Source organism: Catharus ustulatus, chromosome 6 (assembly GCF_009819885.2).
Source record: "Catharus ustulatus isolate bCatUst1 chromosome 6, bCatUst1.pri.v2, whole genome shotgun sequence".
NCBI lineage: Eukaryota > Metazoa > Chordata > Aves > Passeriformes > Turdidae > Catharus > Catharus ustulatus.
In genome coordinates this window covers 53898171-53968276 of record NC_046226.1, presented here as the reverse complement: position 1 = coordinate 53968276, position 70106 = coordinate 53898171, and the positions used below count along the sequence as shown (strand labels likewise).

Sequence of the window (70106 nt, the reverse complement as noted above, 5' to 3'; positions counted from 1 at the left end):
CTATAGTGAGTGATGTGTAACATATAACAAGGCACCTGTGTTTGTGCATCCAGTTGGGAACCAGCCTGTTTCTATCAGATCTCTACAATAGTGCTTTGTACTAAGTCACTCCTGCAGGAAGAGCAGTCTGCAGCTCTGTTATCATCTCATCTGTGGCCCAACCTCTCCCTGCAGCTCCAACACAAGGACACCACCAGGAAAGGCTCCCTCTGTTTGCTCATCCTTGGAAGTTCTGTCAGTGAAAGAAAGTCTTGATTAAGCACCAATTTCCTCTGTATTAAACTGGTCCAGAAAAAGTCCCCTACCTGAAGGGCAGGAAGACTCCTCTGTCTGCCTCTCATACACCTTAACTGCCCAAACTGGGACCACACACATACTCAGAGTGGGAAAGAGACTCCTGTTACAAACCACAAGGAAATTGGGAAAGGCCCTTTGACCAACACAAAAGCAGAGAGCCAATTATTTGACCTTTAGTGTAATTGCTTCCCTGTACCAAGGAACACAGAGTTTTGTCCAAATATGGAATTCACAAGCAGGAATTAATTCAAAGATAATTCTGTGTGACACTGCCTGGATGGTTCCAGCCGCCAGCATAGCTTAGAATTGTCTGGATGATAAAAATACCATGAGCATGTGGTTTCACCACAGTGCACAAGTGTGGAGGCCCCCATTACACACTGAGAATGGTGAGACACAAGTGGCGTAACTGGGGATGCAGCAGTTCCTGGGAAAGGGGTTTTCTCTGGAAACAATCTTGCGCTCATCTTTCCCATGTCAAGTCAGCTTTAATCCATACACAGGAGGGATTTTAACTTCGATTCCCAGAACAAGAAGTAACTAGAAGAACATCATCAAGAGTTGATTTTGGATCAGAAGGTGTGGAGAAGGGACTGAACAACCATTCCAGAAACCACTGTGAGGATAAACAGGGAAGATGTAAATAGACTGGAAAAAGAGCAGAGTGAAGTTCAACAAAAGATGTTTCTCTCTAAATTGTGCCAAAGCTTCCAATGTTTCAGTGTCCCACATTCTGTGCTGCTTTCCAGCAGTAGCCAGCCCAAACCTGGGCAGCAGCCCTGATACCTGTTCTGCAGGAGGGAGGCAGGGAAGGGTTAAGACTCTCAACATATCACACACTTGCACACCAAAGATGCAGCGTACAGGAGAGTTTAGCAGAGCCAGTGTGGCAAAGAGTATCAAAGAGGCTGCAAGGACTGTCCTAGGGGTCCTCAGCTACCAGCAAACTCTTCCCACACCTTTCTTCCAGACCTGTCACTGCACACTCATGCCTATGGATTCAGTGGAAACCTGGCATTAACACAACACTGACAGCACCAGCAGGAATGTGGTGTTTGGGAAGGGAGTTCAGCAGCTACTGATGGTGACACCAGTTGCAACACTGCCCCCATCTCTTTGTCCCCAGTCCACACCAGTAGCTGTGGATGTGTGGGAGAGGGAGAGCACATTAAGTATGGAGTCATACTTGAGTGCATGCATGAGCTGGTGGTCAAAAGGATCTGAGATCCCTACTGATCCCATCAGTTACAGAGAAGTAGAGCAGGGAGGACAGTCCTTGTGGATAATCCCTGTTCACAAGAGAGAGATGATGGGAACTAGTCAGGGGCTCCTGTGAGGCCAGGCAGCCTGCCAGTCCTACCACAGGACTCATGTGAGTCACCTTTGCTTGCACAGTTCTCAGCAAGATACTGTTAAAATTTACTGCTTATCTTCCCAAGAGGGATCAATCTGGTTTTTATTGATGCCTCAGCATATGTTACACATGAGGTGAAGGATTCCTGTAAGGGGCTGTACAAGTACTGGCAATCCTGTTTCTGCGAAAGCTTTGCCTGGCAGCCAATTGGGGCAGAAAAACCTCCATGACCAGGCAGTGAAAAAATACCTGGATGCCCATGAAGAATGCCCAGGAAGTCAGGCTGTGGAAGGAGCCTTAGCACATAAAAGCAGCTAACTGTGACAAAATGGTGAACCATTGAGTTTCTTGGAGGGATCAGGGTCTCGCTTGGAGGGTCACCTTGGCCCTTCTTCTCCCCCACCTCTCACCTTTTCCTCCCTAGAGTCCTGCTCCTCTGCCCCTACCTGCTTTGCCCTGCTTCACTGTTTCCGCGAACAGCTCATTGCTGCGATGACCTCGTGCTCCAGTCTCCCGACGGAGCGAGCTGCCTCCACCTCGATTCCCAGGCGCAGCTGCAGCCCCGGCCGCAACCACCGCCACCGTGTTTCTGCGCTGCCTGCCCACCGACCCACCACAGCACCAGCCCGCAGCGACCGCCTGTCCTCACTGCCTTCACCCAGACGAGCCCGCAGCCGCTCTCAAGAGCCAAGGAGCGCTGCTGCCGCCGTTTGAAGATTGCGCCCAAGCGCTCACAAAAGTGAGGAGGCTCCCGCAGCTCGCAACTCGCCTCGCACGCTCCGCCTGCTGAGCTGGCGCTGACAGAGCGCCGGTGTTCTCGTGGTAACGCTGCCTCTGTCTTCTGTTTCTTTCTCCGTGTCTCTTTTCTCCTCTCTGCTCTCTTTGCTAGCCCCCTTCAGTAGGTCACTTGTCCTTTATATTCAGATATAATACTGTCGCATTTGTGCTTTATTTTCGTCTGAGAAATCTATCAAAAAGAATCCTCCCTGACTCCCTCTTTTGCACTGGGACAGAACACTTCCCCACGAACTCTGGGGAGTTTATTCTGTTCCACATATCCCATTGAAAGGCTCTAACAGCCCAGCTCACCTGACAGCGGCCACTGCACTGCTGAACATTCACCAGCTTTCTCAGACCAGGACTCAGTGCCCACATCCCATAAATTTACGGACAGCTGATGGGAGAGCTCAGGATTGTGACACCAAACAGACTGTACAACCAGCCTGCTGGCCAGAGCTCTGGGAATGCCAGAGCACTTTATTCTTTTCCCCATGATACAAATAACTTGGGAAGATTTCTCTTGCTAACATGGCTTTCAAGGCTTGGTGAAACAATTTCCAGTATCACTGCTCCAGGAACTACTCCGCCCAGCACTCAGCCCCAGGGGTGCCCATGGCTGAGCCCCCTCAGCCCCTGTGGCACAGTTACCTCTTTCCTCTCCACATCAGCCTGGATCTTGGCCTGTGTGACAGCAGCCTCACGGAAGGAGGAGCTGGCTTGCTTGGCCTGCTCAACCAGAGTCTTCAGCTGCTGTGCTGTGCTGAGCAGGGAATTGACCATCTCCTCCAGGTACAGCCAGCTCCGTTGCTCCGTCACCTCCAGCCTGTTCACCACCGATGGTGACATGGCTTTGGTGGGCGTCGCGGGGGGCACCGCCAGTGCAGGCAGAGAGGTCAACACTGGACATAAGGAACAGAAGAGAACATACAGACAGTTAGGGTGCTTCATTTCCATAAAGACTGTGTGTGTGGGGAGGGTGTTGGGTTTACTCTGTGCTGTTTCATTTCTTTTTTAAAATATAGTTTGTGAAATTTTCACTCCAGGAAAGGTTTTGTTAAACAGATCATTCTTTCTGCAACATCAAGTTTAGGTCTGTGCAGAACAAGTCCATGGGCACTCTCAAACCCACAGGACAAGACTTGACCTGGATGACTCTGGGAAGAGCTTAACACCTCCCAGCACTGCTGTGAAGCACCACGATGCAGTGAAAGCAGCATTCCCAGGAGCTCCTCCACCACTGCCAACCACATTCTCTCAGCCATGGCTAGGTAAAGTTAGAGTAAGTCACTCAGTGCCCTGGTGCCTTATGGAAACATCCTGATGCTCCTACCCAGATGTCAATTCTCAGGTTGCAAACCATAAAACTCCGGTACTGATCCACATCACATTCTCTGTGCTTCCTGAAGTCTGTCCTTTACATAACCTTGGCCAGACACTAACCTTAACCCCAGACAGTCACTATTCCTTCCAAGTGAGTGTATTCCAAACACGGGCTGGGGCTGGGAAGCCCTGTAATGACCCAGCAGTTACTGTGTCACTGAACCAGCAACTTTTCACATTAGGTTTGCATGTAAGCTGGGAGATCAGGGTATGATGAAATTAAATCCAGACCCAGAAACTCCACCATACACAGTGTCAGCTCAGCTTAGGTAACATTCCAGGAAGAAATGTTATCTGGCTTTATTTTTCCAAAATGTAACTCTAGCAATAAATACTCACCATCTGCCAGAAAATTCAGTCCAAGAGATTCACATCTATCAACACTGACCTTGATATTCCTCACTGAATTCTTTACTAGCAAAAAGAAGGTACCACCAGCTTCAGGGCTGTGCAGACTTCTTACCTCAAAATACCCTTAATTAAATCAGTAATTTTAATGACTTTGCACACAAGTGGCGTGGAACTATTTGCACTTAGATATGAGTATGAGATAAACCGGTCTTTTTTATAAGTGTCTGTTTGCACAAGGGCCTTTCCCACTTTCCACTTCCAGCACAATATTTATCCCTGCACGACATTTGATAACATATCAAATAGGAATTACTTCCGATTCCTCATTTTGGCTCAAGTACATCAGGCAACAGAAAGTATTCACCAGTGAAAAAACACTCAATGTTTAATTAGTAACATCAAGATCTGATTAAGTCTTAAACACAAGAATATCAGACCCTGGAGACCAGGAATATCCTGTGCTGCTCCAAATAAATAAATAAATAAAGGTCATATAGAGGGGACTGAAAACTGACACCAAACCTGCCCAAAAGTACCCCCAGCATGCACCACTGGAGTCATAAAGCCATGTGAAGATGTCTAGAAAAGCTTCTATGACATGATTTTAACGGGGTTTGTTCTCCTCAGATCGAACACTAAATAAATGTTTAACCATAGTGCTCAAAGAGGACAAAAGTCTGGAAGAAAAAGCTTTAGAAAAGGCAGGGAATGCAAGATGACTCACAATGCAAAATCACAGCAGCTGCCTCTGGCATAATCAACGAATCAAAGTTCTCAATAAAGAGTGAAAAACTTCCCACAGAGGGGAAACCTGCTCGTCCAAATCTTAGTATCTGTAAAACTCATAAGCAAAACAGAGCAAAGTTTAATTTTCTGCCCTAATCTTTACCTTTGCTGAAAAAGATGGGAGGAAATTGAAGCACAGTGAGAGCAAACGTACCGATTTTGGGATGAGATGTTGGCAGTGCAGCCTCAGGGAAAGGTGAGATCTGGCAGTTGTCCTGGTAACTGGGATAGTGAGGCTCTGGATGAGACACCCGGCAAGGCTGCTGGACGTTGGTGTCCTGAACTGCAGGAGAACAAGGGTCTTGGGAATCACTAACACACCTGGCAGGCATTTCTTGTGCTGCATTCACCTGTTTTTTTACATTTTATACAAGTTCCTATATTCTCTGGTAGTTCCCAAGGGTTGGAAATGTGAAAGAGCAGCAGGATCTCACATAGTCAGCAAGCAAGGAATCCTGATCTTGGCTCCACCATGCTCTGCTTTCACCTTTAGAGCCACAGGTTCCTTGATTCCATCCCACACACTGAAATATCCATGATCATCACAGGGCTCCAAACTCTGGTTCTTGGAGCAGGATCATTCCCCCAGGAGAGCTCACAACCCAAACATGACACAGACTGAGAGAACTGAAATATAAGTCATGCATTTGTATTTTGTTTGATTTATCCTGGCATTTTTCACTCTGTCTCAACCCTTACCTAGTTTGGGAGTTTTTTGGTAGTATCTCAGGTTAAATGAGTAGTTAAAAAAAAAATTAGAGAGATGAATATAAATCCCAGGAACTCAGCAGAGGTGAACATGAACAGCTGCCACACCTGGGCAAAGCTCCTCCTTCGGTGCAACTGCTAAGATTTCAAACTGCTGGAATGATTTCACAGGAAGGACAGTGCCTTACGCAGTGTCCCCCTTGAGAAATAAATCCTTTGCACTGCATTCAAAATGTTCCTTCCTCTATTCCTCCTCCCCACAGCAGTCTAGGAGACACCTGAGCTCTTACCAGTGGCTCCAGTGAAAACATCCCCTTGTGCTGGGCTCTCTGAGATGATGGCCGTGGCCTCCACGGTGGATGTCCGGTCAAAGGTCAGCGCGCCGGAGGTTGTGATCTGTCCAGAGGGAGTCACGGTGACTGGAAACATTAAAGCACTTTCATAATTAACAATCAGCATGGAGGACATGCTTGTCCAGCTGTTGATACCCCTTGTGCTGCACCATCCAAGCTCAGGGGACTCACAGATTACCAGCCTAGGATAACCCAGTTTGGATCACACCTGTGACCAGTGCAGCTGGAAATGGGAATAAAAGCCCCAATGGGCTTCTGAAGGCTCTGCTGTCCTTCCAAGGCTCTGGGGGCACGAGGCCAAAATATTAATTTACAACCTAATCCCTCCCAAATCACCACCTTCTCAGTTATTTTATGAATCATAATTTAACACCTCCCATACAGATTCAGTGAGGCCACACGCCCCATCAATTTCTGGCTGCTTCGTGACAATTTTAGCAAGAGTGATTGTTGCTACTTAAATCAACATAACAACCTGTGGATTACAGCTAATTCCATGACAGCTGGACAATTTTAGCTGTTTATCTACACAAAATGATAGAATGTGCTCAGCCAATGCAAGGAAAAACGCACAGAATCCTTCTGGATAATTATACCTGAGTGGCTTCAGAATGTTTAAAACCCATTTTAAAGAGGATTACTTAACTGATACCATTAACTGGTCATGGGCTGATTCTGTGGCACACAATAATTAAATTTAAAAATACTGTAGCTACAAATTCCTGACTGGTAAAGTATATGGCCACTAAAACACTCTTCTGGTGCCAGCAGGAAAGAACGAGCAGCCTCACAGCACCTCACATAACAAACCAATACAGATTAAACCTATTTGGGGACTAAAGAAACCAAAGCCATAAAACAACTCTGCAGAATCATTGTGTGTTTCTCCTCCTACTGTTGCTGATGATCTAATCTTACTTTTTTGTTCTTTTTTTAGATTTCTGTTGCTTCCTCCTTGACTACTTTGTACTGTTACTGTGCAGATGATGCCAGTGTGCCAAGAGCAGGAGGACACAGGGATGTGACTGGGAACGTGTGAGCTGCATCAGCTCGCAAATTAATTCCTGCTCTCACACAGATGATTTGTCAATCAAACCAGTAACTAACAAAGCTGGATGTTGGAGAGGGATGTGCACATCAAAGCACCACCTTCTGCCTCCTTCATTAACAACTTTCAGGCTGCAGGTTCCATTCCAGCTGCTTCCAGACTTTTTTCTATGTATTGCAAGGAACAGCACAAATCTTACTCCAGCTTCTAAGTGACACAAAGAAGCTCAGGGGATGTAATAGGGAATTCTGGCAGAGCAGAGAAGGGCCAGCCTCCCCTAAAACCTGATTCTAACAGGAAATTTCTCAGTTGCTATTTGTGAAAAATCTACCTGAAATCCACTATGGATCCAGGCCATCATTCTCCCCCAACTGAGAGCTGGTACAGGGGGCAATATAATAATAGACTATAACCATAGAATCCTGAAATTCTTGGGCTTGGAAGTGACCTTAGGTCATCTCCTTCCATCCAAGCTGACCTTGAACACTTTCAGGGACAGAACATTCACTCTCAGCACAAAATATGAAACCTACTATTCACAGCACAAGGATGTCATGATGCTTAAACCTGAGTCTCCTGGAGCTCTAGAGCTGCATTTCTTCCTATTCAGTGTATGTCCAGATCCGGCAACAATGTGCTACTTTCTATAAAATTGGAAGTGACACTGAGCCAATAAAACCATCCAATGAAAATAATGTGATGAAAAAAATGACATTTTTCTCATCTGAACAGTTCCAAGGGGCCACTAACAGACATAAAACACCTAGCAGGGCAACTCTCCAAAGAAAGGAAGCAATTTTTACCAGAATAAAAGAACCTACATGTAGTTGCAGCAGTAGCTGGAAGCAGAGTGATGTTTTTAGAACAATTCTTCTTCACTGGAGTTGCAGGTATTTCATTTTCTTTTTTCCGCCTTTTATATGGCACAAAGAGTCGTATAGGGCCACTCTGGGTAGAAAAACACCAGAAAGAAAATGAAAAGAAAAAAGGAAAAGGCATTAGCTGAGGCATCTCTTTGGAGACTTTGGGTTTACTCTCATCTTTCCAGGAACAGCAGCACAGACCCCCATGGATGATGTGTGGTTTGCAACAATAGACCAAAGCATTCAAAGGTTGTCCAAACAAAATGAACTTTGAAAAAAAAAAAGGTAAACTCGGCTCCCTCCAGCTGAAGAGGCACAAATTCAACCTCTTCCTACTATTATTTAAGGAGTAGAACTGGGCACATAGCCAGCTGCTGGCCAAGGTGGTGGAAGAAAAGAGAAAAAGAGGGAGCAAAAGAGAGGAAGAAATTCCAGGCCAGACATCAAGCACATCAGTCAGTTCATAGCAGAAAAGAAAGGCAAAGCACCAGGTCAAGCTAAAGCCTTCTCCTTCTGCTTCAGGACTTAAAACTCATTTTTGAAACAAACTAACATAAAATCAAAACCCAAATCAACAAACCAAACCCCCTGAGCATTTTAAAATTAAAATATTGATCCAGCATAAGATTCTGATACTTCTTTACAAAAACATTTTTCCAACTCAAAACATTGTGAAATTCGAGTAAAAAATCATGAATAGCATTGACATCCCCAAAAGGTATTTTGCATAGATATATTAGTTAGAAAATAAGAAAAAAGAAAAAAGCAGTAAGTATGATCTACTTTTACTGAGGCTGTTCTGCAATAATGCCAGCAGTTCCTTATCTCCTTTCTTCATGGGGCAGGGACAAAGCACTTGTCCCTGAACACTCCTGTGTCAGGGCACTCAATTCCCAGGACACTCATGACCTGCCAAGGGCTGTGGCAGCTTGACCAGTTAATTTGTCCAACAAAACAATTAGTTCCTGAAGTAATGGATGTAAAGCCTCCCACTCACCAGTGTCATGTCGTCACAGCAAGCAGCACAAGTACATGAGGCAGCATGGGGATTTAAAATCCCATCCTGGAATCAGAAGTGACCAGTTCAGCATGAGAGTCACCAAAACCACCCACAGCACACCCTGATCCTGCTAAAAAAATGTAGATGGTTCTCAGAGTGATACCCATTCCTTCCTGGATCCTGTGCAGTAACAGAGAGGCCAGTTCCCCACACCAGAGCAATGGGGTGAGAGGGTCAGAGGAGAGAAAAGGAAAACTAAACCTTTTCCACACCCAAAGGCCAGGATATATGAATTTGAGACTTGATTTCTGCCCAAACAGAAATCAACTGTCAGTCTAGTGGCAGTGTCAAGTTCTCCAGGAGACTCAAATAAAGGACCCAAATAATGAATAGTGAAAGTGAAGAATATGTGGCAGGCAAAGACACTGAAGAAGATCAGGTTATTGAATTACAACATTGTGGGTGAGAGCTCAATTCCTGTGGCACAGCTCAAGGCTGAGTTTCACCCTGCAGAAACTCTTTCCAGTATAGGCAAGATTCCCAGTGTGCTATTTGAGACACGTCAAAAAGAACTCCCCAACATCACTGACTCTCAACCAAACCAAGCACTGCTCCTGGTGCCATCAGCACCTGGCTCCAGCTGCCCTTTCCCACAGAAGGGAGGAAGCAAACTTAACCTTACGTGGATAAGGCACTGCAGGGGCCGCCCGGCGTAGCGGATGCTCCTCTTCCAGTCCTTGCTGCTGGCTCGCCCCGCCATGGCCTCAAACTCCGTGGGGCTGTACCAGCTGTCCCCTTGCTTAATGCACCTGCCACGGCCTCCTGAAGTAAAGCACCAAAATACACTGTTAGGCCAGGTTAAGGATAATTTTGCCACTTCTCTAAAGAAGAAAATATGGAAATTGATGGACAAAATAGCAGTTAATCTGTAAGAACCACTAATATGTCTATTGGCTACTTCCCATTGCTCTGGGGTAACAACTTCCATTTATTATCATGGCTGTGACAATGACTGGCCGTGGTCAGAGCTCCAACTCTGGGTCTCAAAAGCCTACTAAAATTACTCCTCCACAAGAAAGAAAAGCCCTTATTGGAGAAACACCACAAATTTAAATCTTTCCTCGATTTGCACTTAAATTTCTCATCTTTTTTGAGTTGAAGAAAACGTTATGTCCATGAAGCGAGCACTGCACTGGGCAGCCAGGCTGGCTGACAATTTCTGCTGCTGTTTCCCCAGCTTCCCCACAGGGATAAAAAGACAAGAGAAGGAACTCAGGAGCCCCATGAAGAGACAAACTCTATTTGCATTCCAGCAGGGATTCTTCAGAGCTTTGCAAAAACACAAGTCTACTCATGAAACAAAAAATCATGAGAGGAGTTGGCCTGTTACTGAGGAGACTCACTGCATGGCAGCCTGGATATTTGCAGGTTTAAGAAAAAGTTAAAAAGCCTCTGAAGAAAAAGCAAAACAAAAGGGAACAATAAAATCAAAAGGCACTGGGCTGGCTTGGAAACTCTCTTGGTTTATTTTCTCTCATGATCAGCCCTTAAGAACAGCCTGACTCAAAGAAGAGTACAGAAGGAGCTGTGCCACCCCTCAGCAGTTACCTGAGCCCAGCCTGTTCTTGTACAGAATGCCACTGATATTCCGGCACCGCACCGGGAGCTCGTTCTCGTACACAGACGGGTCCCAGTTGTACTTGGTTCCACTTTTCCCCTGGACAGCTGTCAAAGGGGTAGGAGGAGACTGTGGTCCTTGGAGAAAAGAGAGAAGAAAGGTGTTAGCAACCAAAAGGCAGACATCCCATGTGTTCCATCCCATGCTTGACTGGGTGATATGCCAAGGGGTTGACTGGAGCAGCTGGAACCACCCCCCAGAGTGGAGCAGCACAAAAAACTCAGCCAGAATGAACTGAGAAGGGCTGATAATTAAGCAAAGAGGACCTGAGGAAACAGGCTCTAACAGGGAATAAACACTGAGATTGTGACCTGACCTTACACCACCTGTAAGCCATGGTGTAAGGAGCTGGCTAGAGATTCCCCTTCCCAGAGCCCATCCTGTGTGGAATTTTAGAACACTGAAGGTTTGCTGTGCCATCTCGTGGGCAGCCAGGAAACTGCCAGGCAGCCCTGAACAAAACCTCAGCGACACAGACACTAAAAGATCAGTCTGAATGGACATGAAAACGTGTTCCAGGACCCTTGGAAAGAACACATGCAGAACTGGGAGACTCGGATTTTTATTAACCATGTTAAAATGATCTGTGTGCCCTTGGGAGTGGGATGGGTGTAGAAAGCCCAGTAACAGGGCAAGATTTTGCAAGCAGCTTCTTTGCCAGGTTAGGGCAAAGAATGAGGAAATTAAACACAATTCTGACAGGGGGAAAAAATAAGCAGCACATTCTTTCATTCCCAAGAAATACACAAAATACTGCATGAGGACTTGATATCTTAAAGGTCTTTTCCAACCTGAACAATTTATGGTTTTAAGAGAGGGTAAACCATCCTTATAAAATTATGCACATATTCTTAGACTGCAGCAGGACAAGTAGAGTGCAGAAGCAGCCATCCCTCTGGGAGAGTGACCCACCACAAGCAGACTGTCTAATACCTGGTGTGAGGGGTGCCGAAGGCCCCTTGATCCCGGTGGTTTCAACGATGCTGCCATCCGTGTGCACCACTATCAGAGTGGCTTTTTCAGGGTTCAAGCTGTCCCCAATTTGAAGGGCTGTTCTGCCAGACTACAGAAGAAATAAAGAGTTTCAATTGATTCAAATACTTCAACACAAATAGATTTCAGTAACTCACAGGTACCCCAAAACTCCAATCACTAAGGCGGTTATTAGGTTAATTTTTGAGTTTTCTGACAAGCAAATTCAAAGTTTTCATGTTCCAGGCCACCAGTTCTGTTACAGGACGAGTATGTGGGGGTGGAAAGGTAAAAAAGTTAGGAATAAAACCCCCAGCTAATGAGTTTGTGGCTTAATGCCTAGATATTGCAATGAAAATAAGTCTTTGACCTTACTACAGCTCTTCATTTACACTGAGAAACGTTTTCAAATGCCCTCAAATGAAAGGACAGACTTACCAACACATGTCCTGAAATTGAAGCTGCATTGGCCACAGATGTGGTGAAAACATTGTCTGCAGAGGCCCCCACGTTGGCTACTGTCACTGTGGTGACTTCTGGAATGTAAAACAGGGTTAATTTAATGTGCTGCTACATGCAGAGAGCCTGATGAATAGATTAGAAATTAATTTTATTTTTTATGGCATCTGTAAGTTGTTATAAACACAATCACTCTTATTTCTATTGATCTTTAGGTTCAACAGGCTTTAACCTCATTTAAGCCAGGGCAGTCACTACCAGTATGTGATGAACTAAGGGAAAAACAAGTATTGCACCTGTACTAGGGATAGTCCGAGCTGTGGTGCTTTTATTTACATAGGGTTGACTGGCAAACATCAGGATAAACTGAACAACAGTCTGCCTCTGTCATGTATTAATTCCCATGGTGCCATGGCCTGTGCACTCGGTCCAGTTAAGAACTGCCCGAATGTACAGCCCGGCGTTTCTGCAGCGTGCAGAGCCCGGCTCAAACCTCTGGCTTTGCACGTGGGGTGAGGGTGACAGGACAAGTGGCACTCGGGCGGGCGATGTGCCCCGGACCCTGCGGCACCGCAGCCCGGCCCTGCTGGGTGACCCGAGCCGCTGGGTTACAGCACACGGGGCCGCGCTCGGGCACCCAGGCGGCTCCGCTCCGCACTGAGCGTGAGGGGGCGGAGTGTGGGACTCGGTGAGGGGTGGGAGCGCTGCTGAGGGGCTCGCCGCGCCAGCCCGAGCCCCGGCTGGGGGAGCCCCGGGCGGGCTGAGGGAGCGCTGCCCGCCCTGACCTGCGAAGGCAGCGGCGGCGGCGGCCTCGTCGGCGCTTGGCATTGGAGGGGCTCCCATCTCGATGTGCCCGGCGTCTGTCGCCATCACCGTTACTGCCTCCTCCTCCTCCTCGGGCTCCGCCTCCCCCTCCGCTGCCTGCGGCGGCTGCTGCTGCTGCCCGGATCCCGCGGGCAAGGCGAGCTGTCTGGCGGCCGGGTCGCCGTCGCTGTGCTCCATGCGCGGGGCCGGGGGTGGCCGAGCCCGCCCCGCCGCCCCCCCGGGCGCGCCAGAGGGGGGTCCTGCGGGCGGGGGGGCCGGCGAGCCGAGCGGCGCCGAGCCTGCCCGAGCACCGACGAGCGTGTTCGGGGCCTTCCGACCGATTTCCGATGAGGCCCGAAGCGGCCCGAGCCGCTCGGGCCCCGCGCGAAGGCGGCCGGCGCGCGCGCTCCCTGGCGGCTGGCCAATGGGGCGCGGCCGAGTCCGCGCGGCGCGGCCCGAAGCGGTACCTGACGGATCGGGTGAGACCCGAGCCCGCCCGAACGCGGCCGAGTCCCCGAGCAGTGCGGCCCGGCGAGGCGAATAGTCCCGAGCTCGTTCGAGCCGTTTCCGATCTCTGCCGAAGGCGGTAGCGAGGAGCTACGATGTGTGCCGAGTCCTCTCCGATTGCACCCGAGCTCCGCTCGCCGGCCCGAACGGAGACACCCGAACGGGCAGCGCCCGAATCCGCCCGAAAGCGACCGAACCGGGCCGAAGGCTCCGATCGCGCCCGAAGGCGGGTGGGCGGGGCGCGAGCCGCGCGCGGGCTGCCGGGACGGCGGAGGAGCGGCGGGTGGGGCGGGGCGTCAAAATGGCGGTGCCGAGCCGAGGTGAGCGGTGTTGCGGTAGCAACACGACAGCAACACGACAGCAACACGACAGCCCCTTCCGGGGCACCGGGGGGCCTGTCGCCCACCGTGCTAGAGGTGACTTCTCGCGGGGGGATACGACTAAGGCGAGGCGGGGCTGAGGTCGAGCCGAGCCCCGTTGGCATATCGCGACAATCCCGACACGCTGAGACAAATCCGGGCGGCGCCGTGAGCAGGGGTTGGCGCATGTGCGGGCTGAGGAGCACTTTGACCCCGGGAAAGACGCTTTCCTGAGGCCGAGAGACACCCCATGAAATTCCAGATATTGCCTTCAATTTAGTAACTGCTGGGATTCAGAGGAGAAAAAAATTAATCCTTCGTGCGGTCAAAATTATTAATTTCCAAGTCTTTCACAGAGATCAAAGTTTTCTCCCAAAACTGTTACATTAGATAAAGGTGGCTTAGAAAATTTTTGCCGAATTTGTAAAAAAAAAAAAAAAATCCTAATTCCAAATCTGTGCAGTGAGGTGACGCTAACCACTGCCTTTAATGCAGGTTTATGTTAAAAATGAAACCATTTTGTTAGAAATGGGCCATGTTCCACCTCAAATCAGTGTCCCTCACTCTAAAATCAGCACCAGCCTGGATAGATAAGCACTGAAATGATACATTCGGGTGGTTTAATAATCCCTCTTGACTCAGAGTCGCTGTGCTGTGGAGCTCCAGGGTTTGTCCTGTGAAATGTCCGGATCGCTCTGAGGGAGGCAGCACATCCTCAGGAACAGCGGCTGCCAGCCAACCTGCGACAGCTGCAGGGAGCTCACTGCCCTCTCTGGGAAAGGATTAAGGAAAGAAGAGCTCAAATATAAAGCTGGGGAACAGCCTTGAGGGAACTCCGTGACTGACTATCACATAATTCAGCATCAGTGGTGTGGCTGCAGTTTTGGATAGTGAATGAACATGGAATCATGGAATTGTTTGGGTTGGAAGAGACCTTGAAGCTCATTCAGTCCCACCCCTGTCATGGCCAGGGACACCTTCCACTATCCCAGCTTGCTCCAAGCCCTGTTCAGCCTGGCCTTGGACACTTCCAGGGGTGGGGCAGCCTCAGCTTTCCAGGGAAAGCTGTGCCAGGCCGTCACCACACTCACAGAGAAGAATTTCTTCCCAATATCAAAGCCATTTCCCCTTGTCCTGTCACTCCCAAGTGACAGGATGAGTGTTGGGAGCCCCCAGTCCCTGTACAGAGAGCTGAGAGGAGAGGATCAGGTCCAGGAGACATTTCAGATCATGGACACATGAATCACATAAATCATGTGCCTGTTCCCACTGGGTTTCCAAACTGGACACCTTAATTAGCTGCCTGAAGTTAGGGGGAATTAGTTTGGGCCAAAGTGCCTAAAACTGTGAGGTGAAGAGAACATTGACCTCAGGAATTCAGGAATGAGGATGGTGGCGTGACAATGACGAGCTGTCCCTGAGGCTTTTCACAATTTTTACTCTCCCTGGAACAGAAATCCTGACTCTGAAATTCCTCATGTGTCTGAGAGAGGCCAAGAATATTAATGAGAAACTCAAGAGGTGCTTTAATAGGTCAGTACTATAACGTTGCACAGAATTTTATGTGATTTTTGCAGAAAATAATAAGGAAAAAAGTGAAATGTGTTGGTTGGACCATTGGAAATCCTTGGTTTGGTTTCCATGGGCCATCAGAACACACTGAGGTTGGATGTGGAATGACTGTGAAGGGAACTGGTTTGGAGGGATGGTTCTTAGAGGAACCCGGGAGCCCTGTGTTCTCCACAAACTTTCTCACAATTTACAAGCAAATGGATCCTGTGTTCACCTCCTTCCTGCATAGTTAGAGGGGATGAAGTGTCATCTGCTAGGAAAGGACAGGATGAACAAGTTCTGGGTGATGCCTGTGCACTCCTTCAGGCTTTGAAAGAGTCTAAAGTTCCTCACTGAAAGTGGCTTTTCCCAGTAGGGATTTTCCCCAAATTATTTGAAGGTTTATCTAGTTAAAAAGGTTATTTTTGGAACCTGAAGTCCACTATCTGGAAAACAATAAATATTCCTGGGAGATGAAAAAAGAGATTCTGCCCAGAATTTAGGTACCATTGTTAGAATGTTTTTGGATTTAGACTTATTTGTTTTTCTCTTTATTTTCTCCTTCTCCATGGCAAGGAAGAACATCAGAGATTGTATCCTTTCTGTACCACTGCTCCCTCCATGTGATAATCCTGGAGAAGACTGCCTCAAGTGGATTCTTGTCTTCTGCCTGGTAATTCTGCACGGTGCTGGGTGTGTGCTCCTGAATTTTCCATCAGTGTTATCCACAGGAAGCACAACTGGGAACACATTGCTTCCAAGGGAAGATGTTTTGTGCAAGTTCAGCTAAGATTTACCCCTGATGGGCTCCTGTTCCTGCAGAAACCCCTTTAGCCCCTCTGCAGTCATGACTTAACCCATTTTCTTAGGAAAGGAGGTTAAAAATTGGATTTATGAACTGTTGGACACACCTCCTCCATCACAGCTCACAGACAGCTGACACAGCTGACAAGGGATAGTAAAAGCAGCTCTCAGTAGTAACTTCCTCCTCTCTTATGGTAAGTCACCCCACCTCTACTCCTGCCAAGATCCAAGTAACCTCTGAGGAGGAGACACCCTTGGCTCTGGAGATTTCCATGCTTAGAACCTATCTAGTAATTTTTTGCTCCACCTTCCTTCAACTGGAAAAACCCCAAAACCTGGTTCTGTGTTAATAAAATGAGCTGCTCTGGGAACTGGAATCCATCCACGGTGCGTGGGTGGGTTTAGAAACGGGATGGGCAGTTCCTGTAAAAGATGCCTGGGATGAATTCCCTGCTTGGAGATACTCCTAGGATTTGAAAAGAGCTGGAGGAGAGAGGGGAGTGAATTAAGGCTGTTTCTTAGGAATTTGCATCTGAAGGCTGAGCTCAGACAGGTATGGAGTACAGCATTTCCATGCTGTGGGTAGGAACAAGGCCTGGCTGCTGCACAGAGCCACTTTTCTCCAAACACAGGTTTGATGGAGTTTGCCAACTCTCTGTCAACTTCCTTAAGGCTGACTGACAAGTGTGGAAGTAGTCTGGGGCAATGTACACACGCATCCCCCCACTTCCTCAGGCTAATGGATGCCCCACTACAGACCAAATAAAATTCCTTAAAAAAGGAACTAAAGCCAAGCCTGAAACAGCAAGCTTTTATTCCAGCCCGTGGTGTTCACAGCCCCTGGTTCCTTCCTGAGCCCTCCCCACAGGCCATACATAGCTGGACCATTCAGTATGAAGAGGGAGTGCAGTGTATTTTGGGGTTATTGGGAAATGGTGATTTTATGGAATAGATCCCACCTCATTGCTATGAGAAATCCTTAACAACAGTTCTCAGCTGTCATCGCTTCCCTTACACATCCTGCTTTATGTAAATGGGATTTATTACATCTTCTACTTCTTGGCAACTCTTGTAATGATTATTTACAAAAGTAAGTTGCAGGTATTGTTCCCAGAGCAGGCTGTGCTGATGCACAGCTGGGTTTTATCTTGCTGTGTTTTCCTGCTTTATTTACTCTGGTTTATTTTCCAGGTCAAGTTTTCAGTTATCCAGATGATCTCTTGGCTCCTGATCTTGCTGTGCTTTTTCTTATGGCCATTCTGGAAGTGCCTCGATTGTACTTGGGTAGGTCATGTTATCAGTGCAACTGGAATGTAATCTGTAAACATGAATCATTTGGAAGTGGAGTCTGTCAGATATTTGGAGACCCCTACACCTTTCCTTTCACTCCTGGGGACACCTGCAAGCACCAACACCTTCCTTTCACTAAGACAGAAGGGGTGGGAAGGGCTTCCTGGCCTGGTCCAGAGCTTGCTAAAACTTCAAGTCCAGCTTTTAAAAAACCCAAATCACTATTAAAATCTGCTCAATATTCCCAAGATATTTATGCAGGGTGGGGGCCTTGAATCAATCTGAGCGGCTTTAGGGTTGGATTTATTCCACTGCCTTAAAGCTCTCTGTGCTTTTGCTTGGAGCCTGATCCATGAATAAAGAAGTGGGTTTCAATTCTAATGTAGTTAAACACCAAAATCTACTGAGCTAGGCTTGGAAAACAAACTGCAAGGAAGAGAGAAGGACAGCTTCTCCACAACAGTCACCTGTAACAGGAATAGATTAGCAGGGAATAAGACTTGAAAATGAGGATTGAACTCCAGGAGTGTTGAGTGCAGGGCTGGGGGGATCAGGGAGAGTTTGGTGGTTGGAGCTGAGTGCTCAGCAGGATGCAGCTTCAGAAGTGATTCTCTGTGGTAAGAAGAGGTGCCCTGGCTGTGACTGTCAACTGATGAACTTATGTAGATTAACTTTGGTTAATTTTCCTGTTTTGAAATGGATTGTCCACTGGTGTTGGGCTTGTTGTTTGCTGGCAGAGCCTTGATTCAGGCTGGTATTTCAATGTATTTTGAGCTTTTTTAGGGCTCAGTAAGAGCAAAGTCAGAACGAGGGCCTTTTTGAGGAGGAATATTCTCGAGTTACAGCTTGAGCTGTTGTCAGAACAAATGGAACGTTTGGTTTCTGTTTCCTTTCAGGTTTCAAGGGTAACCTGACAGAAGCAGAGGCGCCACTGGGGCTGAGCCTGGGGCTCACGGTGGGCAGCGTGGTGCTGTGTGTGTACCTGCTGCTGTGGCAGACCTACGTGCTGTGGGCTGATGTGCTCCTGAACGCCGTGCTGCTCTCGGCCTACGGGCTCGAGTCGGGGCTCAAGGTCACGGCCATCGCTGCCTTCGTCAGCTGAGCCCCTTCCCACACGCCTGCCACGCATTCCTCCTCTCAAAGAGTGGGACTTCATTTCCACTATTGAATTCCTCTGTATGTAAAAACCCTGGAAAGCTTCTCTCTGTTTAAATTTTGGGGACATAGATGTCCTGCCCAGAAGCTGTGTGATGCTAGCCACCACTGGCTTATTTATGGGTAAAGGCAAGGGATGAATTGCTGAACACTCTGGGGTTCAGGGGTCAGTACTAAATATCCATTCCCAGCACAGGATAGGAGCCAGTGCTGCTGGCATGGTGAGAGTTTGATGGCACAGCAGCAACATGCAGCCCAAGTGACACAGAAATGAATCAGGCCAGGGCTCACTTGCGCCTTGCCACACACACGTCCGTGTTCGAGGGCACGGCTGCTCTGCTGCTCTCATTTGTGCTTCCAGACCTCGGTGGTAATTTCCCTGACTTTAGTAGGGCAGAACCTGATGTATTCCAGTGGGGGAGTGGAACTGGGTTTTGTGCATACCTGGAGAGCCACAAGGTTTGGCAGCCAGTTCTTACACACTACGTGAGGGGATGTTTGGTTAAACAGGATGGCTTTAAAATGAACAAAACCATTCACCATTCATTCTCCCTTCTGTCCTGTTTAGAAGTCCAACAGAATGTTGGCAGTTTTATTTCTATTTGGTGTTAAATTTGCTTATTTCTACTGTTTTGCAAAAATTACTATTTGTAAAAATTCAAGCCTGTCTTTTAACTAACTGGTACAAATGCAGTTTTTTACTGTCTCAGAAATACGTGTTAATGGAAAGCTTTGGGAGTTTCTGGGTTTTTGAAGAAGCCTATTTTCTATTCAGAATTTCCTATTTTTGTATTATTTATTCATTCAAATAAATAATGGTTTAGATCTAAAGAGTGTTTGAAATGCAGAGCATCTTGTTCAGATCTTGGGCTCCAGCTAAGTGACCCAAAGGAAGACTGGCAAGCCTGGATGTGTGTGAAAGCCTCTTCTGATCCTGATCCTGCTGCTGTGTGCAGCCCCTTCCCTGCCCTGAGAAGGTTAGAGCTAATTTGCGTTCACCAGGGGCTGAAAATTGTGGGGTACAGGCCTGTGGCACCTCAGCCACACTGCTCTTTGCTTTCTGGTGGAGGTAGAAAGGGACAAAAGACACAGAAGTTCTGTGGAAGGGCCGAGTTGCATCCCTCAGTCAGTGGTTGGACTTGATCATCATATAGGGCTTTTCCAGCCTTAAGGATTCCAGTACCTAAAGGGGGCTTACAAGAAGGCTGGAATGGGACCTTTCACAGGGACATGTGGTGACAGGGACAGGGGGAGTGGTGTCAAGCCAAAAGAGGATTAATTTGGGTGAGATATTAACATGAAATTTGTGACTCAGAGAGTGCTGAGGCCCTGGCACAGGTTGCTCAGAGAAGCTGTGGCTGCCCCTGGATCCCTGGAAGCATCCAAGACCAGGTTGTAGTGGAAAGTATCCCTGCCCTTGGCAGGGGGATGGAAGGAGATGAGATTTGAAGTCCCTTCCAACCCCAACCTTTCTACTCCCAGGCCAGGTAACAGCAACTTCTGTCCACATTACACCACCTCACAATCACAATCAGAGTACAATCAGGGCACAAATCTCCTTGGACAGATCCTGCTAAGCCAGGGCACAGCTGGCCCTTTGCTGCTCCCACAGAAACATCACAGCAGCAGAACTGGGGCTAAGGAGCACCCAGGAAACTGAACAAGCAAATTCTGCGCTTAATTTGCCTGAATAAAGCCCCCACCTATTTGTCCTTCCAGATTTGCTTGGCATGATGGAATGTGCCATCACATGCTTGTTCCAAGGAGTGACCAACATACCAAGCTGTGCCCCATAAATGATCAAAGCACACAAGCAAAACTCTTTCTGGATGGGCACAAAAAAAAGCACAAATTTTTCCCAGTGTTTGTACCTGCCTTACACAATGGTCTGCCCGTGGAACAACTGCCAGGTTCTAAAGGGAATATTGCAAAGTGGAATTTTTACCTGAATGCAGGTGATAGAGCAAACAGGGTCACACAGGTCAATGTTGAGTCACAACCCCTGTGCTTCACCTTCTTGGGGTGATTGCCACAAACAAAGTAAACACAAAACATGAATTATAAAACATGGTGAACCCTTTGCTCCCTCCCCATCAGCCAGGTGAAAAACAAGGATCAGCAGAGAGTGCCAATACTTGGGGATAGGAAGGCATGGGGTAAATATGCACATAGGATAAAAACCATGAATTTTTGGGCTCGTTTCAGAGCAGGGCCTGATGGCTGCAACTGCTCCGAGCCCTGGCTGGCTGTTGGTGCCTGATGGGGTCAGCTGGCACCAACCTGGACTTGCATTCTCACAAGGACAGGACAGCTCTGGTTTCAGTTTTCCAATTCCAGATAAAATTGTCCATGAACTCTTTCATGGGGTACTGCTGCTGCTGACAGCCCTACACTCTGCGATGAAAGATGAAGGCTGAAAGTTTCAGACAACTCCTTCATCCCAAATATTTCCAGGCTTTCAGTGGGAATTTTCATTGTGTTGGTGTCTCTGATTCCATGGTGGCATCTCTTGATGCTGAGCTGGTACAAAGACCCAAAGTGAATCAGCTTCAGAGAGTTTTCCTAACCAGGAGCTCCTTTCCAAACCGTTCCCACTGCTTAGAGAAGCAGGGCACACATAGCAAAGCCATTGATGGCATTCGCCAGACATACGATTGCTGGAGCTTTTAATTAGGAGGCCCAGCCCTTCTCAAACAGGACAAGCAAGTTGGATGCAAACAGCATTAAAAATTTAGAGGAACACATATTTTGAGGAGCTGGGTTTGGGTGGTGTTTACTCGACAAGTCTTTGTTCTCGAGCCATCACAGAGGTGTCTGCCGCCAACCTGATTTAAAAGGCTGATCCCAAGAGGCAAGTCAGCCTCCCGGGATTTCCAAACTGGAGATACTGAGAGATAGGGTTTTATGGGTCCATGACTTTAGGATGTCCCTCTGGAGTGGCCTGGTGCTCCAGTGAAGGAGGGAGGCCAAGAACATGCACTCAGTTGGTTCCACACCTGGAGCCACGCCAGGAACCGCCACCATACCACAGGGTGAATTCCCTCCTGCCAAACCATTCCATGATTCTCTGGTTGCCTCGGGCCCACCCCCACAGGCACCAGCTGTCAGGTGGGACAGCAGGGAAGGTGTAATAAGCTCTGCTGTGGTTTTCTTCCCTGCCCAGAGGAAAAGTTGCTGCCTCTGCAGAGCAGTTAGAGATTTGCTGTGGGGCACAGCAGCTCACAGTAGCTCTGTCTTCATTGTGAAATGTGGAGCTGGATAGGAAGCAGTGCCTTAAAACACCATCCTGTCAACTCCCTGTTTGCATCCCAGGAAAGTCAGCCCAGCCCAGCAGTCCTCCTGAAAATACCCCAGTGATGCATTGCAGGGAGTAGGATCTCCTCTACAAAACCTCCTGGTTGCTGAGGCTCACCAGCCTCCAGCACAGCTGACATTCCCACTCCATTTTCCTTGTGTTGGACTGATATCCCATCTCCTGTCTGGTACGGCAGGCATTCGCTAAACCCTGTTTTTCCTAGGTCTGGCCGTGTTTTCACAATTTATCTATCCCCTGGGCTCCCGGCGAGGAGGATGACAGGGCACTGGGTGGGGGTGTCACGCCGAGTATCGGTTCGTGCTCTCCCGCAGTAGCAGAGGTCGTGGCGCTGTCAAAGCGAGCTGCCGGAATCCCGGCTGTCGGGCAGGGAGCTGCTCTCCCGCTGCCCGGCTCACCCGGCCGCATTCCTCCCGCAGGAACTCACCGGGGCGGCTCCTTCGTGCGGCGCTGGACCCGGGCCAGGCCCTGCGCTGGGCATCAGCCCCTCAAGGAAACCCACAGCAGCGGGGATCTCGTCAAGCTAAAGAGTTTGGGCTTCTCCCAGACCGCTGTCCTGAGGGGGAAGCCTTTCCTTGTTTCTCCCCCTACTGTCACAGTTACAGCTGTTTCCTCCCAGGGTCAGCGACACAGGCTCTCGCTTCACACGTACATGGCAGGGGTTCAGCCTGGCCTCGAACAATTCCACAGATGGGGCAGCCACAGCTTCTCTGTGCCAGAGCCTCAGCATCCCCACAGGAAAGAATTTGTTCCCAATATCCCATCTAAACCTACTGGGATAGGTTTGCTGGGGCAAAACGAGGAGCTTTATGGCCACATAACCCCAAAGAGCACAATGCCACAGAGGGGGTACCCCAAAGGGGACTCTGCTCCGCGCCCCTGATTGCTTTGGGGAATGTGAAAGAAAGGACGCTTTGCCTGCTCCCTCCATCTCCCAACACCTTTCCTTGCCGCACACGTCGGGACAGAGAGCAGGCAGGGGCGATGCTGGAGGAAAACAAGCCGCGAGCCAGCGCTGAGGAGAGCCCTGGGCTCACAAAAGGTGCCTTGTTCCCCCCATGAGGCGGCCGGGCAGCACATCCCCTCCCTCACCGCCGATGGAAAACTGAGCTCCGAGCCCTCCCTCACTTCCCCTGGCCACCTTCAACCTTCCCATCGGGTACAAAATGTTCTCGGGAGCAAGAAACCCGAAGTTAAACACGTCTCTCCTGTGCTCTCGGTCGCCTTGCCTGGGGAGGGGGCGAAGGCTGCAGCAGCCCCCGGCGCTCCCGGGGCCACCGGCTCCTGGTTATACAGTAACCTGTTGCTCCGGGTCCCAGCTCCACCTCTCGCTGCCTCCACATCCCTCCCCTCCTCTCTGCTCTGCCAAGGAACCTCTGTCACCTGCTCTCAGACACCCGGGGCGAGCGGCACCGGGAGGAAAGGGCAGCGGGGAGTCACGGTACGGGGACCCCAGGCCGGGGTGCCGGGTGGGCTCTGCCTCCCACTCCCCTTCAGCGCTCACAGCCTGCGCAGGGAGCTTGACTGCTGGAGAATGGCAGCAGGATTTAACTAGGAAGGCACGGAAAACTGGGAGAGAACTCACGGGAGCTGAGCGAACTGCGGCAGACGAGAGCGGCTTCTCAGCACCGGTGAGTCCTTCTTTGCAAATCCTAAAACTTCATTCCCCCTCCCCAACTTTTATCCACTTCAAAAGTCTGTCTGATTCTGCTGTGGAGGGAGCATGGCTGGAGAGGGGCTGTGGCTAGGAGAGCTATCAGTGTATTTTTCTGTTGTTTTAGGTAAAAAAAATATATATGTATGAAAAACGTACTTTTTCCAACATTGTATTTTCTGAGTTTGTTTCTCGTCCCGGTGATTCCCCAGCGGATGAGATCCAGTAGGTGGCAGTTTCTTGGCAGCAAAATGTCCATTTGGCACAGAACGAGGCATTTTTTCTGCTCCTAATGAAGTCTGGAGACGTAGTTTTGAGCAGCTGTTTGTTTGCAAACCTCGGGGTTTCCTCTTTTGGGGACATGGGTGGAATTTCTGGCCGTTTCCCGCCGGGCCCCTCAAAGAGCTGCTGTTTTTGGTGGGCGAGCTCTCCCTACCCCTCACCCTGGCAGGATTCGCCATCCGATTTCAGCACGGAGGGAAGCTCGGAGCTACCCTGTTCCCTCTCCTGACAGCTCTGCCTCCTGGTGAGATTTCATCTACGATAACGAGTCACAGCATTCCCGTCCCCTTATTTTCCTGGAAAATGCCGGTGCAAACTCCACTGAGGACAAGGCTCAGGGACAAATGATGTGACCGATACTATTTTCAAATACTAGAAATAACTGTGACACAGTACAGTAGTAAAATCCGGTGATTGCTCTGCTGTAATTAGGGCAACTGGGAATTAACACTTGTGTTGCTGGGCTGCTCCAAAAGCAGGGATCAGATCCATCGGTAGCTGCTCACCCAGGAGTGCCACAACTTGGCTGGGATGTGCCCCCAAAAGAGACTTTTTCTGAGGTAAAGAAGTGACAGCCTCTAGCTGATAGAGCAGGGACCCACGCAGGGTTTCGCTCGTAGGCAACAGCACATTCCTGTCTCAGTTTTGCTCTGTCATTGGGTTTTTTGTTGCTTAAGAAGGAAAATTATTCCTTCACAGACAGAAAGGGCAGGCAGCAGTGCTGAATCAAGGAGCCCTGTAAAACAGGACTGGGAAGAGGGACTTGGGATCCACTGTGGGAAGGTGTCTGTGAAAGGCAAAGGTTGTGGGTGGCAATGTTCAAGGCTTGAACTGGTGTTAGGGACAGCAGTTCAGTTCCACTGTGCTCAGGCCTGCGTTGTTACTGCTGCTGCTTTCCACAGCTGAAGCCTTGGGAAGGAACTGGTGTTCTTCAGACTGTATCTCAGCTCTCCAGGTCTAGAGCAGGATCTACTCCACTGTACTCAGCAGGGCAGGGTGGGTTAGTCACATAATCACAGAGCTTAGAGGAACAGGGGATGTTTTTGGGCACTGAGGAAAAGTTTGGCACCAGCATTGTTGGACTGGCTGTTGGTGAAGTCCCGGGAAGGGAGCAGCTGTGAGTGACTCTGGAGAACGGCTATGACGTGTGCACACTGCTTACGTGAGGCCATGGAGCAGTTTGCCAAGACAAGCTTTGAGCCCTTGGCTTTCTGCCCCTCTGCTATCACCCCCGATGTCAGGTTGGGCACAGACACCATGAGAGGAGGAGGGCAGCCTGGATCCTTCTCAGCACCAGGAGGAAACATCTTCTGAGCCACGGGATAGATATCGCAGGGGCAGACAGAATGTGCCTTCAGTGCCCACCTTTGCTGACTGCAAACCACTCCCCATCAGTCAGAGTGAAAAAGCCCAGCCCTGAGCCTGAAATAGCCCTGCAGTCATTGCTCCTGGGTGTCCGTCTGCCCAATTCCCATGGATGGTGTGATGGGTCGAGGGTAGGACTAGATGATCTCAAAGGTCTCTTCCAACCATGATGATTCTGTGAGGGACGTTGCAGAGCAGATGCTGTCTGTGGTGATGTCACAGCAGCCACCATTTTGTCAGGCTGTGACAAATTGTCATGGCTGCCTGCCTGGGTTCATCCAAGGACATGAAGAGACAGGGAAGGGTGGTACAGGAGGAACCCTGGCCTGCTTGCTCCACTCTGGTCACTCAACTAGGTCCTGAGAGGAGACCCTGCTGGGGCATGGCTACAGGGCCAAACCTGCCACAGGTTTGCTGGGATCTGCCCCTGAATGAGATGGCTTGGAATGTGCTGGAAAAGAAAATGCTTTTCATAGGGTCACGGGATCATTCTGGAAAAGAAAGACTCAGAAGAGACACTAATGCACTGTAGGACTTGGGAAGTTTCAGTCCCTGTGGAAAAAAGAAAGGAGTGAAACAGGGAGAACAAATGCGTGGGCTTGTGTGGGCTTGAGAAACATCCATATGAAATAAGTCCTGAGTGCGTGGGGGACTCTTGGAGTGCTATTCCCAGAGGGCTGGATCCAGGGGTGCTGCTTTGGAGCACTTTCCGTCACACCCTTGGCTTTCCGCCTTCCATGCCATGGTGTCTCCAAAGTGCTGGGTCAGGGCAGGTTTGTGGTTTTGAAGAAGACTCAAATCCACCATTTTTGTCCTTGAACTGGGCTGATCAGGGTTCACGACTGCTTTCCACAAGTGCAGTCAGCAACGCTGCCCTTCCCTCCAGGGTGAACAGGAATGTACGGCCTTTAGCCTGCAACTCTGCTGCCATTGGCAATAAAACAATCACACCTGGAAAATACTTGAGCCTAGTCTAGTGACCCCTAAGCAGAAGTGCCAAGTAAAGTCCACAGACTTACTGGAGCAACAGTGATGACCCCCTGCACTCTGCTCCCATGGACCACCGGCAGATCCAGCAGCACTTGGCTCTGCCAGCACGGCCCCCTGAACCACCTGTTTGGCCAAGGTGCAGCAGGAGCCCAGAAAAACACCCACCTGCCTGCCCAGGAGGTATTCATGTTTCCCACTCCAAGGGAGGAGAAGGGTGGTACCTCCAGAAACCCTCCCTGCTCATCTGACTGCATAGTTGGAAATGGTGCCAGGCACTGTACAACACCTGAGAGATGCAGGAGACGAGATCCAAAGAGGCCCAGGAGGCCTGAGAACTCTGGATTTCCACCTGCCCATAAGACCATAGTCAGGAATGCAGCAGAGCAGAAGGATTTTCATAGAATGGGGAGGCTGTGAACAGCATCTCTGTCTGCTTGCAGTGGGTTTGAAATATCAAGCTCAGGGGAAAATATACTGTCACCCACCCCTAAAATATTTAGGTGTTAAGAGGGAAAGGAAGGGGATCCAGGAAGAGCTGTTCCCAGGACATGGCTGCCACTGCACATAGGTGAGGGTTTGTCTGTTCCCAAGGCAGTGAGAGTTTTCCTTTCTCCTGGGCTGGCGACAGTACCGCCTCCAAAATTAAAATGCACGATGCCAGGGGGTAGCCAAAAAAATCCTGGCATTTTACTTCCTGGTAATCCAGATAAATTAGGAAGAATTGCAATTAAAGAAGGGAGGGAAGGGTGTGTAGTTGAGCTGGACCGGTTTGGAGATATTTCCCATTCACCTGAACTGCAATTCCCCAGGAGAGCCCAGCCCTTGTTCCCATTCCCCAAGTGCTCCCAAGGGCGTTATTGCAACGTGCTCACTGCCACTGAGGATCTGCAGAGGAACAGAACAAAAGCTTCCAACCCCCAGGAAGAAGTGGGGAGTCACAGGCTTTGCCTGCTCAGCTGCCTGGGACAGGGACTGAAGTGCCCAGACAAGCTGCTGGGGCCCTGATTTGGTTGGAAGCACCAAGCGAGGCCTGGAGGTTCCTGTTCCTGCAGGCACAGTGGGATCAGGGGACCCTCACAAGGCAAGGGGCTCATGGCAGAGGCTGGGCTGCTCCAGCCCATCTGGCATGGAACTAGACCCTGCCTGGGATGCTCCATGCCCTTACACCCATCCGTCCATCCCTGCCTTAAGAGGAGGGTCCAAATCAACCCTTCTCACCAGCATCTCCCACAAAGGTTCTCCTTGTCTCCTTCTCCTTGTCCCTGAGATGGGCAAGCACATCTCACATGTGAGAAATCCTCATTTCCAGTGTCAGGCACATTCCCCCATCCAGTCCACACTTGGGGTTTCCCCTGTCAAGGCATTAGCCCACCTATTCACCTCTCCTTTCCCATTCCCTGGACACTGCCACAGCTTCTAGCAGCAATTTCAGCTGGAATGGAGGAGCTGAGCACCCTCGGGGCGATGGGAGAGGATTTTGCAACAGCCTTGGCTGTCGTGATGGGCAGGTGTGGCACAAATGAACCCTCATGGCTCATGGGCCTCCAACCCAGCTTTGCCCCAGGTGAAGGCAGAACTTTCCATGGCTGGTGGAACAGGAACACTCCTGTGGGCTGAGGTCTTTCAGCACTGCCTTGGAATGGGACAGCAAATTCTTTCCTATTTCTGGTTTCTGGTAGGGGCACTAAGCTTTCATAATTTGAATTTAAGTTTAGTCCTTCCTGCTTCCTTTATTCTTTCTTTTCTCTGTCTTATCAGTCTCAACCTGTCCAGATTTATATCCTACAAAGGTAAAGTGCAGCCCATCCAAATGGCAATAAATCAAAGTTCACCAAGCCACAGCTGATTCAGAAAGTGAAATAGTGCTGCTGGTGGGATGGCGATTAGGATCGGGCTGAGTCAACACCACCTTCCCCCAGACTGTTTACACCTAACTTCCCTGTCGCTCAAGATGGACAGAAGTGGGAATCATCTGGGAGCTGAGAATCTCTTCATGCCTTACAAGTGTTGGCTGCTGGAAGTAGAGCTGACTCCTAAAATCGTGGGTGGCTCCACATTCCCTCACCAGCAAATACAAAGTGAATTCCAAGCCTCAACCACCTCACTGCTGTGGACATGCCGGTGGCTTGTCCTCATCTGTCACTCATTCTTCTTTGCCACCATCAGGACTCCCTTGAGTCAATTCTTGCCCCACCACTGCTGCCAACCAGAACTGTGACTAGTGGACAAAAACTCTTCCAAGTCCTCTGAACTCCTCCATGCCCTTTTCACAAGGGCATAGAGAGACAGGACAAGGAGGAATGGCCCTAAACTGAAAGAGGGTGGATTTATGTTAAATATTAGGAAGAAATTCTTCCCTGTGAGGGTGCTGAGGCCCTGGCATGGGTTGCCCAGAGAAGCTGTGGCTGCCCCATCCTTGTAAGTGTTCAAGGCCAGGCTGGACAGGGCTTGGAGCAATCTGGGATAGTGGAAGGGAGGGACAGGGCATGGTCCATGTCCATGACAGGGAAATGGAACTTTTTTCCAACTCAAACCATTCAATTTATGGCATTTTGATAAGTCAGGTTTGAGGCTTTCAGTGGTGACTCTATGGAGGCAAAGCAGTGACTTTACTGTCAGTGCTGAGATAAACACAGAGGTGTCCATTTGCCTGAGCCTGAGCCAATCCTTTCATCAGCAAATTCACTTCACAAAAACACTGGGGAGAGAAGAGAGAAAGGTAATTGCACCCACGATATCCCTTAATAAATCATAGGCTGGAGCCTACTCTCATTCCTGACACTGCTGCCTCTTAATTATAGCTATGTTCTGCTGAGGAGACAGAGGAGGAGAGCTGGGCTCTATGCAGAAGGGAGAACTAATTAAAACCTCTTTTCTCTGGGAAGATATTAATGTCTTCCTCTGGGGCAGAAGCAAATGGCCTTGTCTGTGGCCATTCCCGTGGGTTAACCTGTAACTCTGACTTTCACACAGCCAGGCAGTTTGTCCTGTTTTCGGTACCTGGTGCTCTCAGCATTGCTTCTGGGCTGAGATATGGGACTTTCAAAAGTCCTTGAAAAAGGAAGAGGAATAACATGTACCCAGACCTATGCTTGTGCCTGCCTGTGCAGGTGTGGAGGTAAGGCTGGGTAGTAGGGATGGCTCCTCAGTCCAGGTACAGACCACAAAAGGGTTTTGCTCACTATCCTGTGATGTGTGATACAGGCAGATTTCTGAGATGGAGAGAATCTCCCAGACTGCACCCAAAGAAATCCTCTGATGTGGACTGAGGTATGTGGACTTCAACAGGCATGATCCACTTCTCCATGAGAAGAGAGTCCACACAACCTCAGGCTGGTGGGGGAAGGAGTCTTGTACCACCAGGCACCTGCACACCAGTATATCTGCCTGTTCTCCTAGTGGGTTTGGGACCTGGTCATGCAGGCAGGCACATTCCTGATTCACCTCTTTTTCCAGCTTAGGAGAACAGAAACCTTGCCAAACTACGGGAGGCGAGTGGTACATCTGAGCCATGGAAATGACAGTTTTACCCACTGAAGTCAAAGGGCTGATTCTGTGAATCTATCTATTTATGTTTCCATGATTCCCAAAGAGAGTAAGTCAGGAATGTCCAGCTGCCCCTGGAGAGTTTCCAAAGCAGGGAATCCAACTGGTGAAGGAAGGCTCTAATCCTGCATCCAGGTACATGCTTACTTCAACCTGGCATTCAAACCAGAGTCAAAACACAAAGAAAATATTGGGTTGGATTTCCCCCCCTTTTTTTTTTTTTTTTTTTTTTTTTTCCCCCAGAAGGAGATGCAGGGCAAGAGCTTAAAAGTAGCATGAAAGGCTCTTGGGGATAACTTCAAGACTGTCAGGTTTGCTGTGAGTTGCTTCTGCTTGGAAAACAAGTTGATAAAGTTTTATTAGTTCAAAAAAAGCCAGAAAAGCTGTGCCTCTATCAGAGGAGCTGCTGTATGGAACGAGGCAGGAGCAGGTTCAGCAGGATAAATTGAGAGCAAATGTACCAGAGCTGTGCTCACTGCTGGTCTCTGCCAGAACGAGCAGGTAACACCCAAGGTGTGGTTAGGGCCATCGACTGCCCTAGCAATCTCTTGACAGGGAACCACCTCTTGCTGCTGCTATGTCTGCTCCGAGCTTAAAAACAAACCAGGAATAGCCCCTGTATCTGTGACTTGAGCCCTGAAACTTCCAGTGCTCTTCAGATTGGGAGAGGGACACTGAGGTGCTGCTCTTCTTGAGATCTGTGATACAGCCCGTGGCATGGACAGGGAATGAGGGAACAGCTGCTTCCTGCTGACAGAGCTGGAGGGGATCCCATGAAACCAGCAGCTGGTGAGTGCAGCAGGAACAAAAGGAGGTGGCTGAGAACACTGTGCAGAGCTAAGCACGGAGCATCCTGCCACAGGCCATTCAGGATGTCCAAAGTTTACGTAGCTTGGCCAGATGCAGTTGGAGAAACTCAGGGATGGAAAAGGGTACCAGGAGCTCTTCATTCCCATTGCTGGAGGCTGGGAAAATTTGCAGAGAGGCTTCCTGTGTTCCTGTTGTGTTCCTGGCTTCTCCTCCAGGTATCCATGACTGCTGCAGCCGTGTGTGCCCCCAGCCTGCCACCAAGCAGAGCTGAGGGCAGGTGATGGGAGAGGTGATGGCCACCCCACACCCAGGCAGCTGTCCCTGGCACCTCTGAGCCAAGGGGAGGATGGAAGGGAGGAGAGGAGCTCTGGCCTCAGTGACTGCTCAGTGGAAGGAAATGTACAGGTTTAGTCACAGCCCAGGAAGGCTTGAAACCAGCCAAGCAGCCAAAGCCCTGCCACAGCCACGTGCAAACTAGACCAGACAGGTCCCACAACATCTGTTCCACACCTGGCACGAGCCTGGAGACACTCCTGCTCCCCAGTCCCTTCTCCCTGCCTGCCAACACCTGGTGAGCAATCAGAGGTGAGAAGGATGATGTGAAGCAAGAGAAAGTTGCAAAGGAGATCTGGGCTGCCACCATCCTCAGCAGTCCCTGGTATTTTCCCAGAGCTGCCTCCAACATGATCTGCCCTTGCCAGGTGCCCATGGCTGCATGGATGCTGCTCACAGAGGCTGTGCTCCACTCCAGCACTGCATGGGTGATGGGCATACAGGTCCTTCTCTTGGAATCCTGACAACTCAAGCTAAAGGAGCACTTGGGTAGCTCATGACATCTCTGAGCATCCATGAGCTCAGCTGTAGGCCCCCAGGGCAGGATTTGGGAACATGGGGCTGGGGAGCACCAGAAACAGCCCTTTGTCCTTTTCAAACCACACGTATTCCTGTGCTTTCAGGGCTGCCTGCCCCTCCCTTCAGAACGACCTTACCAGGTTCTCCAGTGTGCATGTTTAGGCACAACTCTGCTTCTGCCAACCTTTCTTTGCTCTAGAGGGGACCCATAAACCTGTGGCTCATTTAAGGATCAGCCCCTAATGACAGTCAGGCCAGCAAGGAGCGTTCAGTGGTTTTAAACCCCAGGGCATGGTAAGCACCACCTGGCTCCCCTTTGGCTGCAGGAGCATCCACGTGGCCTTTGTTGGTCCCACGGTGTGCTCACAGCTCTGATCCTTCCACACACACCTTGCCCACCTGGCATGAAAGGGCTTTCTTGCTCCTTTCACCCTCTCCTCTGAGGATTACAGGGTTTTGCAGGCCAGAAGGCACCTCAGGAGGTGTCCAGTCCAACCTCAAGCAGAGTCAGCTCTGAAATCAGAGCAGGCTGCACAGTTCACACCCACCGTTCTTGAAAATCTCCAAGAATGAGACAGCTCAACCTCCCTGGGCAAACCTGCTCCACAGTGCCGTGGCTCCCACAGCCGAAACCCTTCCTTCATGTGCCCTGCACAGCTTTAGCCTTTTGGGGCTGGAAATCACCATTGCAAAGACCCTGTGGGCACACAGGAGTGGTCAGGGAAGCCTTTCCTCTTTAAGGCACTGCAGGAAACTTTTCTCTCCCCTTCCCAGCCCTGGAATCAGTCTGGTTCCTCCTAGCCCAGTGCAGACTCCCATCCCGGCCTCTGCATGGACCAATTGTGCTTTTTCCTCCTCGCCCATGCAAGAGATTAATTTTTTTTTGGTGGCAAGATTGTTCAAACATTTCTGCACCGCAAGATTAGAAGCTGCTATTTGAATTATTTTGATAAACCCAGCCTCACACATCCTTCTATTCTATACAAAACAAAGGGCAAAGGGAATGGGGTTTATTTTGGTTTTGGAATGATCTCTCCTGGGACTGTTTTGGTTACTGGGTAACTGGATGTTCAGGCTGAAAAACCCTTCTGTGGTCTCATCCACAGCTTTACCGAAAGCCCAAACATTGGAAATCAACCCAGTGATTTCCTGTGACTGTACAGTTTGTCTTCTGACCCCAGAAACAGAGCAGGGCATCCTTCATGGGTGTGAGTATTTTGAAGCAGAACAAATACTGTACTGTACTGTCACTGACTATTATGGTTACAATAGGGACTCTGTGAAAAACCAAAAATCTCAGCATTTTGCATGTAAAACAAACCAGTGATAGGCAGCAGAAGTCCCTTTGCATAAACTACCATTTCTGCCTTTCTGGGGTGAATGGAAAGGGATAAATCACTATTTTTTCCATTTAGGATTTTATCTACCATGATAAGATATATGAAAATACCAACTACAGAAGGAATTAGACAACTACCAAAAAAGCTCAAGTGATGTTTTCAGACCAAAAGCTGACCTGAGCCCCAACACGTCTCCAGGAGCCACCACTGAGCTGGTTAAACTGGTGTCAGGCTGTTTTCCTAAGTGAAACTTAGAGCTGATTTCCCTTGTGCCAAATTTTAGCTCAAATGAATTGTTACAAATAGCCAAAAATATCCGGACAGGATATGAGTAGGAAGCATAAAATAGGATGGGAAGAGATAGCAATGAATGTTGTCATGATTAGATAAAAAAGGCTGGAAAAGCCTTAAATATCAAATGGGATTTTAAAGAGATGAATCTCCTCCTTTAAATATTCTGCCCCACCCTCCCAGCAAAAACCCAGGATGAGTTTTAAAGCAGGAAATTAATATTACTGATGCTTCCCAAGCCTCTGTTGCTATGGGCAGAGATTTGGAACAGGAGCAGAGTGGAATAGCTCCTCTGGTATCGGCAGAGGGAGATGGGCTGCAGCCCTCTCCCTTTCTTTGGGGAAAGATGGGATGCTGTCACCTTCCTACATAGGCAGAAAAGGATTTTTAGTTCAGATTGACCAATTACTTCATGCAGATTTACCAATCCTCATCTAATCCCAGAGACTTTGAGCTGACACTGCTGGAGACAAATTGAAGCTAAACGTGGCCCCAAAGTGGCTCTCAGCCTAATAACAGCTTTTCTCTGATAGAGAAAAAGCTCTTGGCACAACAGCTGCCCTGCTACATGCCTGAATTTCTGCCAGGGAAGTGAATCAGCATTTCAGGGAGTGACCAAAAATGCCCTTCCTTTAGGAGGAGGTGGTGGAAAGGGCCCTTGGATCTCATGAACCAGTCAGCACGGGGGAGTGCACTGACAAACAAGACTCGCTGTTGCCCCTCCCGAGGGGATGAGGAACCAGCCACACCCCCCAGCTTTACTTGGTGCATTTCAGCCCAGTTTGGGATTGCAGTGGCCAGGCAAGGATGGTCAGGTGGATCATGCTCTGCCTGGGGGTAAAGGTTGGGAATTACTGTGGAAAATGAATCTGCCTGCCAAATACATCTGTTAGGCTTTACAGCTGTCCTGTTAGGGGTAAGGAAGCAGGAATGCGGAGGCTGGCTCGTAGGGATTGCACAGGATTGAATATGAGGAGGGCACTGTGTACTTACACATTACGGCAATTATTTAATGGAAAATTAAGACACTTGGGTGATTAGCTCAAACAGCAAGGCCAACCCGTGCCCCACCTGTACAGCCACACCTAGTGAGAAATGATTGATCCCCACCAGGCAAACCAGGACCACCCAGGGGATATCAGCATAGTCCCTGTTGGACCAGGAAGCTTTGAAGCTTCTGGAAGAAGCAGTTCTGTTGCGGGTGCTTTGCATAAACAAGAGCACCACCTTCCAGCATGGATGTGACAGTCCTGAGCTTTGTTCCTGGAAATCCCTCCATGACAAACACCACTCCACTGTGCTTCCCTCCATCAGAGCTGTGACATTACTGTGGGAAGCAGTAGGAACACAACGGGAACCCTCACAACTCCATCCCAGCTTTAGCCCATCGTTACTGATTCTGGGGTGGTTTGGGTTGGAAGGGACTTAAAAACCCATCCAGTTCCACCCCCTGCCATGGGCAGGGACACCTTCTCTTAGACCAGGTTGCTCCAAGCCCTGTCCAGCCTGGCCTTGGACACTTCCAAGGATGAGCAGTCTGCAACCCCCACCAGTGCCAGCCTTTCAGTCTCCCAGCTGTTCCACAGATGCCTTCGAGCTTGGAAAAGCCATCAGAGAAATATTCCAGCTCTACAGGAGGTGCACATGAGGAACAGCTCTGAGAGCTGCTGCCTGCAGCCAGGGACATGAGCACACAGCCAGTTTCAGGATTTTGGTGTTTTGCCTGAACACAGAAGCGATTCAATGCCCTCCTCCAGGCTGGGCTCGGCTGTTATCCGTCCTGCTCTGGAATATGACACGCACAGGCAGAGTCACTCCCTATTTTTACTGGCCTGATCTCTGAGTCCTGGTTTTTACACAGAACAAAGAAAAAGCTTCCCTTTCATCAACAGTATGAATTCTTACCCATGTCTAAAAATCACAGCTTTAAACCCCTTGCTGCTGGTGAACCAGTGCCCAGAGTACAGCACCAGGCTGGGAAAAGGGGATCATTTTTGGGGTTTGTGAGGTGAATAGGATGCAGGGCGAGAAATCTTCAGCATGATGACCACCAGGGCTTTCTTCAGCAAACTTTTTGGATACCAGGCATGCTACACCCACAGGTCCTGGCAGCACTGGAGCCATCCAGCCTTTCCCTTGCATCCTTCCCAGACAGTGCCACGGCCAACTCCAGCCTCCCACAGCTCCTTGGCACCCACCTCCCAGGAGCTGGGTGGTGCTAAGGACAGGATTAGCTCACAGAAGGTGTGGGCACAAAACAAAAACAGGACAGAGGGGAAAAAGCTACAGAATTCCTCACAAAAGTCCTCTCTTCCCAGGAAGCCGAGGAAAGACGTCATGCGGGTTTTTCTTCCTGGGGAGTGCAAGTGACTCACATGACACTTTCTCCCAGTCAGGTAGTTCTGAACTCGGGTTTTTTTAATTTAAACCATTTAATGAAGTTTTATGTAAGGAATGCTCATTCATCTCCCTCCATCTTTCCAAAAGCATCCATTTTAATGAGCTGTTTTTGGGCCTCTCTAGCTTTCTAAACTGCAGCCCAAGCATGGATAATGCTCACCTTGGAACCCCTGGCAAGACACACAGCAAGCCCAAACCTGCTCCCTGTTTCCCTTCCTCCCAGCTCCCCACAGAGTTCCTCCAACAGAGAGGAAAGGTGTAAATCCAGGAGCTGTGAATTGGGACTCTGCAAACAAGTCTTTCCGAGGGGTAGTGGAGCCAGCTTCCAGTTTTTTCCTAAGATCTTGGAGTCTGTGGCTATTTGTGCATTTTTCCTGGGTATTTATAGAGCAGGGCGCTGTCCAGACTTGCTTTTGGTTGTAGTTCTAAGAGGAAGATTTTACTTTCTGGCAGAAATATAAAAGCTCCACATTTTTGGTTCAGATCTATCCTTTCCCACTCCAACTTGTGGGCACCAAGGGTCTCCAGTGCCAGTGGACTCCAGACCTAAATTATAGTCTGTTTGTGGATCACCATGGACACATTCCCTCTGTAGGCAGTTAATGAATCTCCCATCAGGAATCTGAAACTATTAGCACTTTTGCTCTGTAGTGCCAGTTTGTGTTTCTGAGCTCCCAAGGCTCCATTTCAGCCCCTTGGAGACCAACAGGAAATCCAGATGGGATTCAAAGGGGGGTCAGGGTCTGCCAAAGCTGCTATGGGGGTGGCTGTGGGTCTGAGATGCCTCAGTCCAAAAGAGCTGCTGGCACTTCTGCTGTGCAGGCTGAAGAACACTTGGTTCCTCTCTGCCCAGACCTGTTGGGCTGGGTTATATTTATCCAGGTGCTTGTCTTCTGGAGAATCTCCACAATGTGAACAATTTGATGTGCAGAGGAGGGAGTGTTTCCTTCAGACACCTGGCAGGTTGTACATGGGGATTGCCTCTGCTGGAATGTGGTACAGGCCACACACACCCTGGAGCTCCACACACACACTCCCCCTTTCCATAGGCTTATGTCTTTCCAGAGGGATCCATGATCCCGAGTGGCTCTGTCACTCTAGAGGTAACTTGAAAGGGTGGAAGAAGGAAAAAACCAGAGGACTTGCCACTTTCCCAAACTTAGAGTGCTGTAAAGGCATCTCAGACAATACTGATAACAGTGGGGACTCCTACAGCTACCAGGCTCTCCAAGCAGTTTCATCAGCATGTGTCCCCCTTTCCAAAGCAGGAATCACCACCATTAAAACAGAGTGGTGAAGTTCTTAGTCCTGCTGAACAGCCAAGTCCTGATTTTGCAAAAACAGGATTTGGAAAATTTGGATGGGAAAAGATCCTGGCTTGCTTCTTCAAGGAGAAACAACAACCTGTTCCTCTGTTTGGCTGTCAGCCTCTCTGCTCTGGATTTGCATTTCCTGATGCTTTCTGACTAACACAAAGATTATTTTTATTTATGAGTACATGTTCCTGGTAGACACCCTGAGTTTCGTCTGATGAGCCCTGGAGCCATCCTTAAGGGCAGGTTCAGAAAAGCAACCCAAAGCAGGAGAAGGGTGGTTCCAGAGGGCTGGACCAGCAGACCAGAGACCAGTGTGAAGTTCTCAAGTCAACCACAGGCTCTAGGGGTCCCTCTCACAAGCAGCTGGAGAGATCTAAACCAGTTTGTGTGAATTTAGGACTCTTGGTGTCTCATGAGAAGCCCTGAGCACACATATCCCAGTGCCTCACTAATGCCCAAAAGCTGTTTTGTTAGTGGATTGATGTGGGATTGTGGCCTTCCCTACTTGCCAGCTCCTTCCATATCATCAGAGAGGGTAGGATGGATTGTGGGAACTGGTGGGATACTCTCAGGGGCTGGGGGAGCTGTCTAGAGCAGGAGCAGTGCAGGACACACACACCACGGTGCTCTCCTTGCTCTCCTGTGAGTCCAAGCAGCCCAAGCTTTACAGCACAGCCCATTAAACAGCTTTCTCCAGCGTGACATTCCTGTAGGAAAACACTCAGCAGCCCTAACAGATGGTGCTTTGTGGGCCTGGGAAGTCTAAGAGATAACATCGTGTGGTGGCCAGCTCATGTTTCTCCCTGACGCTTTAGGTTACTCCCAAATGCTGCCAGTCCAGCATTTCTGCCTGGCCCATCCCCCTCTGGCATGGGATACACACACAGACAGCAGGGTTACATTGGACCCCTCACCCCAGGCAGGATCCCAGGGAGTGTTTCCATCCCAGAGATCTCACCAGTGCCCAAGTCCCATCACCTCTTGGGGCAGAGACTCCCTTCAGCACAGCTGATGGGGAATTCCTGTCGCCCAAGCAGATTTTGGTGGGATGACTGATGGAAACACAGAAGATTTCTTAGAACTAGATTAGAACATGCTTGGAAAAACTTGCTATTACTCCTAGATCACTTAGCTTAAGGTTTTTGGGGGTTTTGCCATGTTTTTCTACTGTTTCAGCAAAAAATGTTCTCTTTTGACCAGCATAAGTCCCTGCTGTTACAATCACATCCTAATATCCTCTGATACCAACAAACTCAGTCTTAAAGGTCTTAGACCCATGAAGAGAAAAACACATAAACACCCGATGCTGCTGTTTTTAATGGTGATGATAATAATAATAGCCCTAAAAACCCCACTAGTATTTCACATTTGCACATTGTCCAATCTTTACCCAAATCCAGAATTTGTCATGTCCTTTCCATGCCCTATAAGCAAGTCTGACCACAGCAGATAAGGGACAACTATACCTAACAAAAATAAAGCACAACAATAGCAGAGATCAGCCCAGAGAGGAGAAAGAGATATTACTCTTTCCCTTCACAAAGTGCTTCTCCACCCTTGGAGAAGAGGGATCAATGTCACAACTCCCTCTTCAAAGTGACTCAGAGAAAGCCAAAACAATGCATGGCCAGCTTCCATTTGCTATAAAAGTCCAGAAATGTGGTGCAGACAATGCCAGGCTCCGCGTGTCTTCGGGAGGATATTTGACCTCCAAGGATAAGACTGGCCGGAAAGTCAGGGGGTGGGATTTCCTGTGCTTTAAAGTACAACATGTCTTCACCCACCTTGATGGCCTTCAGCACTGATTTGTGCTGGCCTCCCTAAGTCCCTCTGGGACCTCCTGGGCCAGATCAAGGTGCCAGGCTTTAGCCATGCAGTTTAGTTTCCCTATAGTTGCTCCAGCAGCAGCAGACTGAATTTGAGCCTGGCTTAGTTCCTGGAGTCCGTATCTCATTCCACACCATGCTCATGTGTAAGACTCAGCTGCCTGGCTTGGTGACCCATGCAGAGACACTGCCCTGCACCAGCAAAAGGATGGGTGATGATCTTGGAATTGGCTTTGATTGGACTGAGTCAAAGGTGGCACCTGCACAGCCATACATTGCATGGTGACACTTGTGTCTCACCTCCCTTCCTACGCTCCTCCCGCTGGGGAAGGAGGAGGCCGCAGCCACACCTGCTGGGAGATAAGGGGAGATCAGAACCCTCTAATCAGGGCAGGGAGAAAGAAGACAACATCTGGCTGAGGCTGCAGACTGTGGGAGCTCTTAAGGATGCTTCCAAGGGAAGAGAGAACCTAGGGAAGGCCAGCCCACAGCTTCATCTGTCATCTTTGGTTCTGTCCACATTTCAGGTGAAGTGCTCTTAGCCCTCCTGCACCTTGCACAAGCCCAGTTGCCTCTTGATTTAGCAGATTCATTAGAAAGTCTGCAATCCCTTAGGAACGTGCCCTTCCCCCTTGCAGGCTTCCAGTTCAGATTCAATTAATAGCAGGCAATTAATGCTGAATTAAAAGCTTTGGCACTAAGCTCCATCCTGGTTTCACCTGGCCAGCACCACACCACACCCTCACTGTGACCAACACAAGGCCGAGCACAGCCACGGACTGAATGCAGTGGGGAGAGCTGAGCAAAGGGCAAATAGGAAAATAGCAGGAATAAACAAAGAAAAGGGAGCCTGGCATGATAAGGACCTGCTGACTTGGCACTGCTCCCAGTGTCATGGCCTCTTTGGGACACAGGCACTCTGGAAGAAAGGACAGCCTTCCAGGTTAGCTTGTCATTTGGGGAGCCCAGCTGACCCCATCAGTACTTTATTAACCACCATAAGATGAAACATTCAGGGCTGGTCCTGCTGCACCCACGAAGCCAAACTCCTCTGCCACTGCCATGGAGTCTGCACCTCCCACAGCCACCTTGGGTTACACCAGATGGGCTCCTCACAGAGCAGATCCCAGAGGTTTATTTTTTGGACACAGCTTAGGAAGGGGAAATCAAAACCAGGGTGACCTTAGCTGTACCCCTGGTTCCTCCTGGTGCTTCACAGCTGGGACTGGGACCTGGTCTGAGCTCCATGGGCCAAACTTGGTGACACATTCCTGCAGGAGTAACCTGGATTTCAGTACATTAAGACATGGCCCTGGAGCAGTAAGAGAAAGGGAGCCAGAAATATGAAACTAATATGCAGAAACACTCCCAGCTATCATCAGCTGTGGGACTCAAGTGATTGGGTGGTGCAGAGTAAACAGAGCAGAGCGGGGTTTTTAAGAGCCCAAGTTCTCTTTTCCAGGTATCTTATGCTAATGCCCAAAGAGATCCAGGAGATAGGAACAGTTTGAAGACTGTAAAAGGAAACCAGCAGACAGCTATTAACAGAGGAAAAATTCACAGGTACCCAAGCTTGGGCACAGGGATGGGTTTTATTACACTCAGAGGGGTTGGCAGACCACCAAGTTTCTATGCTAATGTGGATATGAATTTATACCTCTTATAGATGCGCATAGGGATTTCAGTATCAACCACAAGAGAGAAAAAAAAGGGGGAATTTAACATACTAGCTACTAAAATGCACTTGAGAGTCTTTTCTAGCAGTGTCTCCATGCTGAGTGTGTTACTGTGACAGAAAACAGGCTGAAAGTTGTAAGGCTGAGCCCAAAACATGCTGAGGTTCTCCATGCAGTCTGTGTACAGTCAAGTACTTCACTGACATCCCCATAAATGCATCCTTCTGACATCCCACTGACAGTTCTGATAAGATCAGTGAGAAAACTGTCTCTGCCCTCACCTCAGGGTGAAACACACAGAGCAAAATACCACAAGTGTTCACAAGTGTTCCAACATGAGGAGTAAATACGGATACGTAAGGAATCTAGTGCAGCTCTGCTGATGATACAACAAGCCCTGCAGCAGATAGTCAGCCTCCAAAGGGGAAATCCCAAGTGTCAGGGATGACTCCAAAGTATTACCTGGGGATTGCACACACTTTAGCCTAGATTCAGTGAAGACAAACCCTTGGAGGAAGCTCCACTGCCTGCCCACGGCTGTCATGGCAGCCCCTGGCACATGCCAAGTTCACTCAGCAGTTCCCTTGCAGGAAATCTCACTGAGGACACCGAGGAATTTCTTCCTTTAGGCCAGCAACAAGTATTTCAAAACCTTCTAATTCTGACAACCTTATCATGAGATAAGCAGGGTTTGACCCAGGCACAGAAGTGCTCCTGAACTTTCCAAAAGAGACTTTAAGAGATTTTAAGACTTTGTCTTGGCTTCCTTTCAGCTCACACACGGAGCAGAGGTGAAGGGCTTGGATAACAAAACAAATCATTCCCTGAGATCTTATTATATCTTGTTTTCAGGTTTTGTTTCTCTTCCTTTGTAGTTCTGCTGTCAGAAACATTGCCTGGATGTCTCTTACACTTTCTCCCACATTGTAATTCTCATTGGAAAGAAGAGGAAAATAATCTGTGCTGATCCTGTCTGCTTTTCACTAACCACTCACCACAGTACATTTTCCTTCATCCTTGAGCTGCCAGTGGAGAGCATTCAGTTAACTCATTTTTCTTTATGTGGGCAATCCCCTCATAAAGATACTTTAACAGATGGTGTAGAGCTTAAAATTACCACATAGCAAAAGCTAGTGGCACTCTAGGCATGAAAAGTTACTTGGGACATACAGCCACGAGCACATAGGCACAGGGATCTAGGACAGACCATGGAGACAAAGGCCACCTCAGTCCCTGTTTAACCTTAGGCAGGGCAGTGCTGCTGGGAAAAGACATGCTGCTGGGAAAACACCACTAAGTTGGGGTGTGCCTGGAGTGGAAGGGCAAGAGGGAGAGGTGGAAGTAGGTTCTGAAAAAGCATCCTGGGATGTGTCACCTTCTGCCTAGGTCAGAGCAGTGAGAGGTGACTGAGAGCAGGGAGGAAACACCCTTGTGCTCACCTGACTGCTCCATCTGCTTGGAGACCCCAGCTTGGAGGCAGGGAGGGAAGGATGCACATGGATAAATCACCTGAAAGCCTGTTCTATAACCACTGACCCTATCTCTTGTGCTTCTGCTGCAGTTGCCTGGCCTGTGAAGCAACATGAGTCACAAGGGATCCCTCAGCGGCAACCCTGGCTCATTAAAGTAAGGATCTTCCTGCACCTCTCCTTCCTACTGTTCGGGGGATACTCCAAGAAGTCCCACTCATCCCCAAAGTCACCCCTCCTGGGCACCTCACAAGCTGGCACTGCCTCACACATCACCTGCCCTATGCAGTGGGGTTTGATAACGGTACATTAGGCGGAGAGAGCGGAGGGAGACCAAGAGCCTCTCCACCTACAGCCTCAGGCTGCAGCATCCCATGGCAACTTCCCAATGGAGCCAGAGCCACCAGCTCTGTCCCTCCTCCCTGCACCAGGTATGAGCACCTGAACCACTGCATGCCCTCAAGGGGACACAGTGACAGAGCACAGAGCAGCCCCTGGGCTCACTGCTCTGTGCAGGACAGAGGGACTACAGTGCCTCAGATCCCGTCTGGACCCTCCTCTGCCAGAGGAAACTCTGTTATCTCCTGGGTGCTCATTCCTACACATGACCCAGGCCCTACATGTGGTGCTTAGAGATGTGATGCCCAAAAACTCAACTGTTTACACCCAATTCCATCCTCCTACATTCTTACATGAGATATGTTCTATATCCAAGCACCTGCCTTCAAGGGGTACATCTCCAACATGTCCATTGAGAAGGGATCATCATCTTGGCTCTTGCACTGCCTCAGGTTCAGGTGGACTCAGGGATAACATGGAGGGGGTCTCCCAGTAACAACCCCACTTGTGGCACACTGGGAGCTGCTGTCCTTAACCCAGCCCCTCTGGAGTGCTGTCCTTCCAGGGGACACTGTGAAGGTAACTCTAGTGGGGACAGGGCAGGCTCCGTGTCCTGTTTCCAGCGCTGGGTTCAGTGACATGTGCCTGTGGTGTGGATAACAGGTAGGATTGCACAGGGAGCCGCTGGCATGGCCCACAAGGAAATGCTTTGCATGGAAGGGAAGGGCTGGTCCCTCTGGGCAGCTGCAGAGCTGCTGTGTGAAAACTGATGTTAAAAAATATTTGGGAGCTGATGGTTGATTTGCACCTTCTTTCTTTTCCAGCGGCAGCATGGGCAAAGCCGAGGGAGCCTCCAAGCTGAGTGCAAAGGACCTGTACGGTGAGTTGTGCCCACAAACATATCCAGAGTTTCCCATGGCAAGAGGCACCTCCAGAGAGCTGGATGTGGATGTTGGGGAGCTTTAGGCTGGAACTCAATCAAAGCCACGTGAATCCAGAGTTCCATACGCAAGAGGCTGGCCTGACCTGGCAGCAAAAACACACCTCACATCTGTGCTGACACCTCCCACTCTGGGGACAGTGGGGATTTTGCGGAACAGAATGTTGCTTCCCCTACCCAGATCCTCCCCAGGTCTGTTAGCAAGATCCCCTGATAAAGGGCCTCACAAAAGAAAGACTGTCCTCGTTAGGTTAATGATTATCCTCTTGTAACTACTCAGTGAACCATGAAAATTCCGTGCCCTTTGGCCCTTTGGAAGTGCAGGGAATGGGCAGGATGGGTGTTTGTGCACATAAGAGGCTTGTTTGGGTTGAACACATTTAGGTATCAATAACAGTTATTCCTGATCTCAGCAGATCCAAGTACCCCAGGTGAAAATGTGGCCTCTAGGGTGGCCAAAGCAAGCATAAACCATGTGAGAAATCACCTCCCTCTGTTATTTCCTGGGTGAAAAGTTGAGGGTTGTTTGGGGTAACACAAGCAGCTTTTGGGGAGTCCAAGCCTTCCAGCTCTCCCACCTGAGAGCTGTGGATTTACCTGGTTGATGTTTAATTGGGAAGGAACAGGCTGTGTGTGCTTCTCCTTGGAGATCTTCTATTTGATCAGAGATTGTCCTCGGCAGCTATGAAGGTGGTTTATTTGTCCCCGGGAAGTAACTCTGTTTGCCTGAGGGTTTTGGCTGGAGGTTTATGCATGTGGAGTGGCCTGGAGCAGTGTCCAGAGAGATCAACCTCATCTGGGGAGAAGTGGGATGGCAGGGGCTGCATTTAGTGCTAAACAAAGCCACTGTTAACATCAGTTAGCTTCCCAGAAATGAAACATGAGTATAATGGCAGAGCAGAAATTTGGGCTGTTTGTGGCCTAGATGCTGCAGAGTGGGCAGGTGCCAAGCAGGGGTTTGAACTGTGTCAGTCACTTCTGGAGATGGAATGACACATGATAAAGAAACAAGAGGATGAGGTGTGGAAATTTTGGGTGCACACAGGGCTGCTAGTGCAGACAAACTCCTCCTGCCTCTGAGGCTGTGCGTGTTCCTTTGGCTGAGCACTGACACTGCACATCCTGTCAGGAGCAGGAGGGCTGTTGTTGCCAGGTAAACAGCCCTACAGAGATGTGTGAAAATGAACCTGAGAGCTCACAACAGTATTAAAGCCAAGCAGATTTGCAAGTTGGCACCCATGGATGCAGGCAGCCCAGAGCTCCAGCCATCAGAGTTCCAGAGGGGGATCTAATGGCACAGGGAGCACCCCTCAAGCCACAAAAGCCAGGGCAGGGAGAGGCTGACAGACTGCCTTGGAAACAAACACAGCACTCAAATAAGCACTTTTCAACACAGAATTTCATCTCATACATTTTTTTTTGTATGAACACACCTCAAAAGCAAATTCACCAGGGCTGGGACTTCTCTGACCAAATTCCAGCAAACCTGAAATGAGGACTGTATGTCCCTGGGCCAAACCCTCAGGAGGAGCAGAGCAGCTGCCTGCTGTTTCCCTGCCACTGCTGAAATGCAGAATGAGATATGCAGGCATTCCCTGCACAAATCAGTGCCTCTTGGCCAGCCCAGCTCCTGGCATGAGCACATCCAGAGGGATTTTGCTTGGCAGCACTTGAAACCCACCCGCTAATTCAGCAAAGGACACTCAGCACGTGTAAACCAATATTTAAATGTCTTGGTCCCTTTCCCACTCGGATTCTTCCTCCCCCAGCATTAATATCTGCTGTGAATTGGCACATTTGGGGGTAGAGAGCAAGCAAAAACTAAAATTACAGGGAGAATATGTTTCACAATGAAACAAATCACACCAAGCTGAGCTGGCCTTGATTTTGTGATTACAACACTGTTGAGGGACATTTGGAGTTGACAAGACTTGTCATGTTTCCATTTTCCTCCAGCGCAATCAGACTGAACCCTCAGCCTGTGTACACTGCCAGACCTCCAAGAAGTGAGTGCAGTGATTCCCAAATTCCCAGCACATAGGCATCCACTCATTTAAAGCTCAGAGTTATGATGGCTCCAATGCACACAGGTGTCTAAATATTATTTCTAGGTGAGCAAGGCCTTGGAATTAGCTTTCTAAAGATGCTTCTTCTACAGTAATACTGGCCTAACATGACAGGGGTGCCAACCGTGGGTACACAAGTGCTACCTGAGGGCCAAGGTGTCCCCAGTATCAACAGGGACTTACTGGGAATATTAAACCCACATCAGGGGTAGTGTGAGGGTCCTTACAGGACACAGCCTCTCACACAGATGTTGATTGGTAGGGAAGGCTCTGGTGCCACACTTGGCCTGCTGAAATTGCTTTGATCACCACATATATTGCCTATCATCATGTATTCTTCACTGTGGTGAGCACAGAGGGATGCAGAGAGATGACCAAAGGGAATTCTACAACGAAACAGGCTTAAAGCCCCAAGATACCCTCCCCTGGCTCTGTCCCCACCACAGTTTGATATGCTTTCCAGCTGCTCTGCCATCCTCAGTGGAGTCTTCTGGCTCTCATGGGAGCAGGACACTCATCCTTTCCTCCCCCCTTAGTAAAACAGCACCACATTCATTCAGCTCCACATTCTGGAGGGGTCTGTGGCTGCAGGGAGCAATCCTGCCTCAGCTGGCAGCAGGGAATGGCTGGCCCCTCTCAGGTTGCCACCTCGCTCCCCACACAGCCACCAGCTGAATAAATGTTAATGCACACCATAAATAAATTAGGCTGCTTCTCTGCTTACGGGCGTCTGTTCTGAGCCCAGATGAAAGGCTGTGGGGGGGAAACCAGGCTCCAGCAGAACCCATGGGAAGGACTGGCAGGAAGAATTTCTGCACAGCACTTCCCACAGCAGGAAAGCTGCTGCCACTCCCTTCTGAGGTGACTCCAGGTGGACTTCTGTAGGTGTTCCCCTCAGCTGCTTCCAGGGCTGTCAAACAGCACTGTTTGGCTGTCTCTCCTGATGGACTAGGCAGTGTAGCAGGAGAAGCTGAGGGTAGTTTGATGATTGCAGTGATTTCTCGTAGGGCTGTGGGGAAGAACAGCTCATTTCTGTTTGGCTGCTGTCTGTCCCTGCGGTGCTCAGCCTCCTTCCAGCCCCCCACACCAAGCCTGCGAGACCCAGCCAGTCAGTTCCAGTCTGCCTACCCATACTTGATGCACTAATTTCTGGGAAAGAGCCAGACTTGCTAGGGCACAGGGCTGGAAAAGGGGTTTTGGAGCAATGAGTTCGGCTGGAGAAGCGCAGTGCTGGCACTGATCATTTGACACTGCACACCTGTAACCCAAGCCAGGCTGCGGCGCTGTAACAGGACACGAGGCACAAGCACAAAGAGAAGAGCCACTTCCTGCCCAGAGTGGCCCTGGACAGGGATCATTTCCCTGGGGAGCCATGGGCAGAGAGGCTCCATTGGTGCCAGCATCACCCCTGAGCCACAGGCAGCTGCTTGGTGCTGGCCAGGCAGAACAAATCAATGGAGAAGGAGTAAACTGTGTTTAATTGTCATGAACCATCTCCTGGGGGTCTCCACAGACCTCTCTTGTATCCCAACAGGGCCTCCAGCCCCATGCACATGGAGAGGTCTCTGAGATGAGACCCTCCAGCCCTGAGCACAGTGCCCAGACTAATTCCCTGCTGCTGGCTCTCCCACACCTTGCCCAAACCATGAGCTTGTTCACAGTTCCAGCTGGAGACCATATGGCTGTCATATCAGGAGCAAGGAGGGGACCGTTCCTTCCCCACAACCTTTAGGAGAGGATTTGTGCAGGATTTAACACACACTGGTATTGTCTGCAAGAGACAACCCTGGCAGGAGCAGTGGCTAAACCCAAGCCTGCTCAGCTACACTGCTGGGTCAAGAGGACCATGTCCATGCCTATATCCACAGGGATCTGGGCAACATCTGAACAGTGCCACTCACTGTCATGTCTCTAAAGGTTTCATCATACTGGTGAAAAAGCCTGAGGTTCAGCAGAGATCCTTCTTGCCCAGGCCATTAATTCCTCATGTCCTCTGCTGCCAGCCCTGAATAACTCCCTTGTCCTTCCCCACTGCTCCCTAGGTGCCATTCCAGCTCCCTTCTTCATACCCCCTTTCCTACCTGAGATTCCAGCTTCAGATTACCCTGCTCCCCTTTGACACTGCCTGTGTGGGTGACCCTTTAATTCAATGCCTTGGACACTGGAAACAGGGCTAGAAGAAAAACTGGAAGCCAACAATCCTGTTGGTTCCTGTAGATCAAGTCCCAGTGGTGGGTGAGACAGGGAACACATTGGCTCAGTTCAGCCCTGACTGGAACTACTGGGAGGAGCAGACACTGCTCCAGGTGCTGCTGGCTGGGAGTTTGGGATGGCAGTTAGTGACAGGGAGGCTGTGGAGAGGGGTCTCCCACCTCTGATGCTGCTCAGCATCTCCAGTGACCTTTTTTCTTTGTCACCTTGAAACTGCTGAGCACAGGTTCTCTCCTTGCATGGAGTAACTGCATAGAGCTCACTTTTTCTAAATGAAAATGGGATTTTGGATATGCCCAAGTAGCTCGGGAACTAAAGTTCTGGTAGTTAATACAAATAACAACAACAAAAAAATGAAGGAACTTTTCATTATGATTTTTTTTCAAGACTCAAAGTGAATTAATTAAATCAGGATTCCCCCAATCTTACTATGTTCTGACATTCAAAAGATGTCATTACCAGCTACAGAAAGTTGAGAAAACACCACTTTGGGTTTTTTGGTGAAAAATAATATGGCAGGTTTCTTCCAGGCCTGGTTGTAAAGGCAAAAGGGAATATCTCTCCCAGTGAAGTATAGCTCCTCAATGCCCTGATTCTCCTGCTCCAAGCAGCCCGGTGGACACCGTGCCGCCAGACACACTGAGCACAAACACACACTGTTCCTCCATGTACTCAGTCCTTGCACAGCCCAGGAGCTGCGCCAGGTTTTTATTTGCTTTCCTAGAGTGGGCTGTGTCTTCAGCTAATAAACCAGGAATGTGAGCACTTGGGGCTGAACTGTGGCAAATATGAAGCGTGCCGAGCAGGAATTCAGCAGTGTGAAAGCCGGAGCCGCTGCTCCCTGCTGCCACAGCCCATTCACACCTCAATGAGAGCTGTTCATTCACTCCCAGAGCTTCCAGATTCATCTGCGCACACCAGCCATGAGTGAGAGCTGACCAGGCAGACATTCCCAGTGCCACAGGCACCAGTACAAACCAGCTCCAGCAGTACCACGGATCTAACAGCAAACACAGGGAGCTCGATGCTCCCTAAACTGCAGAGATATCCCAAAATGGAGCTCTCTCTGTGCTGGCCATAGAGAACAGGAGAGGAGCAAGGCAGGACCTGCAGATTCTCCTGCTGGGAGCTCAGGTACAGCAGGTCAGCACAAGGCCCAAAACCAGATCCTTGACTAACCTTGGGTAACCTGGAGCATGCCATCCTCCTAGCTGGCAAGGAAGCAGGAACCTGGCAGATGCTGGGATCCTGGAATGGAGGTTATTCCATACTGCTGCTCTGAAAGCCAGCCTGGCAGGTTTCTGTGGCTGCCATGAGCACACAGAGCATTAGCTGCCCCATTTCCCTTCAGCAGGCTGGTCCTGACCTGTCGTTTGGCACAGAGCAGCTCACGCTGTGCTGGCAGGTTCCTATAAACGGCATGTGCACTGCTAGATAATGTATAGATAATGTAAAGATTATATAAGGAACTGGCAAGCTCCAGAGGTAATCACCAGGACTTCCCTTAGGCTGCTGTACTGGATGTGGAGGCCAGGGAGGTTGGCAGTGTGATTGAGGGAATGGAGGAGAGGTCCTTGGTATAGCACTGGCAAGGAAAACAAATCCAATACCTCTCATTCCTCACAGACTGCTCTGTACTTGTCCATACATCTCTCCCTGTCTTTTGCTGTGCCTTCTGCCCAGCAACAGCTGTAAACAAATGTGGGGAGGGACAGGGAGGATGAGGTAGGATCCTGTGTGGTAAAACTAATTAATCAGAGAAGGATGTGCCTGGAGGGGAGGCAGGGGCCACTGGCAGGTTGCACTGGGGGTGCTGTGCCCCTCTGACTTGACAGAGGCTGTGCATGGAGAAAGACAAGCCTGCTCCTGCCCTCCTTGGCACTGCTTAGCACTCCCAGAGACCTTAACCAATTATCCCAGCTGTAGGCTGGTCCCACAGACAGTTTATCCCACTAGCTGATCTCCTGTGCTCACTGAATGGAGAGTTTGCAGCCACGTCCCTGCTAAATAAAGTTTTGCATGGAAATGGGGAGGGAACTTGGCACTAAAGATGTGCTTTGGCTTCCTGGACCAAGCTGATAACCCCAGACCTCCAGGATGTGTATCGATCATTTACTACATTCTTTCATCCTTTCCACTCCTTAACATAAAGCAGAACTCTTTCCCTGCCAGCCAAGATTTTAATATTATTACTGGGATTTCAGCCCAGCCCTGTTTTGAACCCTCAGGTACCACCTTGTACCCCTGCAGTGGTCTCAGCTCTTCCCATTTCCTCACTGGTGCTAGTGGGAAATGCCATTCCCACAGCACTGTTTATCTGTAAGATATCAGTGGTAGATAACATTCATTGCAATTTTCCCCACTCCTCTGGGTCTGAGGCAAGATTAAAGCTACCTGGTTAGGAGCGAACTGAAGTGAGTTCTGTTAAAGAACCATTTATGGGGTTTTTTCCTCTCAAATGATTATCTTAGGGATCACTGGGCCAGGCCCTTAAAGGCAAGAGATGAGACAATTTACCAGAGGGTGTGCATGTCCCATGTGTTATCTGTGCTCAAGGCATTCAAAGATTTCTGGATTCCCCATCCCATACATACAGCAAGTGTCTGGGATCAGCACAACTGCTCCTCAGGCTGCAGGGGATCCCACCAGCACCTGCCAGGATACCCATGCTATGAGTTGGGTTTTTTCCTTGCCGGACACAAAAAGGACAGGACAAAGCTGTACTGTTCTGCCATCTCTTTGGCTCTCTTGGCAGACAAAAGGGAAGAAGGACAGTGGTGGTCACTGTGGGCTCATGCCAGCTTTCACCTGTGGATGTTTGCTGTACCAGTGCCACAGCCCTGGAGCTCTCCCTGCCCTTCCCTGTGTTATATCCACTGCCACAAACTCTGAAGGTCATAGCGGGAGATAAACACAGGTGCAGATGGGTGTCTGAGCTAATTTGGGGAAATCACCACTATATTCCTACAATGCTCATTTATCACATGGGGATTATGTAAATTCTCCACGTCCTGGGGCCAGGTTAGGGGTTGGATGACACCTGAAGGTGCCGAGGTCCTGTTGCAGGACGCTGTAGAAATGCCAAGTGTCCCGGTGTGAGGTGTCAGGTGAAGTGGGAGGAAATGAAGGAAATGAGCTGCTGCTGCTGCTAACAGGCCAGCATACACTCATACAAAATTCAGAAGGTCAAGGACAAGGCTGTGCAGAAGGGCAGGGTGGAGCCACACAGGACAGCTGACCTGCCTTCTGGGGTATGGCTGGCAAGGGAGTTCACCTGGGCAAGGGAAAGGATCCCTCCTGCTCAAGGAGTCAAACAGCCACAGATTTTGTTATAGGCATCATTCACAGAATGCCAGAATGGTTTGGGCTGGAAGGGACCTTAAAGCCCCTCTCATTCCATCCTCTGCCATGGGCAGGGACATCTTCCACTGTCCCAGGTCGCTCCAAGCTTGGTCCAACCTGGCCTTGGACACTTCCAGGGATGGAACAGCCACAGCTTCTTTGGGTGATTTGTGCCAGGGCCTCAGCACCCTCACAGGGAAGAACTTCTTCCTAAAAGAAGTTTTGGGATCAGCTATGATCCTTGAGCTTGATCAGCCCGACCAGAGCCAGATTTAATCAAAGACAAATAATGATGCATCTTGGAAAGTCCTGCAATGTTTCCCCACATTGTTTTGAGTAAATAAACCAAAAGACACTCGTTTTCTTTAAAGCACCCACGCTCCTTGGATAGATGTGGCCCGAGCCTGACTCTTTCATGATCTGTGACCTGGATCTTTAATTCTTCCTGTGTTTAAATCAAAACTAAGCACAAGGAAAGAAGGCGATTTCGGTGTTTTGGCACCCTGCTGTCCTCAGAAAATCTGGCTGGTTCCAGACCTTGTGGTCTTATTTGTGGATGCCAGCAGGAAACACAAAAATAAAAGTTTCCATGGGTGTGGGGGCCAGGTAGAAGCCAAGGAGACAGAAGGGATTTCAGGAGAACATGCAGAAACACCCCATTTCTTGCCCTGGGCAGCTTCTGGGACATCACTTGAATGACATCGGGAGACAAACAGAGGCACTTTGTTCTAGTTCTGTGACTCCTGGAGGTAATGCAGAAATTCCCCCAGGGAAAAATCAACAGAGGGAGGGGAAACATCTGCATTTCTCCCTGTGCCAGGGCTTGCTGCTGTCTGAACAAGGCTGCAAAGGGCTAAAGGGGCCTTTGCTCTCTTGCACTCACTGAGTGCAGGTGATGGGAAGTTGGGCTAAGCAGAGTTCTGAGGTTTTGGCCCGTCCCCAAAATTTCCAAGGGCTTCTCTGAACGTTTTCTCAGCAGTGCATACTGAGATCTCCCCTGACTGCGACACGTGCAGCTTCTTTGAGCTTGGAGGAAGGGGAAAAGGCATTGGAAGGAGTATCAGAGAGTCTGAGGGCAACCAGCTGCTGCCCTGACCACTGCTACAGCTCCATGGGCTGTTTTCCTACCAGGAACCTCCCGCTGGAAACTTCATCCCCCTGGTATTCCTTCCCTCCCTCAGGGACTACCAGTTCCCAACACAGCTCCGCACCCTTCCTCTCAGGGCTGGAGACATGTTCCTGTCCGAATGTAAACTCCCTTTGTTTCCAGACCACCCACTTCAGCCCTTTCCACTCCCATTGGAAAAGGAGGGGATGGGATGTCTTAAAACCCAAATCTGTCTCCATCCCACACGAATGCGGTGTTCTCATTTCCATCAGTGTCATCTATTTACATGAGAAATGCTCAGGGAGGAAATTGAGGTTACTGAGAGGAAAAAAGTGCCTCACATCAGCCCCAAATCCCTGTGGGATGCGCTGCCTGTGCCCTACCCCAGACCTTGCCCCACATTTCAAGTAGGACAGACTGCAATTAAAGACCCCAGGAACCAGAAAGTGCCACTGAGCATTTGCTGCCAGCTTGAGGTGGGAAGAGGCTGCACTGCAATGTTAATTTGTTTATTCAAGGTCACTCTGGAATGGCTGAGCAGGGAGCTGGGCTGGGTGTCTGAGGTCTTTCCCCTGAGCCATCCTCATTCCACCTCTGAGCTGGTGCTAGTGGTGTATGAGACACGGGCTCAGAGCCTTGCAGTCTCCATTAATGCCTCTACCAATATTCCCACCGATAAATCAATAAACCACTTCTACTGGGGAGCAGCCACCACTCCAGGGCTGTCAGCAATCAGGCACAGAGCCAAAAACACTGTTGTGTTTTCAGCCACAGGTGCGGAGCTACAAGGTGTGAACTACTCGTGCGTCCTGCCAAGCTGATGGCACAGTCTAAAGAGTGTTAGGATAAGTGTAAAAAAAAAGCTTTAGAAATCAGCTTGAATTAGCTTCTACCCACCCTCGCCAGACTCCAAAGAAGAGCAGCGGCATCTTTTCATGATCCTTATCACTGGGATATCTCTGGGTGCTCAGTATGCTCCTCAAGCCGTGGGCAGGACTGTGCTCAGCCCATTGCACCAAGAGGAGCTCGATTTAAAAGCTCTTGGCTGGCCAAGGAGAAAGGTGAAATCCTCAAGGCAAAACCCAAGGAAAGGCAATGCTTGCTCTGGAGAGACACCTGCTGGCCCGCGGAGCCCGAGCTGGAAGCTCAGGGACTGTGAGAAAAACTCAGAGTTGTAATTCTCAGATGCAATGAAAAACAACCAATGCTTCTTTTCTTGTTTTTTACAGAACAAAGGAAAAAATACTCCAATTCCAACGTCATTATGCATGAGACTTCCCAGTACCATGTCCAGGTGAGCACACACACATGCAAAAGAGTACTAAGGGGCTGAGAGAGCAAGGTCAGTGATAGGTGCCCCTAGTGCAGTGTGTTCCCTCTGTCCTGGACCTTTAGGAGGCCAAGGAGGAGTTGGGAACCTCCTTACTACTAAAGTCTCAAGTCACTGAGTAAAGGAGAATTGGGGGGGATATTTAAATAAACAAAGGAATTCTGTACAAGGAAAGAGGTAATGGAGAAGGTTTTGTCTTCTCCCTCCTCTGTGTCTGAAGGAGAGTAGGAAATGTTGTCCCTCCTGTCACCCTGTGCTTCAAACCCTTCCGATCAGCACAGGTTAAAAACAGAGTTCCCATGGTGATTATTGGAACTCAGCTTTCCAAAAGCAGAGACCACATGGACTATCAGCTTTCAGCTCTCCCCAGCTACTGTGTCCTTTCACATTACACAAACCCCTTCCCACAAGATAAGCAATAAGCCAAATCCATCTCCCACTGTCACAGACACCCACCCCAAGAAGAGTAGCCAGCCTGGCCATCCCAAGCTCGGTGACTCCTGCAACACAACTTGGTGGTGCAGGACTCTGTGGAGGAGGTGGGACTATTCACCCCTGAAAACCGAGCAAGGCGAGACAGGACAATGCTTCCCGAGGTTCATATTTAGGAGATGGGGCTCTTTAAAAGCCTTCATTTAGACTTGTAAAGTGCCTGTTTGGAAAGAGGTCCTGGTTTCCATCGGAGAAACCAACTCAGTGGCTCAGAAGTCACTCATGGATGCAGAGAAGGGACTTTAAACAGTGACATGTAAATGAATTCTTCATTAATTATGCCATAAGCCACCTATTGTGAGTCTCTCCCCTGAACTTTGACCAAGGCAAACAGGATTGTGGTGGCAGGCAGTGAAGTAGAATGTAGTTTCTTCACAGTAGGCATTTTACACCCTTTGAAGTAATGTGATCAAAGTTTAATGGTGGATGGAGTCACTGCCCATTCTAGTAAAAGCTGTTGTATTTGAATGTCCATATGGATGAAAAGGGGTTTTAAGGGATAAAACAAAGACAACACCAAGCTTCCCCCTCTCAATCTACCCCTATCTACAGAAAATGGAAAGTAGAAAAAATATTCTAATGTTTGAGTCAGACAAATAGCTTCCCCTACGTGAAAACTAACTGAACAGTAAACAACAAAGGAATTTATGAAGCTTGTAAAGGTAATGGATAAAATAATAGAGATAAAAATGCCTGTCATCTTGAGTAAACACATTCTCCTCACTGCTCTGAAAGAAGAGGGCTTGTCACCTCTGCACAGGCAAACCTGACTTGGCAAATACTTTCCCATGCACTGTTTTACAATTACAGTAACATGCACTCAGCATGTTTTTCATTTGTGATTGCATTGCTAATCTCAGCTTTCGGCTCACACACCTGCTAGGAGTTCTGTTTAGACAGTGCCTCACCCCATACCTTTGCTTGATGAACACAGGAATGGGCCTTGCATTGTCCTCTTCTCTGCTCCTTCCACCAGTCTTTGGGAACAGGAAATGGGTCACCACAAACCCCATATACCCCTAATGCCCAAGAGCATGTTTAGAGACCTTCTGCCAGTCAGGTTTACCAGTGCTTTAAATCCAAGCCTTTCCCTGCATCCACCTTGTGTGGAGCCAACTGCAACACCAGTTCTTGCCTGTGCTTCCTCACAACCATCCAAGGCTCTGTGCTCTGAGTGCACACATCCCTTTTGGGTCCATCTGGTTTGCATCAGACCCCAACAGCTTCTCCAAGGTTCCAGTCCCGCAGCAGGACATGCTGGAGCAGCACCACCTTTTGCTGCCTTTTAATCTGCTTCCCACTTTGCATTTACCTGGGCTTTTACAGGGAGAAAGGAATTCTTTCCCAACAACTCTCTCATCCTGGCTCCATGGCCCACTGACGCACATGTCAACTGTGGGCACAACTCTCTGGGTTACTGAATCAGCTCATGGGTACATCAGCACCAGAAAGAAGCTACTTGATCCCTAAAAAGGTTATGTCTGATCTCTGGGAGAAGGCAGGAAGATACAGGATAAAAGGGAGAAAAGCCAAGCAAAACTCATGCTGTTACTACAGATTTCCCATCAATGTAGAACTTGCTTTAAAACACCCCCTTCAAAGCTCCTGTTTGAAACCACACTACAGGATGTGTGCATCAAAAAGAAGCAGGGATTTCACTGCTGCCCTCCCCACAAACTCTGAATGCCCAGCAGGACCATTTTTGGGGTGGCTATGCTGCTATCCCTGCCCCCCCAGGGCAGCTCTACCTGCAGCACCTGGGTGTCCCTGCTCCAGGGGTTAATCTGCTCCTGGCTCTCCAGCTTAGCCACTGCTGCTGAAGTGCCTGTTCTGTACCCTACTGAGCAAGGAAACCAGGATGAGAGTGTCATGCTGGTGGATGGGCCTTTGACATTCCAGGGACAAGAGAAAAAGCTGGGATCTGGCCCAATAAGCCTCCAAGGGTTGCAGGCCCTTGGACTGCACAACTGCCTTGGTCAGGCCTTTAATTTACCCATCTAAAAACCTCCTGCTTTTCTCTGCTGGAGAAAGTTGGTAATGATAGTGAAAAGCTTCAGCTGATTTTTGACAGTCAGGCACATTCCCCTTCCCTTCTCACCAAGAACACAGCTGGGCAACAAAAGAACAAGGTGAAACAGAACCATTTCCTTTTCCTTCCTGAATTTTTTTTTCCTTCCCTGCTATCACCTGAACACGTGGCTTGGCTATGCTGTCACTGCCCCAGGGGCAACCACTGGGCAAACAGCTTGGCTGCTCTCAGTCCCAGCCTCTCCTGCCCTGCAGTCCCCTCTGCTGGCAGACACAACCGCTTCTTCCATCCACAGGGAGCAGCACTTACTCACCTGGAACTTTGGAGTGGCCCTTTACTCACTCTGCTGGTGGGCACACAGCATTTGGATGTGACACACCTCTCCTTTCCACAGCTGCCTCCCTGCCCACCATTCCCTTCCAATGGAGCCCCAGGAGCAGACCAAAGCTGAAAGTGTTGCCCTGTTACACAAACTCTACATACAGGTGCCAAGTACAAGGCTTGGATCACCACACATTTCAGGGTGCAGTTGGAGCAGGGGTGGGAAAGCAGCTTGGATGGTTATGCTGTAGCTGAGCTCCTGGCCAAGTGCACACAGGGGCAGTGAAGGAGGGGAGGACAGCACAGAAGCCAGGCTGATGGGAGAAGAGCATGCACTGGGTTTACAGAGCAGGTGAAGGGAGGTAGGAAAACCAGGATAACCCAGCACAGGGAAGGACAGAGGCAAACAGCAAAAAATTCTTTCCTACAGTCAGCAACATCCATTTTCACTACTGTGAGGACTGATTTGGGTATTTTTTGGGAGAAGGTAACCCCAACACTAAGTGGGGCTTTAAAGGGCTGGTGTAGAGTGAGCTGCCAGGTTTGGAGCTCCTGCAGGCTTTGCAGCATAGAAGCTCTCCAGAGTAGCTGTTCCCAGAGCGTGGGACCCCGTATATTGCAAGGATTCCATTTGGCACAGAGGACCAACACTTGCCCATGGCTTGTGTGAGCTCTTTGCCTGGCACAAATGCCACACAAGCAGGTTTGCTACACAAGACAAGCAAAACACAAATGCTTTTATAGCTTGGCAAGCAAAGCATTAGTTTGACTGCCATAGTTCTACTTCCAAGCCAGGTTCAGAGGGACCTGGGGAGTAACTCGTGTGTGTGAAGCATTTGCCCCACTGGACAGAGATCACAGCTGCTGGAATTGATGAGAGTAATATGCAAGTGGTGAAACTGGTTATGAAAAACCATTATGAAACCCAAATCTTTCGACCAGGCTGGTACCAACAACCCAAACTGTTTTATGCAGCAATATTTTCATGCTTGAGCTCTGAGAAACTACAAACAGCAATTGAAGCCTCTATAAATGCTTTCATCACCAATTTACACACCCCAACAAACATTTTCCACCTGTTTTTATCTCCTTTCTCTCCCCAACTTCAGCACTTAGCCACCTTCATCATGGACAAGAGCGAGTCCATCACGACAGTGGATGACGCGATCCGGAAACTCATCCTGCTCAACTCCAAAGAGAAGATCTGGACACAGGAGATGCTGCTGCAAGTGAATGACAAATCCATCCGGCTGCTGGACTGTGAGACACAGGTACCTGGAGCCATGGGGGATTGACCCCAGACTGAAGTGTGGGGTGCAATGAGTGCCCCTTCCATTCTGCCTGGGAGGGGGCAAGTTCTAAGGAACACAAACAAGGGTTAATCGCTACCAAAATCCTCTCCTGGATTAGAGTCAGATTAGAGTCAGAGTCAGTCAGGGGGAACAGGATGGTTTTAGCAATGACAAACTAAGGAAGATCAGCCCAGGGATCCCAGGAGTTCCTCCGCAGGAGCATTCCTTCTCAGTTTAATAGCTCCCCATTGCCTGACCCCTTCCCCCTTCTCTTGCAGGAGGAGCTGGAGGACTTCCCCCTGCCGACAGTGCAGCACTGCCAGACAGTGCTCAATCAGATGCGCTATTCCTCCATCCTCCTGCTCGTGTGCCAGGATTCTGAGCAGCACAAACCTGACATCCACTTCTTCAACTGTGACGAGGTGGAGGTGAGCAGAGCCCTCCTGCTTGGTGTGAAACAGAACAAAACACACTTCCTGCTGTCTGCCCTTTCCCCGTTCCTCCAATCCTTCCTAAAGCCAAGCCCTTAAAAACATCTCTGTTTTATCCTTGAGGCGGAGATGGTTCATGAGGACATAGAAAGTGCCCTGGCAGACCACAAGCACGGGAAGAAGATACGGCCACAGACACTCAAGTAAGTGCTGCGGGATACAGCTGGGAACAACAACAATGAATGCCTGTTTCCAGCGGTTTAGTCACACTCCAGTCTCTTGGAAACGGGATCTGCAGCCACTGATGAGGTTATTCTGTGTCATTTTCCTTGCAGGGCAAACCAAGAAAAGATCAAGCAGAGACAATCCATCCTCCCCCCACCTCAAGGACCAGCTCCCATCCCGATCCAGCACGACATACGAGGCTCAGCGATGAACAGGAACAGGGTGGCACCTCCTTCCCAGCATGATCCAGGTACTGGGAGCACTCAAGTAGTCTCTCTTGGGGATGGGAGACTAATTAACCCAGACAGCCAACCTTCCTGATGCGGTCTGTAGTGAAAATAAGTCATGTACCCACTGGGCATCTTCTGCTCAACAAAGAAAAGCTCCCAGAAACTCCTTGTAACAACATCCTTATTTGGGGGATACAGAAATGCCAAAAAAGCAAAAGCTCCTCAAGTGCTGGTGATCTTAAAATGTACAGACAAGACATTTAGTCAGAAAGACAAATACTGGCTCTCCTGACTTCACAGAAGCCAAGATTTCACCCTTGAAAGTTTTCATTAATTCTTGTAAAGTCAGGTGTGGAAATGCAGAACTCACCCTTCTTATGTGCTCATTTAAAGACTGATTCCAAAACCATCCTGACTTCAGCCCTTTTGAGTTGAAAAAATTAGGTATTTTCCTTTGGAGAAAGAAGTAACATAATTAAATTCCCAGGAACAGAAACAAGCTCTTTCTCTGACAAAAGATCAAAGTGATGAACAAACTGTAAGCATTTTTTTACCCCTGGCTATCATACCACCTTCATTTCAAGGGAAACACATAATAGGGTACTATAACACATCCAAAACACTCTTTTGCTGGCTTCTGAAGCCAAACAACTGCTCTGGCTGCTGAATGGTGAAATTATTTCAGGCCCAATTCTTCATTATAAAAGGAATATCTCTACTTCTGAGCTGGACCATGAATAAACATCTCTATTCTGATGAAAAGCAGCCTCTCTTACCTCTGCCCTTCCAAGGGTGCTCACATCAGCAGAGCTGGGAATTCCTCCAGGCAGGATTTCTGTCTCTGAGTGCACAGAGCCTGGCAGGAGAGCAGATGACCAGAGAAAGCCTTGAGTGATGCCTGTTTGCTGAGATCCCTTCTCCATGAAACACCTTCCCGCTTTTCCTACAAAACCTGTCCTGATGGGGCAACTCATCCCCACACTTACAGATGGTCTGGACTTGTCACAGTCCTTTGCCAAAACTGCCTCCCCACTTCTCCCACTTGGCAGATCCTGCTGTGCTGGCCCTTTCCAAGCCCCTTCCCTGAGCTGACACCATTTGCTTTGCACGAGGGGCCACCCCACTGATTGTTCCCGCTGGAATATTCCCTACATTGGACATGTGGCTTCTGGAAGCTGGGAGGTGCCTCAGGGTTGGGTTTTTTGCAGGATGATTGGGACTGAGCACCTATTACAAACATTATTCCTGAGGTGCCCTCACCACCCAGAACAAACACCCAGGCTGGGAGCTACCATCCTGTGGATCCCTGCCTTTCATGGAGTCTATTTCCAACCTCTGATAGTAAATATATTTTTCTCTCCCTTGTTTGCAGACTACGATCGACGAAGCTCTGGCTCTCACGACCATGAGGAATCCCGCGCCATGTTAGCACAGAAGATTGAAAAGGAAACGGTGAGTGACAGGGACACTGCACAGTCCATAGGCAGGAGCAGAGGCGGGAGCAAGGGGCCCCTCCATGAGCAGACATTTAATGCATCATCTGGACATTTTTCCAATTGACACCTGCTGTGCATAAAGATAAGGTGGCCAAAAGCAAGTCCCCATCACTGCATCAGTGACAATGTCCTGTGACCTGAGGCAGCTCTGCTGATTCCAGCTCTGCTCCTCCCCATCCCATTTGGGTTATTTCCCAGCCGTCCATTAGCAGGGGTCACTTGTCACATCACTTGTCACATTGGTAAGGACAGCACACAGCCAGGCTCAGCAGCTCTGTGCTTGCAAAGGGATGAATTGGGCTGCATTTTATGCCTGGATTGCCCACTTGAGTGCATTCTCCCAGGTAATGCAGCAGACCCTGGGATTCAGGCTCTCAGCCGCGCACAACCCAGGCTCACTTTCATGTTGGTCCCTTGGGTTTCTGTCCTCACAGCAAATCCTGAACTGCACCCTGGATGACATCGAAGTGTTTGTCGCCCGGCTCCAGAAGGCTGCAGAGGCATTCCGACAGCTCAACCAAAGGAAGAAAGGGAAGAAGAACAAGAAGAAAGGACCAGCAGGTGCAGTGCAGCAGCTGCAGCAAACAGGAAGCACAGGGGGGTCATGGCTGAAGGCAGGGTGGGCACCTCAGCTCTCAGCCCAGCAGGACCAGATCGTTGCTGTGGCACAGCCACGGATCCAGGCACAGCAGCTTGGGAGGTGCTGCTGTCCATGGGCAGCTCTGGCAGAGGTCACAGAGCCTCTGGCACACAGAGGGAGTTTGCCTTTCCCTGAACCCCTGATTTTTAGTAGTTGTGGTCTCAACACCCACTTCTGCTGTGCCTTCTGCATGGCAGGCAGATGGAACCTTCCCAAAGGTGATGCTCTCACTAACGTGTCCTTCTCTGCCCCTTCTCCTGGCAGAGGGAATGCTGACCCTCCGAGCAAGACCCCCGAGCGAGGCCGAGTTCATTGACTGCTTCCAGAAAACCAAACTGGCTTTTAACCTCTTGGTAAGACCAGGAGGAGTTTCCATCCCATGAAGGGACAGGGCATTTCCCCAGTGTTTAGAGTGAAACTGGAACAGAACAGAAAATACTGACAAGGGATAACAGTGTGAATTCCAGGTTCTTCAGAACTCAGGACAAACATTGTGTCAGGCTTGTGCAAGCCTGGGACAAGCTGTTAAACCAAAACTAGAAGCATTCAAGTCCAGGATGTGACAGAGCAGCCAGAGGGTTGCAATGCCTGGGCCTTTTCAGATCCAGGCCTGGAAAGTCTCTGCTTGACAGTAACTGAAGTCCTTCATTGCCCCGATATTCCTGGCCCCTCTCTTTCTCCCCTGCCAGACCCTCTGTACCGTGGAGAAGATGAAAAGCAAGAACATGAAGATGTTCCCAGTGCTCTGCTCAGTGAAACACAAGAGACCAGGAGGCTAACAGGGCAGCAGGAATTCTGTCAGTTGTGACCAAACTTGTCCAGCAAACACATCCTCCAAGCTCTTTCTTGGGCAGTCATTAATAAGGAAACCCCAGAGATGGTAAACAACCTTAGTGCAGGACACCAAGCTCCAGCCTTTTCTTTGAGAAGCAAATATGGATAATTTGTGCCTGCTCAGGATCAGAAGGAGCAGCTTATCTCCTGGCAAGAGCCCAAGGTTGAACCTGGAGCAGAGCTGGGACTGTGGTGGAGCCCTGCCACATTCCTCACCACATGACTGCTGAGTTCCAGGGGAGTGCCTGTTCACTGGGTCATCCTGCTGGCAGCACTCCACATTAATGTTTAATCTCCAGCATTTCAAATGCTTTGCATTTTTACAAAAAAATGCAAAGTGGGGACATTGTCTCCCGTGGCAGCAGTGGCAGGAGCCTAGGACAGGAGAAGGAGCTTGAATGGAGGCACAAACTGGAGAGGTTTCTCACCGCAGCTCTGATGCTACCAACACGCAGTTCTTACAGTAAATAAATCCCAAGTTTTTGCTGCTCCATTCTGCCACAGTTCACCTCAAATACCACTGGATTTGGGGCCTTTCAGTGGCCAGGGCAGCTCAGGGTGCCACAGCCAAGACCTTGGTGGAGACTTTTCCCTTGTCAGCAATAGCCAAGGGACCCTCAAAACACCTATCCTGTTGTTTTCATTCATGGAACTAGTGGGATCTCAACCCTGCAATAGGCAGAAGCAACCATAACCCTGGCCTTTTCTCATTAGAAATTTCAAAATAAGCCAAGGTTTTGTATGTCCGTTCATTGCCTTCCACGGCACTGATTTAACAGAGAGGGTATTCCACCCCTCCAGAAATTCACTGGGAATTAGAAATGGATACAAAATAAAAATAAATTATTCCATCTCCCATCCCTTACTCTTCTCATCAGCCAGCAACACTCCCCCCATGTGACAGAAAAAAAGAAGGTACACTCAGATTAGGATTAAACTGTATTTCTCTTTCCAGGCCAAACTGAGGAAGCACATCCAGAACCCCAGCGCTTCAGAGTTGGTGCATTTCCTATTTGGGCCACTGGAACTGGTAAATCTTATTCCCAGGTCTCCTCTCCTGGGAACTCCCCTTTTATTTCTACTTCACACTTACAAGCAGACAGATTGTGCAGAAGGGTTAGAAAACCGCTCACACCTGGCCACAGCTTTCTCAGGAACTTCCAGATGTGACGCTTGTTGTTTCTGGCCTCTGATCCAGTTTGCAGCTTGCAATCAAACATGGCTCAGTATTAGCACTGAAAATGCTTGGAAGCAGAAATCCCAACTTGGAAAAGGAGCCAGAAAGGACACAGGAATAGCAAGATACATTCCATTTTTTGAAGTGTCAGCTTGTGACACTTAATTTGTCTGTAGCAACAGTTCATTTGTAGGTCAGTTTTGCTTTGACTCCAATGCAAAAAAATCTCGTGTTCCCCTGAACTGTCCAGTCTCCTTCAAAGACTTAGGTTGATGTTTCTTGAGGTGACTGAGCTGATCCAAGGATCGGCTTTGTCTTTGATTCCTGTTCTTCTGTGTGTCAGACATTTTGACAGTTTCTTGCAAGTTATCTCCTCTTTGTGTGGTTTGTGTGTGACCCAGATCATCAATAGCTGTGGTGGCCCCGAGCTGGCCCGGTCTGTCCTCAGCCCACTGCTTTCCAAAGATGCCACCGATTTCCTGAGAGGACACCTGACACCCAAAGAAATAAACCTCTGGGAATCTCTGGGGGAGACATGGACCAGATCCAGGTGAGGACACAGCTGCCATCTCCCCAGGCCCCCCAGGGAAGGGATGCCCTGATGCTCCTGCTTCTCCTTGGAGGGGATGCTCTCAGAGACACATTCCTTGTGAATGTCACCTCATATTCCCACTCTGTGTCCTAGAGCTGAGTGGCCCCGAGACGCGAACATCCCCACCTACATCCCCAAATTCCGCAACGGCTGGGAACCACCCACAGAAATCTTCCGCGGAGCTCCCTGGGAAATTGACATTGGACACTTGCAAGAGGAGGTTAGTCCTGTGTCCCTAGGGATCCTCTCTTCCCTCTCCCTCACCCTTTTCCAGAGAGATGGAGCTGCAGGGAGTGTGGTGCTGTGCAACAAGTAGTTGGCTCAAAACTTAATTTGGTCTGGTTGCTCCAGTTAAATACTGCAAGGAAATGAGGCTGGGAAGGGCAGCAATAATCAGCCTCTCCTGATTCAAGGCAGCAGGACCCTACAATGTCACTGAGCTCCAGAGACACAGGCTTCCCTGAAGAACATCTTGACCAAAAGCTGCTGGGCCATGACTCATTTCCTATTATCCCTCTCCTTTTCTCTGATCACCTTTCCCCTTTCCTGGTAACACTGACCCCATGTCTGCCTTTCCAGCTCTCCTCAGCCAATGGATATCCTTACCGGAACTCCTCAATCAAGCGTGGCCAGACAGCTGAGCAGACACAGGCTGGGGATGCCTTCAAACAGAATGTCACTCCACATGGAAATAGGTAATGGATCTGCACCCCTAGAGCTTCAGCTCCTACCTTGGAACCTCATAAACACACACGGACACACACAGTGACACTGGGAAGCCTGAGCATCCTGGAGACAACTCCTTGCCACTATTAATAGCCACCAGGAGCAGATAAAGATCAGCTGAGGGATTATTCCTGGGAGCACTGTCTGCTGTTTAACTCCCAGCAGCTCTGCAAGGAAAGGAATCCCAGGTGTTTTCCACCACAGGAGGCAAAAATATCGGCTGACTTCATCAGCCCATCCATAGGTCTTGTTTCCCAACATGAGCCCACCAAAGTGACCCTTAAAGATCAGGTGCCAAAGATGCTGCACGGCGCTTTGGCTCTCCGTATGTGCAGAGATGTTGGAATCATGGAATTACAGAATGGATTGGGTGGGATGGGACCTTAAAGATGACCCAGTTCCACCCCCCTGCCATGGCCAGCGACACCTTCTGCTATCCCAGCTTGCTCCAGGCTCTGTCTAACCTGGCCCTGAACACTTCCTGGGATGGGGCAGCCACAGCTTCTCTGGGCAAACTGTGCCAGGGCCTCCCCAGCCTCACAGGGAAGAATTTCTTCCCAATATCCCATCTAAACCCACCCTCTGGCAGTAAGAAGCCATTCCCCCTTGTCCTGTCACTCCAGGCTCTTCTCCAAAGTCCTTCTCCAGCTCTCTTGGAGCCCCTTTAGGCACTGGAAAGGGCTCTAGGGGCTCCCTGGGGTATTCTCTTCTCCAGGTTGAACATTCCCAGCTCTTCAGCCTATCTGTGTAATGCTCCAGCCCTTGGAGCATTTCCTGGCCCTTCCTGGCCTCCTCTGGACACCCTTGGGGATCTCTCCATTCACGCCAAAGCCACCACAGGTTGTGCAGACAGAAGCTGCCTACAGAAGGAATCTGCCCTAAGGGAAGGGCACGCACAAACCTTGTCCTGTTGGAAATTCAGTGCCAGGGAAGAGCATTCCGAGCTCCCAGTGCTGCTGGAAAACATTTCAGCTGGGGAAGGAGCTTTGCTTCACTGGAGAGAGCAGCTCCCCCTTGCTTTAGACACAACCAAAGGCAAACCACTGAAGAGAGGCTGAATAAAACAATATATTCCAGTCCTGCCCACCTCTCCCCCAGGGAACTGACAGGGTACAGGGCTCAGACAACTCTTAATGAGAGAGAATTCTAGAAAATGGGGAAAAAACCCTCCCCTTTCTTCAGAAGTCTGGAGTTCACTTCAAACTCAGAACCAACCAGGCCACCCTTTTGCCTCAGGTTTTTTCCCAAGGGAAAGATGGCTCTTCCACCTTTTAAAGCCTCAATGTGCATTTTCCATCACCGGTTACTCCATGGAACAAAACCTTCATCAAAGTGCTTTAGTTCAGAGTTGAGGCTCCATCTGCTTCCTTGTTTACATGAACTCACACCATGGAAATTGTCACATCTCCAAACTGTTCCCAAATTCCACATGAATCCACTGCTGTGATTTGACACATCACTTTCAGGGATTTTAGTCAAGTTTTCAGCTGACCATCCACTTTTCTGTAGCCAGCTCTAGTCTGGGAAAAAAATCCTCAAGCCAGACTGTTTTTACAGTTTTCTGTTCTAATCTAAAGGTTTTACAAGCTTTACTCTAAGAGTTCAAACCCAAAGCAAAACACCTTAAGCTCAATTATATCAGCAAAATAACTTATTTTTCTCATTCAACGTATCACTGGTCCTGGTAGGAATGGGGAAATGATGCAATGGGAAAGAATCAGGATCGTTTCTCTTCTTCAATTCTGGTTTTCTTGGCCTTGTAATTGGATGGGCCTCCACTAAAAGTCCAGTTTTTCCTCCTGCAGGAATTTCGAAGCCCAGGGAGCACCCAGGAGATTTGCCAAAATCCGCTACGATTTCACCGCACGAAATGCCAATGAGCTCTCGGTGCTGAAGGATGAAATCCTGGAGGTACGTGACCATTCCTGGGAAAAGGTGTGTCCCCTCCCCTTCCCAAGGGCAGGAGAGAGCTCAGGATACCAGCAAGCACCAACTCCATTTCCCTGGTGGTGTCTGAGCAGTGACACGGAGCTTTGCTCAAATCCAGAGCTGGAACTGTGCTGTGCTGTGACACTTCCTCAGCTCAGACACATCGGTCCCACCTTAACCACGGTGAGGAGGGAGGACAACAACTCCCTGTCCTGCCCTGCTCATCCCCTGCGGGGTCTGTGTTCCTTATTACCACTGCCCCATCCACAAGGAATTGTTTTCTCTGAAAAACCTTTTTCGTAACCTTTCTCTTCCTGCAGCTGGAGAATGTGGAGCATGACTTGGGCTAACACCTGTAACCAGGGGAAAAGGTTTCTGTGCAAAATGTAGCTTTTTACTTATTTATTTATGTATCTATTTTAACACAAAAAACCAACGGAACTCAGTCATTGGAAAAAAGATCTGGGCCATTATGTAGCAACTCTGAGTTCTTCAGCACCCAGACGTGCTCTCCTGTTCATCCTTATGATAAATTCTGATGCCTTCCAGGAAAAGTTTCAATCCTGGATTGCATTTGAGAGCAGCAGATCTAATCAAAGCTCCTGGCCTCAGTGATGTCCTTCTGGGTGGTCCATCCCCACTATATCCTGGTTGTGTCTGCCTGAAATGCCATGTTCCCACTAGCAGATTTATTTTTGTCCCTCTCTCAGGTGTTGGAAGATAATAAGCAATGGTGGAAGTTACTCAACCGGAGTGGGCAGGCCGGTTATGTTCCATACAATATCCTGGATGTGGTGAAACTGGAAGAGCTCGAACAGGTCTGTAGTCAGGTGGTACCTGACTGGTACCAGCTGCAGGGCACAATCTGCCTCTGGGAATAATCTTGTCATTAGACCTCCCTGGATTTCTTAGGATACTATGCAGGATGAACCCTCAGAAGTAGACAAAGTCAGGAGATTCCTGAATCTCCTATGATAAATTTGCATTTTGCCACGATCACCTTCCCAAATAAGGCCCATCCTTCCCATTTGTGCAGCAGCCTCCTTTTTCCATATTTTTCTACATCAAGATTTTTGTTGGGGGTTAAATTAAATTAACACCTCCCTCACCCAGTTCAGTTCAGCAGCAGGAACATATCACTTGAGTGGAGGCAGATAGAAATGCCACCTAAGTGAGAATTAAGTGAATACTGCAACTCGCACTACAGAAATGTGGAGTTGGAGTGTTCTAAACACCCTAGGGAAGCATGGAATTGCTTCCTTATTTTGGTATTGAAGAGTTTGGATGAAGCCTAAGGGGACCCAGCAGGCTTTTGGATAAATCCTTGCTAGTTTAATTGAAATGTCAAAAAGCTTTCCAGTCTGCTCCAGGCCCTTGGCAGTGGTCACACTTCACATCCCAGCTATGGAGCAGTGAGGCTTTGCCTTCCAATGGGATTGAACATGTTTGGCATCTTTAGGAATTCCCTTGTGCAAACTTCAGACTTTGCTTTGGGTTCTTCCTTCCCAGAAATTGACTTCTTCCATGCAGTTCCACGTGAGGTCTCACCAGCCCCACATCAGCACAGGGACAACACAGCAGTTTGTCACTCCCTGGGTGCAAGGTGAAAAGTTTAAAAAATGAAAAACGGCCGAAAAAAGTTATTGTTATTTTTTTTTCCTTTCCAATCAGTCTAACCAGAGGTACAAAGGAGACCTGAGCCCCAGGGGCTATGGCCCATCCAGTCCAACTCACAAGATGCCTGCCAGCTATGCTGGGGATAAGTGGGGCAGTGAGATGTTGTCACGCAACTCTACACCGGATGCCAAAGAACGTACGTGTGTGTCCAACTCAGTGTCCCACGCTGGGATCCCCTGGTTTGGGAGCTCTGAGGACCAGACCTACCCAAAGGGCTCCCCTGCACCTTTCAGTGTTCAGAAATAGAACAGCACTGACTCTGGAGGCTATTCTAGGTAGGACAAGAGCCAAGAGAGCAGCCCTGGAGCCTGTAGCACCTCCTGGGCTCTGGGGCACCCTGGGACAAGCAGAGCAGTAAGTGATCACCCCATTCCTCCTTCCTCCAGCTTAGCCTTCCGCCTCCTCCTCCTAAGGAGAGAGTTTCCCTTCTCTTCCAAAACATTTAAGTGTGTCTAAGAAACAGCTCAGGTCAATCCCTTTCTCTCTCTTCCTTTTGTTCATATCCTGCCACATATGGCGCCTGCCTGGCTGGTTCCTTCATGTGGTTCCACAGAATTCCCAGCCAAAAGGGAGAAGCACATCCCTCCCTCACCCTGCACATGTTGCAGGGGTCACAGAGCAGGAGAGAGACCAGGGGCCCTGCTCACCTCACCCCTTAGCCCACTCTGTCCACTTCTGGGAGCAGGAGCCCTTTTGGGACAATGGAAACCCCACAATAGAAGGGCATGAATCTGTTCATAACACCGAGTTATTCTCCACAGTCCCAGGAGCTTCATGGGGAGAGTGACACTGGATGAAGTGTCACTGCAGTTTTCATAGAATCACAGGGTGGCCTGGGCTGGAAGGGACCTTCAAACTCATCTCATCATGGGTGTGTGACTCACTCCCAGTTTGTGCTTTCTGCCACTTCTGTTCCACTGCAGAGCAAAACCTGGAGCTCTGGGATCAGCAAATTACTGATAGCAGACAGGACTGAAAAGGTCTCAGTCACAAATCTCCAACTGTAGATTCTCACAGATCTGTCCTTCCACACCAGGCAACAGCGAAGGGGTGATGGGAGGAAAATAAATGGCAACACAGGGGCACACAAAAATGGGAACCACTTTTCTGGGCTGAATTTAAATAAAAATGCTGAGCCACATCCCCGTTTTCCTTACAATTTCTCCACAAACACATTTAATGTGATTTTTGACTGAAGACTTAATTCCCTGTTTCTACAGAACTTATTCACCAAATGGATGAGCTGAACGATGAGCTGCTAAAGAAGATCACAAACAATAAAATTCAGCCTCCCCAAAGGAATTTCAAAGTGGAAAAGCCTCAGCAAGTTTTTGTGCCCCTCACCTTTGAATCCAGCACTGAAGAAGTCAAAGCCTGGCTGGAGGCCAAGTCATTCAGCAAAGAGTAAGATTTGCTCTGTTTGGAATTCTTGTCTTTCCCTGGAGAAGGAGCAGGGGAGGCCACTGGCACCATCTCACCTGGGACAAGTCACTGGGATTTACTTACAGAGCCTATGCTGCAAATCAGATTTCAACCCTATCCAACCCAGGCTCTATAACCAGGATGTTCAGAGCCCAAACTCACTCTCTTTCTCTCCTATAAACATTTTCTTGGAGAAAAATAATTAAGGGACTAAACCCACGGCCTGAAATGCCACTGGAATCACAGCCCCACGGCCCCGTGATCTACTCCCAGTGCAGCTCCCAGCCCCCATCGCCCACTCCTCACCTCTGGCACAAAGCCATGTGCAGCACAAGCATCATCTCCCCACTTTGTGTCTCCCCAGGACCGTGGAACACCTGGGCATCCTCACTGGAGCTCAGCTCTTCTCCCTCAACAGAGAGGAGCTGAAGAGGGTGTGTGGTGATGAGGGAAACAGAGTGTACAGCAAGATCACGGTGGAGAAAAGCCAGCTGGAGGTAAGTGTTTTTCTGGATAATTCCTGCTGGAACAGGGGGCTGCACCAGCACTGTCAGACAGCTCTTAAGATATACAATTGAAAAAAAATAAAGAAAAATGAAATGCAACCAAAACCCAACTAGCAATAAAACACCTAAAAAATCTGAAGTGTCTTTTAAGCAAAAAGGCCCCAAATCTATAAGATCCCCCTGTTTCCACTAATTAATCTGCTTTTTATTGATATCACCTATCTCTTCATTAAATACTGTAATTTAACTACAGCTTGAAGTTCAAATTCAAACTTCCTCTTTTGTTTCCATTCCAGAAAAACAGAGGAGAGTCAGAGCTCCAAGAAATCATGAAGCGCCGCCAGGAAAGGATTGATTCTGCTAATTAAAGTCTCTCTGCTTTATTTCAGCTCTTAGCCCTAAGTAGTGCAGAAAAAAAAGGGAATGAAAGCAATGATTCCCGGCCCAGGCTGGAGGCAGCAGAGCTCCCCTTGGGCTCCAGCTGCCATCAGAATGACAATTCCTGAACACTCTTGGGAAGGGTTGACAATAAGACCACGTCCCACTGGGAAAGGTGTTTTAATTTTGCATGAAGTATTTTTTTTATAACTATATATTTTATACTGGAATTTTCCGTGCATGCTGTCGGAGCAGGATTCCCACGGGGCTGGATGTACAAGGGCTGGATTCAAGCAAACAAAGACCCCCAGAGCTTTTCTCCGAGGGCTGTCCCTGCTCCCCCCTTGCTGGCAGAGCAGGCGTGGCACAGCTCAGGAGAGGCAGCCTCGAGGCTGGAGCCTGCTCCATGGGAATAAGGCTTTGGAACCCTGCACTGGTTTGGGTTTGAGGAAAGGACATTGAGCTCATCCTGTTCCACCCCCATCATGGCAGGGACGCCTCCCACAAGCCCAAATCGTTCCAAATCCTGTCCAGCCTGGCCTTGGACACTTCCTGGGATGGGGAATCACGACCTCCCTGGGCAGCCCAAGGCAGCCCCAGTTCCATTTCCTCCTCAGTGCAGGTGTCCCCTGCAGCCCACGAGCACAGGCCTGGTGACAAGTCCCTGTCCCCCTCCTGTCCCCCTGTGCCCGCTCATTGGACAAGGCTAGAATGGCAACACACATTCCCAAAGTCTGGCTGCTT

At 49.3% G+C, this 70106-nt stretch overlaps 3 protein-coding genes across 5 annotated transcripts in view; 2 read left to right on the top strand and 1 right to left on the bottom strand.

Moving 5' to 3' along the window:
* DEAF1 (DEAF1 transcription factor) overlaps positions 1 to 13422 on the bottom strand; it is a 19590-nt gene extending 6168 nt beyond the window's left edge. Inside the window, exons 1-10 of one of the 2 annotated variants that reach the window (XM_033063142.2) lie at positions 13301 to 13422; positions 12009 to 12106; positions 11532 to 11661; positions 10529 to 10675; positions 9603 to 9742; positions 8918 to 8983; positions 7879 to 8005; positions 5947 to 6075; positions 5103 to 5231; positions 3080 to 3330 (exon numbers count right to left, since the gene is read on the bottom strand). In XM_033063142.2, the coding sequence (XP_032919033.1) occupies positions 3080 to 3330; positions 5103 to 5231; positions 5947 to 6075; positions 7879 to 8005; positions 8918 to 8983; positions 9603 to 9680 (780 nt within the window). In that variant the 5' untranslated portion in view covers positions 9681 to 9742; positions 10529 to 10675; positions 11532 to 11661; positions 12009 to 12106; positions 13301 to 13422. Of the gene's footprint in view, positions 1 to 3079; positions 3331 to 5102; positions 5232 to 5946; positions 6076 to 7878; positions 8006 to 8917; positions 8984 to 9602; positions 9743 to 10528; positions 10676 to 11531; positions 11662 to 12008; positions 12107 to 12814; positions 13032 to 13300 lie in introns of those variants that run through there. The other variant, XM_033063141.1, reaches the window with a different exon arrangement.
* Positions 13258 to 19330, top strand: TMEM80 (transmembrane protein 80). Its single transcript, XM_033063140.2, is given in 7 exon segments — positions 13258 to 13582; positions 13585 to 13631; positions 13633 to 13660; positions 15827 to 15843; positions 17051 to 17144; positions 17246 to 17338; positions 18241 to 19330. Coding segments are annotated over 7 exon segments (810 nt in total). The 3' UTR covers positions 18447 to 19330.
* Positions 19331 to 22948: 3618 nt separating this feature from the next.
* Positions 22949 to 69546, top strand: EPS8L2 (EPS8 like 2). Of its 2 annotated transcripts, XM_033063867.2 has the most exons (22): positions 22949 to 23443; positions 39947 to 40047; positions 41722 to 41786; positions 42793 to 42848; positions 52865 to 52929; positions 56917 to 57078; positions 57378 to 57527; positions 57654 to 57733; positions 57866 to 58005; positions 59358 to 59437; positions 59916 to 60042; positions 60386 to 60474; positions 61911 to 61985; positions 62534 to 62682; positions 62818 to 62944; positions 63304 to 63419; positions 65256 to 65361; positions 66090 to 66197; positions 67051 to 67192; positions 68277 to 68460; positions 68843 to 68975; positions 69281 to 69546. In XM_033063867.2, the coding sequence occupies exons 3-22, from the start codon at positions 41743 to 41745 to the stop codon at positions 69350 to 69352; spliced, it is 2205 nt and encodes a 734-aa protein (XP_032919758.1). In that variant the 5' UTR covers positions 22949 to 23443; positions 39947 to 40047; positions 41722 to 41742; the 3' UTR covers positions 69353 to 69546. The 2 variants fall into 2 exon arrangements, with proteins under 2 accessions (XP_032919758.1, XP_032919757.1); XM_033063866.2 differs by lacking the exon at positions 39947 to 40047 and having other exon boundaries at positions 22950 to 23443.
* The last annotated feature ends 560 nt before the right edge of the window (positions 69547 to 70106 follow it).

Coding starts and splice junctions, on each gene's coding strand:
- EPS8L2 (XM_033063867.2), top strand. CDS start 41,743: ATGAGTCACAAGGGATCCCTCAGCGGCAACCCTGGCTCATTAAA. Junction 57,528..57,653: donor TCAACTGTGACGAGGTGGAG/GTGAGCAGAGCC, acceptor TTTATCCTTGAG/GCGGAGATGGTTCATGAGGA. Junction 62,683..62,817: donor GAGACATGGACCAGATCCAG/GTGAGGACACAG, acceptor TCTGTGTCCTAG/AGCTGAGTGGCCCCGAGACG.